General features: G+C 40.8%; 3 protein-coding genes across 6 annotated transcripts; 2 read left to right on the forward strand and 1 right to left on the reverse strand.

The window, feature by feature from the left end:
- Positions 1–3,361: 3,361 nt before the first annotated feature.
- RAD51AP1 (RAD51 associated protein 1) lies at positions 3,362–10,896 on the reverse strand. 2 transcript variants are annotated; one of them, XM_086610476.1, is made up of 9 exons: positions 10,871–10,896; positions 10,058–10,107; positions 9,148–9,289; positions 8,332–8,441; positions 7,924–7,998; positions 7,125–7,277; positions 5,834–5,989; positions 4,805–4,951; positions 3,362–3,934 (listed from the first exon to the last, which is right to left on the reverse strand). In XM_086610476.1, exons 1-9 carry the CDS (start codon positions 10,888–10,890, stop codon positions 3,807–3,809), a joined length of 981 nt encoding a protein of 326 aa, XP_086466602.1. In that variant the 5' UTR covers positions 10,891–10,896; the 3' UTR covers positions 3,362–3,806. The 2 variants fall into 2 exon arrangements, with proteins under 2 accessions (XP_086466602.1, XP_086466603.1); XM_086610477.1 differs by lacking the exon at positions 5,834–5,989.
- Positions 10,897–11,112: 216 nt separating this feature from the next.
- On the forward strand, positions 11,113–36,987 carry FERRY3 (FERRY endosomal RAB5 effector complex subunit 3). 3 transcript variants are annotated; one of them, XM_086610442.1, is made up of 14 exons: positions 11,113–11,142; positions 12,372–12,566; positions 12,830–12,975; positions 14,390–14,571; positions 16,219–16,318; positions 16,406–16,527; positions 18,737–18,843; positions 19,585–19,782; positions 25,159–25,287; positions 27,544–27,612; positions 29,132–29,334; positions 34,430–34,487; positions 35,704–35,771; positions 36,797–36,987. In XM_086610442.1, the coding sequence occupies exons 2-14, from the start codon at positions 12,389–12,391 to the stop codon at positions 36,887–36,889; spliced, it is 1,653 nt and encodes a 550-aa protein (XP_086466568.1). In that variant the 5' UTR covers positions 11,113–11,142; positions 12,372–12,388; the 3' UTR covers positions 36,890–36,987. The 3 variants fall into 3 exon arrangements, with proteins under 3 accessions (XP_086466568.1, XP_086466566.1, XP_086466567.1); XM_086610440.1 differs by lacking the exon at positions 11,113–11,142 and having other exon boundaries at positions 12,381–12,566; positions 25,159–25,266; XM_086610441.1 differs by lacking the exons at positions 11,113–11,142; positions 25,159–25,287 and having other exon boundaries at positions 12,381–12,566.
- A 28,904-nt stretch (positions 36,988–65,891) lies between these two features.
- On the forward strand, positions 65,892–69,414 carry FGF6 (fibroblast growth factor 6). The gene is made up of 3 exons (XM_009977973.1): positions 65,892–66,231; positions 67,137–67,240; positions 69,238–69,414. The coding sequence occupies exons 1-3, from the start codon at positions 65,892–65,894 to the stop codon at positions 69,412–69,414; spliced, it is 621 nt and encodes a 206-aa protein (XP_009976275.1).
- The last annotated feature ends 1,715 nt before the right edge of the window (positions 69,415–71,129 follow it).

A 71,129-nucleotide genomic window follows, 5' to 3' on the forward strand; every position in this document is an offset into this window, starting at 1 on the left:
CTGCAAAATTAACAGAATTAAAGTAAGATTTGCACAGATTTTGTGGAAGTAAAAAAATATGAGATACTCAAGCAAGATCTCTCATCTGTTCAAGGAAGGAAACAGAAAGATAAATCTGTCATCTTTGGCTCTACTTTACAAGATGGTCTATCTCCAAGCACGTAAATATCATCTGTCTTTCATGTTTGATCAATTCTATTGTCCCATATTTTAGATGATTTCTTTGTTCGTCTGACAGTTTTTAATGACACCATAAATATGATTGTCTTGTCCCCAAGGCTGTAATTATGAAGAAGAATTGAAGAGGAATTATGGAAGAGGAATTGAGATGCCTGAGCATTAAATAGAGGGAAGCTTAAATACACTAAGGAACATGTAGGTTCTGTCCTTTACACATAATGCCAATTAGTCAACTTCTAAGTCCTTTTGTGCTCTAATTTAGTCAAGACTAGGAAAATTAACTTTTTAGAGATTGGAGTTATATTCCATAGCAATTAAAATAAAAAACAAATGGTGGGGAAAAAAAAAAGTTAGAATTAAGTTTGAGATTTTCAATATCCCAAATATACGGGAACAACACATGCTCAAAGTCTTTGTTTAGAGTGTACACAAGTATAGTGACTATTGGGTGTGTGAGGAGTGAAAGATTCAGCTCAGCAGAAACAGCCTTAATTCAAAGATGTTTTTTTCACAGTTTTTTGGCCTCCTCTCAAGAGAACAATGCCACACATGAGTGGAGACAGACCAATAATTCTTTGAAGTCGCAGCACAAACTGTTCTAAAATGCAAACAGCAGGTTTCTGCACAGAGGATCACAGGAAGTGGTAACACTGCTTTTTCATCTTTGTGGTTTGCACTGATATTTTACTAGTCTGTTTGGTAAAAGAAACTTGAGACAACAAAAGGGATCAAACATGAAGGACAAATGACATTTACCTGCTTAGAGATAAAGAGGTGCCGCAGATGTCCCCAAACACAGATTCATCCTACGAAGCTGCAGTACTTAAATTTAACTTCTGCCTGATAATATCCTCCTCCCTTTCTGTGGCATTAGCAGTTCTCTCAAAGAGAGGAAGCGCAAGATGCACTGATGATGTTGAAGGTCTGGAGGTACATAAAAACGCTTTATGAATATTCAAGGCAATTTCACAGTGCTGTGTCCCTAAACTTTATCCTTTTTTAACTCTTTTTTTTCAGGTTTGTTTCAGACCAAGTCTGTGTATCAGTCTTGGAGCACACTGTCTTCAGGCTGGTGGAATTCTGCAGAGCATTTTTGTGACGCAGTTCTACTCCGTATAACCACTCTGTGCCCCCGTGGGCGCAGGAAACGAAAATGCTCACACAGCTGCGCAAAGGCAGCTTTCAACTACCTCGCCGGTGGTTCCATCTCTGGGAGCACGGCGTATCCGGAGTGGCAGTCAACGATGGAAAAACCCTCTGCTGTTCTGAAGCAAGAGGTGATCTCTAGATCGGACAGGGTATCGTCTACTCACACTCGTGACTTTGATGAGTTGGCAGCAAAGTTTACACCTTCAAATAGCGATCTCTTCTTTAACAATCTTGTTCTTATTCATTAATACGGACACAGGTCTAAACCAGCAAGTATGTGAAAACTGTAAACTCTGACTTGCAAACTAACACACTGTCCGATGGCTTTACAAATGGAAATAAAACACATTTCATGTCACACCATCGTGCAACTACTGCAGAAATCATGCACGGACAATTCTAGGTAGCATTGTTTACAATTCAGCGCAATGAGGGAACTGTAAATGTTATTTTCAGCACAAAATTAATTTCCCAAGGTTGAAAACAGCTGCAATAACATGGACAACCTCTCTGTTACTAACAGGAAAAAAAAAAAAGAGACTAACAATTACAGCTCCTAAATCAATTTGGCTGCTTTTGACTATCTCCTTTAATAACCTAGGACACAAAAGAAATCATCTTTTATAAAAATAATCTGCATCTACCAGCAAGACCTGTCCTCTTCAGGTCAGGTACAGACTAGCGTTGAAATATACAATAAAGAACATTTACAACTTCCCTTTCAAAGACATTTTTTCTAATTGCCTATGTGGAACTTTCACTTAGAAAAAAAAAAAAGTTGAGAAATAATGGGAAATCCTCTGTATTGTAACTGGAAACCTATACAAACTTAGGTGGGGGCTCAAGGACAGGTGATGGACTGAAAATTACATAGGCCCAAGGCACTCTGTGCTTCCTGCTTTGCTGCAGCCACTTCTCTGCTGTACACCTCAGAAAGGGGCTACGTCAGTAAGCACAAAGAAAGGGAATTAAAGAGAGGAAGAACATAACATAACATACATATTCCACACTGGTTGTCACAAGCATTGCTCTTGGATATCCACCTTTCCTCCTGTGGGCACTCCTGCTTCACCCTTGTTTGGGAGCAGTTTCAAGCTCATCTAATGTCGACCTGCTGCAAACTTCCATTTTTCTGACGTGCCATTTCAGCAAGCTCAGACAGCTCAGGACAGAGTCAGACAAGCTCCAGAGACAGCAGGCACGCGCCTCCCCGCCTCACCTCACTTAGCCCAGCTCAGTGGAGCACGCTTTGCTCAGGGCTACAGGATTCCATGCCAGGAGTCAGGCATCCAAAACAAGGATAATGCCAGATTGGATGTCACAATATCCATGTTTCCTTGTTTCTGAGAAACAGATTTTCATCCACAGGTTTCTTCTCACTCCTTCCTAAGGCAATATGCGCATTGCTTTTAATAAATATGCATTTATTAGTATCTTGTTTTAATAATTTAAGTCCTATACAGTTAAAAAGCAACTTTCATACCATTGTTTCCCTTTAGGCAGCGCCACGCTTTTGTCTGTGCAATTACTTTGAATAGGGCAATTATTCCTTTGTTACTGGAATTCACTCAGTCCTGACCAGATTCCTTAAGTTATACAGGGAGAAACGCATCTGCTGTGTCATCTGGCATAGTCAATATGCTTAGATAGGAAATTATTTACATTGTGGACTAATAAGTTTGAAAGCTGTCTCATTACTCAGTAACTATCACTTCCACGCTTTACAAAATCCACTAACTATGATCTTCAACGGAGATCAAGAAGCTCAAAGCAAAATCCTCACCGTCCGAGCCTGGCTAATGCTGTTGACTTCCAAGAAGAGTACGCACATGCAAAAAGATTTGCCAGACTGTAGCTGAGACTTAGAAGTGATTTTCAAAACTAATAAAGTCAATTAATACGATGAATTATATTACATAAAGTATTTTATTTTATTTTTTAAAATATAATATTCTAAAAAACATTTATATCTATAATACATAAAAATTCAGTAAAATCCACATATAAGATATGCAAACATTAACGGATTTTGAGACAGTGGTGACAAACTTTCCAAGAAGGGAGTGGAAAGCGACAACTCTTCCAAGAAATATTTTTTAAACTGTGACTTTCACTTGTTAAGGATCTATTTGAGACACCAAATTCTGTAACTGACATAGCACTGTCTTGACTATTTTAATGCCAAGAGTTTAGATCTAAGAGAATTAAAATGATCACAAACCCACATCTGAGTATAATACATCGAAGAGCTGGTGACCCAGATGTCACCTTGATTAAATAATACAATTATTATTCAGTAGCATGTAAGGATGCCTAGCATTTTGCAGAATAAAATCTCATTATAGTATTAGGCACGTACATAAACAACAGTCCTCCAAAATGGACGATGCTGTGAAGCTTTTGCTGCCCATCCTCTACGTAGAAACAAAAAACACTTTCCAAAGTCTTTTCCTTCGTGGCACCTTGTCACTGACCGTTTAACTGCTGGTAGCACTGGGGTGCAGTGGTTTGACTCTTGCTAGTCTGGAGAGGCCGAGTCTAAGGCATTGAGTAGGTGACTTAACCGAAACATATTTCATAGAGTTATTACTGCTTCCTGATGCAGCTGAAAATAATTTTTAAAAAAAAGAAAGTGTAAGAGGTTTAGAGGGGAAAAAAAAAAGATCATATGACTGTTGCCTTTTTACACTTTTCACAGCAGAGCAAAAAAAGTATTCTAAAGATCTTGCAAAAAGGTCTGAACAACATACCACAGAAGCACATGAAAATCAGTATACTCACCAAGGAATCAATCTATTTGGGAGCCAATGGTGTACGGTTTTAATTAACCAGCAACACATTGGAGCAACACTGGACAAGCACATTAAAATTGTTCCCAGTGCACTGTGCATTTTCAGGTGCTCCGCAGAGAATCACACAACTGAACACAATTCCAAGTGGGTAAAGAAGGCTTGAGAGAAAGGAGCCAAACAGAAAGAAATGTGTACAGAAAAGAAGAGTAAATATGACGGAAAATCAAAGTAAGAGGCAGGAGTCAGCAGCAGCATGCTCAAACGCTTTTAAGAAAACAAAGTTTCTAAGCATTTGCTTTACTAGAGCAGTTAAAACATTCCAAAATTTTTCTAATATTATTTCTTCAGAATAGACAATAATGCAGCATGTATCAGAGATAAAGAAAGCCCTTAATAAGAGAGAAATGGCCACAAGACAATCTCTTGATTAAGATTTGATCCAACTCCAAAAAATATTTTATTGTTGTCCCCACATAAAGGAGGTAAGGATAACACTGTAAGGGGGAAAGAAGCAAGGAGATAGCTTCTCTTTTAAAAAAAATCTGAAGTCAAAAGACTACCTTTCATTACAAGAAGGCAGTAATTTTTCTGAATACTGTTTATTTGTTTGTTTGCTTTTAGGAGAGTGCTAAAAACTTCAGTCAACTAATGTATCTGTTTATAGTTTCAATCTGAACAGGTACCTGGTGGTATCCATTTAGGCTTCTTGTCCGTTACAGGACTCGAGGTATGTAGAGGCCGTCCAACTGGTTCTGAAGAACCGGATATCTTCTTTTGTGTTGGTTCAGATTTTTGTTCCGTTATCCGTGAAGGAGAAACTACAGGTGATACTTAGTTGGAGAATAAGAGAGACCTTAGAAAGATACTCTTTAGCAGAGAAATTGTCACACTGCGCAAGATGACAGATCATTGTACAGCACGAGCTCCTGCATTTAGTGAAATACTGAATACGTTACTAGACTGGCACATCTTTTAACAGTATATATTTATAGTCAGTCCTGTTATACTTCCGAATTTCAATCCCAGTTTGAAAACAAGCAGTGTAACAATTTCTTCTTAAAGACCTGTCAGATACAAATTTCTAAGAGGGAGGATTCTTCTGTCAGCTACACAAAGCAAATCATTCCTTGTCTTAACTAAAACTAATTTTAAACTGAATTGTATGCTGTAAACTCAGGCTTGAAATGAAAACACATTCCTAAGTTAGATACAAGATTAACACCATGATAAGAATTTTCTTAAGCTATTTAAAGTAAATTGTGTTAGCGACACAGCGAACAATTAACTGAAGGGCATGCATATTTAATGCTTTTTGCCAAGCAGTTAGTAGAATTAGCATTGTTTAGCTATCCTTGAATTGAAAACTCATAAATGCAACTGCAAGAGGAGGCTCTGAGAATATAATTTGGAAAAAAAAATCCTCAAATCACTCATCGTTATTTAACCTTTTCTTAAAAGTCAGATGCATACAAAAATAAATGAACTCTGTCTATTCATTTTTGTCTGCTCTTTTTGTAAGGAGTGTTAGTTTACTATAAAGTGTTTTTTCTTTCAGGATTATTTCCACTCTCCTCCCTTTACTCTGTATATAGTAATTTTCATCATAACCCTGCACAGTCAGTCTGTCAGCCAAATTTATCTGTTCCTGCAGTGAAAATCAAAGAGACTTTTATTATTAAGAAGTCTATTTCAAATGCATAGCACAAACTTACCTTTAGTATTAATCTTGCATTTGGGAATTTTCTTCTGTCTTTCAGCTGGCATCTTTTGTCTGGTTTTCTTTTTATTTCCTTTGGCTTTCTTCTTTTCCATAGCAAAGTCTTCATCATCACCTTCACTATAAGCTGAGTCTTCTTCTGACTCCTCACCTACACAAGGAAAAGAGATTGCGTCTCTTTACAGGACATACAATTTACTATTACTCCAGGGCCTTCTAATCACATTCAGGACATAAAGAACCAGGATATCTTAAGAACATAGTAAAACAAATTTGCACATATTTATATGCTGGTGTGAGAAAGAAACAGCCTCCATAAAACATTCTGTATTTACAGAATTCTTGCTCTGTACTTTAATAATGGAACGCCCTGGTACAGGCTGCATACGATAATGATTTTAACAGCACAACTACCAATATTCCATGTGTGCAAGACGAAAAATTTAAAATTATTTGGCAGGGCTTCTAATTTATACATATTCTTAGTCATACCTATTTAAAGTGGAAAAACACTATGTCTAATTTCACCTGTAAGAAAGATTTTGTGGATTTTTTTTATTAAAAAAACCCAGACATTAGTAAATCTTAAAAACAGTTCTTTGTCAACAGGAGTATCTGGATTATTCCTCTGATACTTTATTTCACTGCCAATTCTAGAAATCTTTTCCAATAAGCCCTGCAGTAAGAAATAAAAGAACAGATACAGACAGGTTAACCACTGGGGAACGAGAAACAGACATCTATCATACTCCGCAGGCAGGCAGTACCAGGCTGCTACCAGAAGCAGCCCATGAGGCTAGACTGACCTCCAATCAGATGCAGCACGGTTTTCTAAGAGTTGGGAAGTGGAGAAAGGAAAGAAGGGAGGCTACTTACTTTTTAAAATAAACTAAAAAAAAGTCAATACTGGAAGCGCTAACACCTCACACTACTCTAGAGTCACTGTTTTGCTGCAAACAACAACTGGACAAAGGAGTAGTGGCTCTTTAAAGAGGCAGAACTTCCCTGGACAAAGAGGGTAGAATAAATTTGTTCTAATATACCGAAGCAAATGCAGAGAAGCAGTATCAATTTTGCCAGTTTGAGGAATGTGTATGAATAACCTCTGACGTTTAGATTTCATGTCAAAGTGCAATTGAGATGCCACTAGTATTAAAAGATTTAGTAAAGGGGAGAAGCGAAGATACAGTAAAAGCAGCATGCATTTCACTGGAAATATAAACTAAATGTAAGGCACCACATTCTAAGCACATCTAAGAAGAGGGTTTTTACAGACAAGAACTTACTGGGTACAGACTCCAGCTCAGAGTCAGTAGCATTTTCTCCATCACCACTGTCAGTGGTCAGTAACTTCTTCTGCTGTACTGGAACGTTAGATGCTCCTGTCCTTTGTCTACTGTCATCCTGAAGTACATCATCATCCATAACCTGATTGAGACCTAGAAAACAGAAAGTGGTCTAATTAATTCAAATTCACAGTAAATCTCTTCTTCTTCTCAAAAAGAAGCAAGTATTTGACATCCCAGAATTCATTTTTGTGATGTTGAAGTATACTATATGGAAGCATATCATAGGCACTTGTTTTCATATGATTCTCATTTTACTCTTTTAACTAACCAAACTGTAGTTTCTGGTTGTGAAAGTTAGCAATATTTATCTGTAACCAAGCTAACAAAAGGATAGAAGACCAAAAATAAAACTGGAAAAAAGAAAAAAGTTTCCAATGGCACAGCAAGTGTTTTGGTCATGTTTGTTTGATGCTTAGGCATTATGGACCCATTAAGGAGTTGACGGTAAGTGCAGCTGCTTGAAGAAGTAAATATACTCAGTATCTAAAAACATCACGTGTCTGCTGCTTTTTCCAACTAACTTTTAGTGATCCGTAACAATCTCATTCAGCAGTCTACAGGTTTTCCCGTTTTAAGACTGGGACCAAATTTTTAATGAAAAAATTAATGCATCCTTCATCCTTCAGTCTTTATTTAAGATAAAGAAACAGACACTCATGGAAGCAAAGACGAGATAAGCCACTGTATGTACCTTGAAATGCTATTTCTGAAAAGACAGAGTATGAGAACAACTTACCTAGAAGTTCACTGTCTACACTGCAGTTGGAAAAAAGTGGTCTCCTGTGTACATTTTCTGAGTCAATATTCTTGACTGGTTTAGGATCCAGAAAACAAACAAACAAAAAATAAAATATTAGTATACAACCTCACATTATAAAAGGTCAAGATATTAAGATAAAAACACTAGCTGTTTTCATTTCTATCTCTAATCAAACTACATGCTTGGAAGATCTTATAGAAGTTATTTTTCTCACAGAAAAAAAAAAGAACTTAAGAAGACAGGCACCACCTAGAAATTCTTATTTCCTTATCATGACATCTTGAAATAAAACATGACTTTCACTCTATTTCATGGTAAAATAAATTGTCATGTTCAAATTCACTACATACAAATAAATAGCGTTGCATTGAACTGTAAAATAACCTTGTTCTTCTGAATTTTGCACCTCAAGGATATTTGCAGATTTTTCTTTGACGGATAAGGCTAAGGCAACTTCCAAATCTCTTTGATAAAGTTTGTCGTCCAAGGATATCCTGGGAAAAAAACCCCACAAATATGCTAAATAACAGAACAATGACATGAGTGTTACAGATCTACTGCTGACTCACTGAACTTTTAAAAATGCAAATATTTATAAAGAGATTAATATTTCAATATATACTTACAGCATATCAAGAATATTATTTCCAGAAAAGATTTAGACAAAGTAGACACTAATATTTAAAGTACACTACACTGAAAAGTATTATGATTGCAAAACATTGTGTGTGTATATATAGATGAACTAATAACTGGTATAATCACAGGAAAAGGGATGACATTTGCTTGAAATACCACACTGAAATGAAACATTCATACAAAACTTTACCACCAAAATAATCAGATTTCTTTTTTCATTGACATTGACATTTCATTGACATCCATCGAGCTTTCAATATGTTTTATAAAACCAAGTCAATCTTGGTTTTATATTTCTCAGTTTTAAGAGTCCTTAAGTAACTCAGACTTGTTACAGTTATTTCGCACTGTAGAGATATCGAGACAAGATCAGTCAGGCAAACCTGTCTCTACATCTATGCAGGCTGCTTGCTTGACTTTTTTAGAGCTGTAACAAAACAGACATAGGTCACTACCAAATCAGGATGCTTAAAACTCTCGGGGAAAAAAAAAGAAAAAACAAAGACTATTATTGAAATTCACCTTTACACAGGTGAGCTGACCACATTTCAACATTCTTACCTTTTAGCAGATGTCTGCTTTTGCGGCGGAGTCAGTTCCTTGTGCGGCTTTTTTTGCTTCTCTTTTTTCTCCTTCTTTGGATCCTTGAGCTGTGTTCTGGATTTTTTGCTTGAAGGTGCAGCTATACACGCAAAGTCTTCATCTGTTTGGAAACAGCAACAAGATTTAGTAAATTTTCCTATATTCTTCCATATGACCAAAAGAAGTCATTCAATTCAATTTCATCACACACTGAAAATATATCGAAGACAACTTTTTCAAAATGAAATCTATTTTTTAAAGAACACAACTGTAACTATACTATTCCTAAATGCATTTTAAATAAAAATTTAACAAAACCTCTTTTGCATATACTTTTATTCAAAAGATAATTATCTCAGTTTTCATTAACCAATGTGGCAACAAAGCTTCAATGTCCAATGTGCTACCTGATTTTTAATAACTATAAGCTCACCTTTTGATATAGTGAACAGCAATCAATTATAACAGTAATGACTGTCATTAAACAGTTTTAAACCACTTGGTGTTTTGGGAATTGCAGGAGAAACATTACATCTACATACAGATGATTCACACCTCCTTTATATTCTGATTTGCAGTCCTGTGAGCTGATTGTCAGGAGAACATGGAACAACCAATTACCACTGAAAACATAGGCAGGGAGAGAAACATATCTTCCTCCAACAAGACAGTGTATTCACTGGTGTCCTGACACACTGTTGTTATCCTCTGGCTTACAGCTACCATATTCTTGTTGAAGCGGGATATTTAACACTGCACCCAGATTACTTCCAGCAAAAACAGTAACAGCCTTCTCGATGAACTAATTCACTAGAAACACTCTGATGATATTTTGGGTGGTCACATTAGTGTTTGGCATTTTTGTTACGTACAACACCACACCACTTACCATCATCTTCCAAATCCCCAAACTGAGAATAATCAACAATTTTCTTGTTCCTGTGGCAAAAAACATACACTATTAATCCTTTTCCGACTGAGCGTGTTGACATGCTAACACTTGATTTTGGGGTAAATCATGTTTTACAAGAAAAAAACAACACATGTTCATGTACCGCATACAATACAGCTACAAGGATTAGCTTCTAGGTTTTTAAAAACCTTACAGTAACTGCTTTTTGTTGTTCCCATTGTGGGAACACTGTACTCTTTATCTCCTGGGTCACTTTTAGGCGCACACTTGCAATGTGTTTTCCGCGCAACTCCCACGCTGTTTCCTACGCGGCACTGCCGTCGGTGCAGGCGTTATCCTACTCGGAGGGGACACGGGCACCACTTCCCAGCCCATCTCCCAGCCGATCCACCCGAGATCCACCCGAGAGACGCCACCCGCCGGGGCTGCTCTTCGCGGGACACAGTCGCCCCCGCTTCCCGCCCCCAGGGCGCATCCCCGCGCTTCCTTCCAGCGGGAAGAGAAACGCCGGAGGGCTGTCCTCCAGCCTCGCGCTACAGCAGGACACGGAGGAGCTCGGTCCGGAGGCGCGGGGCTTCCACGGGCCCGTCTCAAGCGGCGGCGGGGGGGCCGCGGGGAGGAGGGGCCCCGCCCGCTCCCTCAGCGGGCAACGGCTGCCGCCGGCGCGCGCGCGCGCCCGAGGCTTTCTAGGAAACGTCACCCAGCGCCGCGGGGCGCGAGCTCTCTGCGCCCGCGTGCCTCGCGGCCTCTCGCGGCCTCTCGCCCCCCGCCGCCCGCCCCGCTCCTCACCTCCTCACCGGCCGCGCCATCCCCGCTCCCGGCGGCCCGAAGCGGCCGAGCGCCGCGGCGGCGGGGCGCAGGCGCCAGTGGCGGCGCTCTCTCCTCGGGCGAATTCGGCACATTCGCCACGAAGCGGGCGCGTGCCGAATCTGCGGCTCCGGACGCGAAGGTTCTAACGGGGAGGCGGGAACCGCCCGGCGCCGCCGCCTGCCTCAGCGGCTGAATCCCCCCCGCCCCCCCGGCCACCACACACCCCTCAGCGCCCGCCCGCCGCGACTCAGGTGAGCGAAGAGGGAGGAGGAGGACGCCGCTCCCGCCCTTCGCCGCGGGGGAGGCGGCTCGAGTCGCTGTGGGCGCTGCCCGGTCTGAGCTGAGGGGCTCTGCGACCCCTGGGGTTTGGAGCCTTCCGGGGGGTGAAGGTGGACAGGGTCCTGCAGCCCGTTCCCTCTCGCCGCCAGCTTTGCCTCTGCTTTGTCAGTCCCGGGAGCTCATGTTGTCTCTCGTGGCGTGGATCACCCCCTGCCCGGGCGCCCCAGAACCTGTGGAGGAGCCGAGGGCAAAGCGCCAGTGTTGGAAAGGGGGTTTGGCCCTCTGCTGGGGCAGACCGGCTTCTTAGCTGCGCTGGGGTCAGGGGCGGTTTGAAACTGATTTGTTTAGTTAGTTTCGGGATGTAGATTGTTCACTAGAAAACCCAAACGGCTATAAACTGATCCCATGGGTTTTGCTGTGGAAAATACACTTTTTTTTTTTTTTTCTTCTTTTCTTCTCTTTGAACCGTGTCTTTTTAGCACTGGGGAGGTTTCACTGGGGAGATTTCAGCTGGAGTAATGTGTCCAGCTTTGCAGGTAATGTTCAAAAAAGAGGAATGTAAATTGAGTGGAGGAGCCCTAGTGGAGGGAGAAGTAACTGGTACAGGTATGTGCTCCCATCCTCTATTTTGATCCTGTAGACAGTTCTCTTGCTTTTCTTTTTGGCATATTTTTAATGGTATTATTTAAAATAACATCAGTCTATCCTAAAGCAGGTTACAGAATGACAGAATAAGCTTTTTCTAAAAATTATTGCAAACTTCCTCCCAAGTCTACCACCTGCAGAAAGAAGGAAATAAAGCCTAATGCACTGTGAAGGATTTCAGATTTTGAGACATGCATCTCAGCAGTTGCAGCATCTCAGTTGAAGTTTGCTATTTATGAGAGTTCCTTCTGTCCTGATTCTGCCTTTGAGTCACGAGTCTTATACTCTAATTTGTAAGAGCAATTACCCAAATTCATATACTGATACACTCAATTATGGTTTAGAAGCATTCAGTGTTTTGGACGCTGGACTTATGCTTCAGTTCCAGCCTATGTATTTGGAAGTCAAAACTGAGATGAGTTTGGAAGACAAAATTTGAGGAGCTAAATTTTCATGCTAGAAACTGTTAGTTATGAACAAAGCTATGCTTTTAGTTAGTGCTTTTACTTATGATTTTACAAGAATGTGACTTACATCCTTTCAATTTCTAATGCAGGAAATCAACTCAAGAAGATGAAGCCTAATAAAGGGAATACCTGCACTAGGGAGAGAGACTATGTGTACGAATTCAATGCTGGAAATCAACATTTAGTGCTTACAGTGCCTCTCAAATTCCCTGTGCAAGAGAATATTAGTCATTTGCACGGACGTCTAATGCTGCTCCACAATCTGCCGTGCTTTATAGAAAATGGTAAGAATTGATTTCTTAAATTAGTGCCATATATCCATGTCTGTAGGTGTCTTACAACCTGCTTTAAGGAATCGAAAGAAAGGTATTTACTAGAATAGTCTTAAAAAATTTGGTTTTAATACAGCAACACATTAAAGAAAATTACTGTCAGTACTAGCAAATAAGGTGCCCAAGTAAAACTTTATTTGTATGTTTCCTAGATCATTACTGATACTTCCACTGACATGTTTTGTTGATGGACTGTTCTCTTCTTGTTATAATAGACCTGAAGCAATCACTTAATAAGTTCGTAGAAGAGGAAACTATAAAAGATTATGACAGAGAGGCTGAAATGGCTCTGGAAGCAGTGAAATCAGGAAAAGTAGACATAAATCGGCTGGCAGATACTTGGGCTAAAGCTTATAAAGAGGTAAGAATAAGGCTGGAAAGTTAATGTTCAGGACTTGCTTTGTGAGAGTGCGTGTGAATGTACAGACAGAATCACATCTGTGAAGATGCGAAATTACAGTGAAATTCACTTTTACTGAGCAATTCTTAAAATTTTTTCTTTTTATCTGAAAGCAATCATTAAGTCTTCATCCTACAAGTCTCAGTCAGGTGTTTTTATGAATTTAGTAGAGTCAAAGGATAAAAAATTTAGAGATAAATAGCTAGTGATACTCAAATGAAAATAGACCTAAGGGTTGTAGTGCATTGGAATCAAAGTAAGAGATAGTAAAGTGATGCTCCTATCCTGAATCTCAAAAATAGCAATAAAGACTGCAAAGAGAAAGTGTGTTGTTAGAAGAGACTTTTCAGCTCATTTTCTGAGTTCATGTGACTGTTTTACATTATTTAGTGATGATGAGGCTTTAGCTGGAGTAACGCATCCAGTTTTGCATGTGATCTTCAAAACAGATGAATGTAAAAGAACTGGAGGAGTCCTAGCAAAGAAAAAAAAGAATGACATAAACCATAGCATTTGAGGAAGAGTTTGTAGGAATTGAATTTGCTTATCATGGAATATAGAAGAATATTGTAAAAAATTCCAAAACATACGTCTGTTACAAAGGGGATTGGAAACATATCACTTGCCTAATGAACATCGACAAAAATGAAATTGGCTTTACCTTTAAGAGGTAAAAATATGTATTGAGTGAGCATGGGAATGTGACAAAACATTGAAAAGAGTTACTTCTTCTGTGCTAAGCAGTTTCTATGAATAGGTTAGCCTGAGTGCAGGAGTTAAGATCATTTCTTGACATTTCTAACCTACGTTTCAATGATACAATCTCAATTCGTCAGCTGAATCTAGTGGGGATGATTGCAGATGTAAGGAGTGTTTCAGTATAAAGGAGCTTGCAAAACTGGCATCTTTGGGCTGTTCCTTGTTCAAAAAAAATTGCTTTCCCTAAATCAGTGTTGTTGATCAAATTCTAGTGACATCAGAGGGTTAGTCATCCTTTCTAGCAAAACATTTTTGTTTGCACAGCTGGTGTTTTGGGCCTTATCTAAAATTCATCAATTGCAAATACTGTTGTAGATATTATTGTTCTTTCCGAGTTGGTGATGGCTGAAAATTGGCAATTCCTCACTGTAGTCAAAACCTTAATGTTTCTGCTGTTAGTTGCTTTGAAAGAGAAAGAATATGGGAAGGGAGAAAATGTTAAAGCTAAAGCAAAATACAGAAAGCTCAAATTAGGAAATTGTTGTAGAAAGCTCAAACTGTATGTTGAAGGCTGTGCAGCAGTGTGCATGCCCAGTTGGTTTCACACCACCATTATGAGGCATCCTTGCATATCCTAAGAGATACTATATGCTTTAAAATCTCTTATAATTTTTAGACAACATTAGAATATGCGAAGCCTGAAGAAACCAGCTGGGATGAAGATTTTGCGGATGTTTATCATGATCTAATACATTCTCCAGCTTCTGAAATGCTGTTAAATCTGGAACACAATTATTTTGTTAGTATCTCAGAATTAATAAGTGAAAGAGATGTGGAATTGAAAAAACTACGGGAAAGGTATTCCTTCTTTATTTTTTTCTGTCTTAGTAAATAGGGCTGCATGCCACTGGGTGCATACAAATCGTAGGACAACGTGTGTCCATGTGTCCACTTGTGTTTTCTATATAAACCCTATTCTAGTTTTATGTTTCCCTCTTCAAAGTCATATGACACTTAGCCTATATTGGTAGGGTTAGCTATCTTCTATTCTCCGCAGTCACTGAGAATATTAAAAGCTAAAGCCATCAGTTTAATACAGGGTTTGATTTCCGTTGCTATGTCCACGTTGTAAGCGATACGGCAACGTAAAGTGCTTATAGAAAATAAAGTATGTTTATGTACCATGTTTTGCCTTTTATGATGTAATTTAAATCAAGTATTGAAAGTTCCGCGGGATGAAAAAGATCAGCAAAAGACTTGAACCAACTTTAAATCAGAAACTGTTGAATTTGGAATTTAGGAAAGTCTATGTGCAATCCCGAGTTTCCGAAGAAGCGTGAATAGCTGTAGGTGGCTGCTGTGTCCACGAGAGGGAGCACATACAACGCAGAGTTGTCTTTTTTGACACTAAACAGATTAAGGAAAATGAATGCACACAAGTGTAGATGTAGTATGGATACTAAATACTGGGGAAGCTTGAGATGCCAGAATATTCTGAGTAGGTATATTTTAGCATTTTCAGTGGCAGTATTACTCTGGAATTGTGTTTGTTTAAGCTCATGTTATATGATGCTTATCTGTTTATATAGTTTCTTCTAGACTGAATGTTAAGTATCTCTAATTTGAAGATGACTGTTGCCAATAATGTGTTAGCAAAACTTTTTGCTGCTTATTGACTCTTCTCAAGTATGCATCTAGAAGAAAGAGCACTTAATCCTAAGAACAGTAATGTAGAGCTCTAGCGTGATACACACTCCAGAGGAATTTTTAATATCTATTTGTCATAATCAAGAAACTCCATATGTCTGTGGCAGCTGAGACTATCCCATATGAGTGTAGGTGTTGTTCTGTTTACACAGGAGCTGACTTGGAATCCCTGACCTTCAACTCAAATTTGTTTTGTGGGTATTCATTGCTAAATCTGTGCTAGGGTAAATCGATTCCTTGCTGAAGAAAGGGCTGGATGTGGAAGACGAAGTGAAGCCAGGGATTAAGAGGACCAAGGAGGGATGAGGTATTGGATGAACTGATGATAGCAGGGTAGTCCTTCAACTCCAGGTCCCCTCGCTGAGTGTAGTTTGAGCTGGAAGCTCATCTGACTATTAAAAATAGGTGTGTTTAGCCTACTTCATGGTGTTTACCTGCTGCATCATCTGTGGTTGGCACAGGAGGAAAGCAAGGGACTGAGCAGGTCCATTTCAAAAACTCTTCTGATGATGAGGATAATACAGTGCTATATTAGGGTATCCGGAGACACTGTTGTACCTTCTTTTGAATATCTGTGAGGGCAGACTTGAAATGTATGAATGCCAATTCCAAAGTGAGCAGATGGACGAGGTACTGCATGACGTATCTTTCAGCTGTGTGTTCAGTTGTATCTCTGCTTGTGATGAGCATTTGCCAGCTGACTGATACAACTGATGATTGTGTCAGTAACTGTATTGACAATAATGGGGTTTTTTGAAAGCATTGCTTGTTGTAAACCTACGTCTGCTTCCCTTTCAGACAAGGAGCAGAAATGGATAAGGTGATGCAGGAGCTAGGGAAATCGCTAACGGACCAAGATGTAAATTCATTAGCGGCTCAGCATTTTGAGTCTCAGCAGGTAAACCAAGTTCAGTGAAGTAGAATACATCATGCAAATAATTGCTTTAAAAAGAAGACACTCAAATTATCACTGTCATCTTGTTAGGATTTGGAGAACAAATGGACCAATGAATTAAAACAGTCAACTGCTATCCAGAAGCAGGAATATCAGGAATGGGTCATAAAGCTTCATCAGGACCTAAAGAATCCCAACAATAGCTCAATCAGGTATTTAATTCCTTTGTGATGCTTACTTCCATCTGTAATAGTTCAAAGGACTTGCTTTTATATGATCTGTATTCCAGATTAGCAATTTAAATAGGATAATCAAAGAAAAGCAAAGGCAAATAAACCATCATAATTAAATATTTATATTTTTAGGAGTTTATTAATTGTATAATGTTATCACCTTTCTGTACCAGAAAGTGTTCTAACGCACTAAAATACAATGGGCTGATGAATGGAATTTCTTCCTATTTTGCCTTTATTTACAATGTCTGTTATTAATAGAATTTCACAAGGCTCTCTATTGTCACTTAAGGATGTTCTGCAGAATAATTGTAGCTTAATGAATGGTAACAGTATCACAAGTTTCGAATTAATAAGCCTTTTTTTGTTTGTGGTTTTTTTTTGTTTGTTTTATGTATACATCACTGTACAGCTAAAAAAATTGAATTTTTTAGTGTGAACATGTGTGGTGAGAGTTGAAAGAAAAGCTTTCTGGTTGAGGAAGTAGCAGGGAAATCAGAATTTGCAACTTGGAGAGGTCCTTACTCTGTATTGCTAGTAACCAGCACCTTTGCTGCTAATAAGAAAGTAGAAGGAGTAAAACCTAATGCTTTCTTATGCCTCACGTTAGCAGAAAAGCCTGCCTGAGTATATTTGAGTGAATGCAGTAAGGAATTTATGGGAAGCACAACACAAAGTCTTGAACAACGCAGATGTCAGTGATAAGAGGAGACAGGCATGGATCATAATGCATGGAATACTTCATCACTTTCTCTTAAGTGTTTCCTATAGGGATAAGGAAGCTGAATGCATGGAACATGAGGGAGAAGGGGAAATATATTGGAAGAGAATGCTGTATGTTTAGATTTCTCACTACTTTCCTCAGGATTTTGTCGTCTGTGAATTTATGTTTTGGAAGAGTTTTGCAGTTCTGAGAATGTCCTAGAACTGCATAGCTCATAAGCAAGCAATCCTCAAACGTTCTTCCACAGAATTTTCATGTTAGCTTTGCTGATTATTTCCATGAGGCTTTAAAGATAGTAACATTACAAAGGCTGTTCGTACTTACCACTGTGAACCTCTTCCTGTTTTCTGGCCACTTACTGCTGTAAAATCAGACCAAGGCAAAGTTGCTTAGAGCCGAAAGCTGGAAGAAATGGGCTGCTAGAGGTCCAGAGGCAAGTACCACTGAGAGAGATTGAGGATGTTTTGGCTTCATAATCCTGGATGCTTATAACAGGTGTGAAGTGATGGCATTTTAACCACATACACTAGTAGAAAGTATGATCTCTCTGCTTGTGTTGAGTCCTGAGAACTAGATCCCTAATGCATTTGAGAATAATGCGCAGAAAGTCTATAGCAGGGCAGCGAGAAGCATAAAGAGAGAGAGAGAAATGTGTGTGTTACACACATATATAGACATAAAAGATTCATATATACACACACACATATATATCTTTATGCATCTAGTTGCTTATATGTGTGTGTATATATATTTATTAACGGTGTATCTCAGTTCTGCCTCATCACTAAGCATTTGCAGTTAGTGCTTGCAAGTTTACAGAACAATCCTTTGTGAAACACCTTTGAAGAACAGGCACTTTGAAAACAAAGAGAAACTTTATGTTAGTGCAGAAACAAATCGGAGAGATGTTTATGTTCTTTCCTGTAGCAGAAACAGTACTTATTATGTCACTTACTACCAGATGGTTGAATTTAGGAAAAAAGTTAAAATTGATCTCTGAAATCTTTCCTGCTAGTTTGAACACTGTGGAGCATTTGATTTGCTTTTTGTAACCTCCCATTTTTTGTGGGAAAAAAAAAAAATGTTTTATCTAGTAACTTCATAAATAAGAGTTTGGGTATTATAAATAGGCTGAGAGGAATTTTTTTTTTCCTTTTATTCTTGTATTGTTCTTATGTTATAACTAGGTATTGTGATTTGTTTTTATTTCTCAATCTCAGAATGCTTTACAAATGAGCTAGGTGATGTAAATCAAACAGTGGAGTCTACTCTTCCTGCTGGTATGGACGTGGAGTGTTGCATGCCAGAAGGGCAAAACCCCCGATGAGTGGAGTTCATTCATATAGGTTTAATCTCTTGATTTCCACAGACTAGCTGGGAAAACTTTGGACAGTTTTTGCAAGGTATTGCTGATCTTGGACAAAAACTAGGATAAACTTTTAAGTACATTTCTCATTATTTTAGCGATGAAATTAAGGTTCAGCCCAGTCAACTGAGAGAATCTGTAGAAGGAAATGGAAGAATTTATGAAGAGCAAAGGCTGTTAGAAGAAAGTTTTACTATTCACTTGGGTAAGTAAAGTAAACTGACATCACAACCAAGCATAATAAGAGTTGCTAATATATAATGTATCTAAGCCATGTGTTATTTATAGTATTTAACTGTTGATGTATGTAACACATACAGTTTGTAATTGTTTTGTATTTGTTCTTTACGTATGTAAGAGAAGTACAGTACAGTATAAACTGTAGCAGAAAGTATCTAGCTACCTGAAATATACTTAATGGAAAATGTTCTAGAAGCAAGTTTTTATCCACTCCAGCAAGGTGACTAGTGAAGAAAAGCACACTAACATCAAAACACATAGCGGTTGAAAACTATATTTTAACTTTTCTTTTGTTTGGTAAAAAAATGTGGGTATTCAGTTCAGTTCCCGTGATAATTTAGCAGAAAAGCAGATGCTTAAAATTGTTACTTTTTGTTTATGCAATAGAGACTTCTTACACCGTTCGTTTTGACTTCATTAATATTTCATCCATAGCCCTATAACAGGGAACAAGGCTTATTTCAGGTATACATAACCCTTGCTTTGTGACAGTATGTGAATACGTTGTGGTTTTACTCTTATTTCGTAAATTACTGATATGTATGTAAAACTGAATATGTGCTTAAGAACTTTCTTTAAGTATTATATTTCCCTTATAGATCTTTTTCACAAAACTTAGGGGAACACTTTGATCCCTTGGATTTTAATAAAAATCCTGAGTTTCCTCTTTTACTGTATGTATTAAAATAATTTCTATTCCATATAGGAGCTCAGTTGAAGACCATGCATAACTTGCGATTACTGAGAGCTGATATGCTGGATTTCTGTAAACATAAGCGCAATCATCGAAGTGGAGTAAAGCTTCACAGACTTCAAACTGCGATGTCTCTCTATTCAACTTCTCTCTGTGGCCTCGTGTTATTGGTAGATAATCGTATCAGTTCTTACAGTGGCATCAAAAGAGGTGAGGCCTTTAATGGGGTATATCATGTCAGTGAAAACAAATGTCACTTAAAAACTTGCTGTCTTCTCTCACCAAAAAAAATACTCCCCGTAAAATTAAAGCTTACTAGAGACCCTAATGTTTTTGACATAGTATTGCAATAGGTAACAAATGCAAAAAGAGGTATGGATAAGGATGGGAGACAGAGTTGTGCTCTGATATGCTGTTATCTCTCTCTCATCTCTTTCCTAGGTTTTGTGTTTGAGTAAGGAAGGTCTTAGACTAAACACTTCAGTGTTCGTTTCTCTGCCTGAGACTAACTTGTTATCAGTAGAGGCTTCTAACTCTCCAATGTCAGCTTAGCGTGCTGAAACTTATTTGTGAAGATCAACGTGTGAAATATGCTACCACTTTAAATTGATAAGTAAATGTAAAAAAATACCATGTACTTTAGATATCTGCAGCACTATGAATTCCATTAAAAATGAATGATAGGAATATTACTTGCCTACTCCTGGAAAGTTTGATTATTAGCTGTTGTAAGTGCAAGTGTCTTGAGTAACCGGATACTATGATGAAGGTGTTTTGTATCAAGGTTAACCAGTGAAAAGTGTTCATTCCTGTTCCAATTTTGGTCACCGAGGCTTTCCCTGAACCATGTGATTGACTTTCCCACCTTCCTCTTGAAGTTTAATACCACAATATTACACTTGAAATATCTTTTTGACTGGAGCTACTCTTACTTGTCATAATTCTAGTGTGTTGTGAAAAAAAAAATAGGCTTTGGTGATTAATGTTTTCTGGAAACAGTGTGGAATCAGGCTTGTAGCAGGAAGGAAAGGGAAATGTACCAGTAAAAATTGCAGTTGCATTTGTGCTGTTTATAGTTTCCAATTTGCTCAATTATGGCAGTATTATCTCATACTTTTGCTTGTTTTCACTTTTTTTAGCTGCTTAAATTAATAAGAAATAGAGAAGACTTGGTTTTTTGCTAAATCTTAGGTGATAAGAGAAGACGGGCATTTAAGTAATACTGTTAAACACAAAATTGCGTCTTCTAGCCACCGGGTAGATCTTGCCGCCACAGTAGAGGTGAAAATAAGGGACAGTATCACAATCTGTAAAATATAATCCTCAACAAGTTTTGATTTCATTGAGTTCCAAAGGGACTTCGACAAACTTAACCATGGGCATGTTCCACAGCTGTCTGAACCACCATTCTTTAAAAAAAAGTTGCAGAAATTAATGTCTCAGCTCCTCTGACCTAGTCGGATATATTACTTTAAATCATCAGTGAACGTCTGGTTGTACTGGGTCCCTAAACCACTATAGGCAGCAACTGAGGCTTGGGCACATTTCTTTAAATCCACTCTGTGGTGAGAGTGGTAGCTTCTGGCTGAAGAGCGGTAATAAACACCTCTGAGAGGAGACTTTGCTCTTGAACGTTTAAAGCTATTTGTTTCAAGAGCGTTAACCAGAACCAATTCCCCATCCTAAAAGGCTCTTTGAGAAATAAATGCGCTAAGGGGTTCAAAGGTTCATAAAATTGCTGTATAGAAGACTTCTAAATAATATGTTGATGCTGTTGTTTCAATAGAGAGGTAGTGGCTTGTGCAGTCTAAATTTCTGGATTAGAAAAGGGCAGAAACAGTTTTCTGCTTCTGTTTTAAAGCTGGGGAAACATGCAAACCTGATAGTCTTTATTTGTTATGGACTAGAAGCTCCCTCAAACCTCTGGGAGATTTTCAGAAGTAGTTCATAGAATCATAGAATGGCATAGGCTGGAAGGGACCTTAGAGATCATCTAATCCAACCTCCCTGTCATGGGCAGGGACGCCTCTCAACTAGATCAGGCTACTCAAGGCTCCGTCCAACTTGGCCTTGAACACCTCCAGGGAGGGGCCATCCATGACTTCTCTCGACAATTTACTCCAAAGTCTCACCACCCTCGTACTGAAGAATTTCTTTCTAAGATCTAATCTAAATCTGTTCTCCTTCAACTTAAACCCATTTCCCTTTGTCCTGTCAGTGGACACTCTTGTAAAAAGTCCCTCCCCAGCCTTCCTGTAGGTTCCCTTCAGGTATTGGAAGGCAGCTATTAGGTCCCCCTGAAGTCTTCTCTTTTCAAGGCTGAACAATCCCAGCTCCCGCAACCTGTCCTCGTAGCAGAGGTGCTCCAGCCCCTGGATCATCTTTGTGGCCCTCCTCTGAACACACTCCAACAGATCTATGTCTCTCTTATGGTGGGGACACCAGAACTGGTCGCAGTATTCAAGATGGGGTCTCACAAGAGCAGAGTAAAGGGGGAGAATAACCTCTCTTGACCTGCTGACCACACTTCTCTTGATACATCCCAGGATGAGGTTGGCCTTCTGGGCCGCATGAGCGCACTGCCAGCTCATGTTGAGCTTCTCATCTATAAACAGCCCCAAATCCTTCTCTTCAGGGCTCCTCTCAACCCACTCTGTGCTCAGTTTGTATTTGTGCTTGGGATTGGTCCGACCCAGGTGAAGGACCTTGCATTTTGACTTGTTGAAGCTCATGCAGTTAGCACTGGCCCATTTCTCAAGCCTATCAAGGTCCCTCTGGATGGCATCTCTTCCCTCAAGTGAGTCCACAGCACCACACAGCTTGGTGTTGTCAGCAAACTTACTGAGGGTGCACTCAATGCCGTCATCCATGTCACTGACAAAGATGTTGAACAGCGCTGGACCCAGAACAGACCCCTGAGGAACACCGCTTGGCACTGGTCTCCATGTAGACATTGCGCCATTGACCACGACTCTTTGAGTGCGACCATCCAGCCAGTTCTTTATCCACCGAGTGGTCCAGCTGTCAAATCCGTGTCTCTCCATTTTTGAGACAAGGATGTCATGTGGGACAGTGTCAAACGCCTTGCACAAGTCCAGGAAAATGACATCCATTGCTTTACCCACGTCAACCAGCACTGTAGCTTTGTCATAGAAGGCCACTAAATTAGTCAGGCACGACTTGCCCTTAGTGAAGCCATATTGGTTGTCACCAACCACTTGGTTATTTTTTATGTGCCTTAGTACAGCTCCCAGGAGAATCTGTTCCATGATTTTACCTGGCACAGAGGTAAGGCTGACTGGTCTGTAGTTTCCCGAGTTGTCCTTGGTCCCTCTTTTAAAGATGGGGCTTATGTTGGCCCTTTTCCAATCTGTAGGAGCCTCACCAGACTGCCAGGACCTCTCAAATATGATGGCTAGTGGCCTAGCAACTTCAGCCGCCAGTTCCTTCAGGACCCGTGGATGTATCTCATCAGGTCCCTTGGACTTGTGCACCTTCAGGTTCTCTAGGTGTTCCTGGACCTGATCGGCTCCTACCCTGGGTGGTTCTTCACTCTCCCAGACCCAGCCAACATCCTCTGTGATTTGGGTGGTGTGGTTCGAGCGGTTGCCAGTGAAGACTGAGGCAAAAAAGTTGTTGAATATTTCAGCCTTCTCCATGTCCTCAGTAACCAGGTCACCTGTATCCTTCCAGAGAGGCCCCCCATTCTCTCTTGTTTTAATTTTTTCTCTCACGTACCCATAAAATCCTTTTCTGTTATTTCTAATATCGCTGGCCTGATTTGACTCTGTCAGGGCCTTAGCTTTTCTAACCTGGTCTCTGAGTACACAAGCAACTTCCTTTTAAACATCCCAGGTTACCAGTCCCTGCTTCCGTGCTAGTTGGAGTAAATGAGCTCCAGGTGAGCATGCTGTTTATCCAAGCATTTTACATTGTTTTGAGCAGCACCAGTCACTCAGCAAGCACTAAATGGAGAGGGGCTCCGGTTCTATCAAGTCCTCTAACTTACTTGGTTGACCTTGTCTGTTTAGGTCTATCCTGAGGAAACTTAAGAATGTGCTTCACTCAGTGTATTTGGTTAGTTCTGTTGTGTCTGGCAAACATTTTGGTTTGTGACACCATCTGTTGGTCTGGCAAACATTTTGGTTTTGACACCATCTTTGGTAGGTGTCTTATCCAAAGTGTTTCGATTTGTCTCAAAATTCAGGATGTTTGTGAGGTATTTGCAAGTCTGAAAACCAGGGGTGCAATGTTTTCTGTATTGCTTACAATGTGTAAATGGCAACTAGCAAAATAATACCTTTGGAAACAGCCTTCAAAGGAAAGTTGAACTTATGTGTGAACTTTCAACGTGCAAATTTCATTCAGACTGTTTTTTCTAAGCTAGACGAATAGCTTCTTTATATACATCATGCATTGCCTAGCTCAGGTCTCTTATATTAGGACTTTGTAGGGCTACTGTGACTCAGGTTTCAAGTAGTTGTAGCACACTCAGACAAAAGATAAACTAAAGGTTAATTTTAATTTAAATACAAGAGATTTGTCTTTTATTTGTTTCAAATAAAATGTCTTGTGACCTCATTTTATCTTGATACACATAGAAAACACAATCTTTTGATTGTGCTGCTTCTTCCCTTGGTATTGGACACCAGAATTTAATAAAGCCTTTTGAAAATAGATTCTGCTATGGTGACTTCATGTAAAAAGATAAAATACGTTAAGATTTTTCCTTCTACCCTGCCTGTTCCTGTTGCAGTCTTTTCACAGGAGTATGTGGTGCTCTCCAGATAGGCAATCAGAGTACATTAAGAACGTTAAGGAGGATTAGAGCAGATACCTCAAAACAGGAAGTAAGCAGCAATTGCTTAGTGAAGCCCATCTCCTTTCTAATAGCTTGCTTTGGCTCCCATTGACTTGCTTGGAGAGGCAGGTGGATATTAGGATAAGGAGCTTAGATTACCAGTCACAGAGACAGTATGTTATGATCCTAATTATCAGTATAATATTTCCAAGACTTTCGTAATAATTGCTTATCAAGAAAAGGAACTTGCAGCGCTCTTTAGCTGATGACACTTTCCTTTAGCTTTCAGATCTGTGTTTTGAGAACTAAAAGGAAAGAACTGTAATTCCACCTTTCCAGATAATCTGTTTGTGAATTTCTCTAATAGCTCTCATTTTTCAAAACAAACTGGAATGCTGTTGTTTCTGTTGGAAGTATCTATTATGTATGTTTTGATAAAGTATCATAGATTAAAGGACCGTTAGTAACAAGACATTGTTTTTAAAGCACAATTACATTTAACACACACATATTATTGTTGTTATTTGGAGGTTATTTGGTCTGAGTGTTTTGGTTTGAAGAGCAACAGCGCTCAAGTTCTTTTTTTTCACAAGCAGTTAATTTATGGCAAGAAATGTTTTCTCTGCCATAATTTTTGTAGAATTTGAAGAGGAGTACAGCAGAGCTTTGTCTGGTTGGGGGGGGGCTGCCTTTGTAACTGGCCTTGCTTGAACAGTAGAGCAGAGTTATGTAATGTTTCTAAGCACAGCCTTATGACGTGGATTTTAATCTTATTTTTTTCCTAGATTTTGCAACTGTTTGCCAAGAATGTACAGATTTCCATTTTCCTGGAATTCAAGAACAGCTTGAAATTGTCCAGAAGGTTGTACTTAAGGCCAGAGCACAGCGTAGCAGTAAGTCGAAAAGACATCATGGTCAGTGACAACCAAAATTACTTTCCTTGAAATAGAATAGTGGTCAGCTGAATGTTTATGGTTACGAGCAAGTTGATTTCACTCTTTGGTTACCTGATCTGTAAGGGGGAATGTTCGAGTTTATCGATAAACTCTGAAAAGTCTGGATGAGATTATCTCTTCACAGACAGCATGTTCCCATGATGTCTTTGCTGCCATAACAGACATACCTTACAAAAAAAAAAAAAAAGTATAAGTCCTTAGGTTCCAGTCAAGCTTTAACAGCATGGGAAAGGTATGGGGCCATTGTGCTTTCCTCAGCAGTTCAAACTGCCTGTAGTAACACAGACTTTATCTGACTTGGTGTTTTTATTTCTATTTAAATGAAAATCTTTAAAAATTGCAGAAGAGGACTTATGACTTTTTCCCTTCCTTAGAAGTGAACGCTAAAAACTGAATAATAAATCGCCTAAATGTGCATACTTTTTAGAGCTGACCAAATCCTTGTGAATGGTTTACTTTGCAGTTATGTTTACAAATGGCTGTGAAATTTTCTGACCACATGGTGTTAAGGCAGTGCTTGTACAGCATGAAACTCTGTTTTTCTTGCAGAGAACCACCTGTGTGGTTCTTAGGAACCTGCATGTTGCTGTAGTTTTGAGGAAAATACTGAAAGCTGTTTTTATACTGTTGATTTATGTAAATCTCTTTAGAATTTTTCTTGTAATACTAGGAATATATTTGTTTTAAATAGTTACATTATTTTAAAAGCAATAGCAAGGTACTAGGTAGTTGTGGGGGCAATTTGGAAAGTATTGTGTTTGAAAATATTGTGTTTTGTTTGTCCAAATTAAGAGATACAGTTCCAACCCCCCCTGCTGTGGGCAGAGACACCTATCCCTAGATCAGGTTGCTCAAAGCTTCATCCAATCTGACCTTGAACGCTTCCAGGGATGGAGCGTCCACAGCTTCTCTGGGCAACCTGTTACAGTGCCTCACTACCCTCAAAGTGAAGATTTCTTCTTTATATCTAATCTAAATCTACTCTCTTTCAGTTTAAAACTGTTACCACTCATCCTATCACTATACTCCCTGATAAAGAGTCCCTCCTCATCTTTCCTGTAGGCCCTCCTTAAGTACTGGAAAGGCACTATAAGATCTCCCTGGAGCCTTCTCTTCTTCAGGCCGAACAACCCCAATTCTCTCAGCCTGTCTTCATAGGAGGGCTGTTCCAGCCCACTGATCATCTTCATGGCCCTCCTCTGGACCTGCTCCAACAGGTCCATGTCCTTGTTATGTTGGGGCCTCCAGAGCTGAACACAGTATTCTGGGTGGGGTCTCATGAGAGCAGAGCAGAGGAGCAGAATCACCTCCCTCGACCTGCTGGCCACGTTTCTTTGGATGCAGCCCAGGATACAGTTGGCTTTCTGGGCTGCCAGCACACATTGCCAGCTCATGTTGAGCTTCTTGTCAATCAATGCCCCAAAGTCCTTCTTCTCAGGGCTGCTCTCAATTCATTCTCCGCCCAGCCTGTACTTGTGCGTGGGATTGCCCTGACCCACATGCAGGACCTTGCACTTGGCCTTGCTGAACTTCATGAGGTTTGCACAGGCCCACCTCTCCAGCCTGTCAAGATCCCTCTGGATGGCATCCCTTCCCTCCAGTGTGTCGACCACACCACATAGCAAACTTGGTGAGGGTGCACTCGATCCCACTGTCCATGTTGTTGACAAAGATATTAAATAGCGCCAGTCCCAATACTGACCCCTGAGGAACACCACTCGTCTCTTGTCTCCACTTGGACATTGAGCTGTTGACCGCAACTCTTTGAGTGCGACCATCCAGCCAATTCCTTATCCATCAAGTGGTCCATCTGTCAAATCCATGTCTCTCCGATTTAGAGACAAAGATGTTGTGCAGGACAGTGTCAAATGCTTTGCACAAGTCCAGGTAGATGGACTACCCTCTTGCTCTTTCCTTATCCACCAGTGTTGTAACTCTGTTGTAGAAGGCCACTGAATTTGTCAGGCACCATTTGCCCTTAGGATACCGTAGGATGATTAAATAAGAAAGCTAATGATTTGAGGTAAGAATCAGTTCAATGTCTAATGAAGACTGCAAAACCACTTCCTCTCCATCTGCCTGCGTTTTGGGGACTCTATAGCAATGTTACGTTAAAAATTCAAGCCAGATATCATCTTACTATATCAAACTGTCATGCTAAAGTGTAATTAGTAGATGATATGTTTAATATTTGCGTTATGTATTTAAATACAGAAAACAAAAGTAGTGGAAATGAAGATAAATTGAAGAATATTGAACGAAACCAGTCAAATATTTTGCCAGGTGAGTTCTGTTGCATTTTCCCCCTCTTCTTAAAGCAAATTGTATTTTATAGACGCACATTTTTAGCTCTAAAGTCAGAACATAAATTATAAACTAAACCCGAGTTGACCTCAATCAGAGGAGAAGGATGTTCTTGTGGCTAAGGCAGAGAACTGGGTGTCAGGACATCTGGTTTCTATTCCCAGCTTTGCCACTGCATCACGTGACTCGGGGCAAATCACTTAACTTCTCTATGCCTAAAATTTCTTTTCAGAATTTGAGAGTGAAAAAAAGACCTCTGAGCATCTTGGGAAAAGATGAAACTTATAAATACTAGCAACTAATTTTGTTTTTGACAGTAAAGCATTTTAGAATGTATTTTTTAACTTTGAGAGTGTACAAATCCATTCCTCTCAAAGAAGAAGTATCTTCTGTATTTATTGTGATTTTTAGTAAGGAAAGCTTCTGTGGAATTTAAAGATGAATACACAGTTGGAGGGGGAGGAGTTAAATCCATACAATCCGTGGTTGAATAAGAGGGCTTCTTAAAATTGCTTTCATGATTGTCCTAGATCTTATTAGGATAAGTGGATTATAAATCAACTTGAGTCCTTAACAGATAAATCCCTGTGACTCTTGCAGTAGTGGCTTGTGTTACTACTATCAGGTGGTCGTTGCTGGGGGTTACTACCTCCTTAGCAGTCATCAGAAAGGAGTATGTACCCCTTCTTCTGCTGTCCCAGTACAAAGGTAGTATCTTAACTGGCCAGTGAGAATAGCTTTGAAGAAAGACTTCTATCTGTTGACTGAAACAGTAGAGGTATGGCATACCTGCTTTTCTGTTGACTCTGGTGTAGGCTTTTGATCTCCAGCAGAAAGGTAAGATGGAGAGACCTACGTTTTACTGCCCTTACTCTTTCTCAGTCTTTCATAAATGAATACCAAGTCTAAAAATACCAACAAGATGTCTTGTTTGTTTTGCAAACAACTCTGTAACTAATCTTCCCATTACTAGGAATTATTTTAAATCCTAATGATCATTGGTACCTTTGTCTCCCAGTACATATCTCAGTTGCTACGTAACCCACTATCTTTTTCTACAGACCTTTTACATCCTTTATTTTAACCCATCCATTTTTGGTATTTCCGCCTCCCACATCTGTCTGCAATTCGGTGCTTACATTATATATTTTGAGTATTACACTTCCTCTGCGTTTGTTTTTCTGTTTTGTACTATATATAGATCGTATCCGCCTGTACTGGCACGGTTATGTCTTATGACACCAGGTGCCTGTGATGCCAGTGAAACCCATCAAAGCAAGGAAGTGAGTGTAGGATGAATGTAAAACAATGATATTCCAAGAGATTTTACATCAGTTAGTTTCTAACTTTTTTTTAATCTCCTTATGTATGTGTTCTGATCTCTTGTATATTTTTATGTGCCTTTTGTCTTAACTGACCCTATCCTTACATTGTGTAACAATTGTATTGTGGTACAGATCACTACCATGATATCTTGCCTTCTTGGTTTATTCTGTAGGAGAATTCTACATCACACGCCATTCAAATCTTTCTGAAATTCATGTTGCTTTTCACCTCTGTGTGGATGATAACGTAAGATCTGGGAACATAACTGCTCGGGATCCTGCAATCATGGGACTCAGAAACATTCTCAAAGTTTGCTGCACACATGACATTACTACCATCAGTATTCCTCTCCTATTGGTCCATGATATGTCAGAAGTAAGTAAATGTAAATATTTGGTTTGGTTTTATCTTCTAGGATGCAACAAAAGTGATTTTTGCAAAGGGTATGTTTAATGCTGGTTTAAGCGAAATGGGACAGTTTATCCCAGTCACATGCTCCTGCCACTTCATTGTGCTGGCACTCATATCTATATGGTGACCCAAATTAAGGAACTGAAACAGTTAAAAGCATTTCAGCTGGTTAAATCACTTTGGTTTTTTATTTTCACCCCTCTACTTTGGACACCTCACTTTCTTGATCCAGCTCATTGCACAAGTGTTAACGAAAGATGGGACTATGTGCCTGGAAGTCTTACGGCAACAGCTCTTGCTTAGAAACTGTACCTTCAGAGTCACTGATGTGGTAGTCATACCAGATCTCCAGTTTTCATTGCTGCTAGCTGGAAAATCTTAAAACTAAGTTTTATGAGCAGCAGAACTAGCAAAGCTTGGCTTAGAGTTCTGTATCCCTAAACACCACTCTTTATCACCTCAGCCCTACGCAGCAGCAACCAAATTTCACCTTTTCTCTTAACTGTCTCTTTCTTCACTACCTAATCACTTGCATCCTTAATTTCTGCCCGTTTCCTCTCTAAGTCCCCCAAGTACCAACTGGGCTAGAAGCAGCATATTGCTGAGGCTTTTTGTAGATACAAGTGTGCTTGCTTCTTGTGCTGAGCTTTTGTGTTCTCTCCTTCAGTGAGATACTGATGTGTAGAACTTCACTCTTACTTAACTGTTAACTTTTCACAGTGCATAGTAACTTAATACCATTAACAGCCTCTTTCCTCTGTCACATCTGGTGCACAAGATGCTAGCAGAGAAGAAAAGGGAGTGGGGAGGCAGGGAGAGAAGCAGTGGACAGGTAGTTACAGCCATGTGCCTCACCTCCTTAGTGGGTGAAAAGTCTATAAACTTAAAAAAAAACTTAAAAAACTTTTTTAAAAATGAGAAAAATAAGATAATACTGCCATTTCTGATACCCTTTCTGATATCCCTTTCACAGATAATTATGGTCTGTGGTGGGTTTTTTAAATACTCTTTGATTTTTCCCTTGTAAATTTCAATGCTGTCTTTCCTTCTTAGAGAGTACCTGACTCATAGCATAGTAAAGGCTCACCACTGGATTATCTTTAACAGTGACTTTTTTTTCCTAATAGAATTTGATTGGAACACAGTGTAGAAGTAGCCCCCTTTTGCAAGATCAGAGTCTACTGTTGTCAAAGTGCAAGCAATACAAAAGTTTAAAACATCCAATAATGAGGCTTCTAAAGGAGATACTTCTACACATAAAAGTAGACTTTTAGAAACAGATCATATTATTTCCAAAATTTTTCATCTCTGGTATCAAGACCTATTTTGGGGCACAAATGCAAGTAATCACCTTGCAGGACAGCAGCCTGGGTTGCTCATGGAACTCAGTCACTGCGTTTCATAAAGGTATTGGCCTTCTTTCTTAATCAAGTTGCCATCTGGCTATATTATTTTTTTCTTTAAACCTGGTTAGTTTTAGCTTCCATCTGCATATCTGTGTTTTAAAACACAAACAAACCACAAGACCAAGTCTTCAATGTGCTTTGAGAGTGTTATTACTTGGATGTGTGAAACTGAAGAATTACCACCTTCTTGTCTAACACTGGATTCTTAAAAGGTCCTGGTAAAACAATTTACTTTTTATATGAAGGTATATTTTATATATTTAAGTCTAAGGTATATTTCTATATTTTAAGTCTTTGCAAAGTAAGCTGAAGGTGACCTGTATGGTAAGTGTATATTTAGCCAAAACTGCGTTGTGTGAATTGCATTAGCAGCATTGCCTATTACAGTGCTTTGCAGCTGGCTGACCTAGTTTGAAACACACAAATATGTAACTTGTTGAGGGAGAAGTGAACAATAACAGATTTCTGAAAGTTAACCTGAACTTGGTGCCTTCAGCAGCCCCAGTTTTGAATCTGCATTTACCACCTACATAAAAACATTTTTGTAAAGTGGTTAACCAGGAGCACAGCTGCAGAGATGTCTGCATGCTTCATTGTGACAGGCCTTCATCATGAGTTTTCTGTGTGCTTTTCCCAAAGATTTTCTTCTTTTATGGTTGAAAGAGCAGTGTTTATAACCTCACAGAAGTGATGAGTATGTCAGTCTCAATGAAGCCATTACATTTCATTGTTATTGGACCTTCATGTAAAGCTTATTAATTTTTTCTATGAAAAAAAAATAGGAATTCTGTTTTCCTTAATTTTTCTTATGACAAGAACAACAAAAGCAGATTTCTCTATTCTGATCCTTAAGTTAAACAAAGGAGAGAAACTGGGTTTGATACTTGAGAAAGGCAAAAGCAGACAAGTTCAAATTCAGAACAACTACAGAGTTACCGTCTGATCACTGTTCTGAATCTAATATAAACTGATATATAAACTGGGGATTGAAATGGCTCTAATAGCATGGCATAGCTAAAAATGCTAGAGCTGGCACGCTTCCTTTGTAGTTTCAACGTAGGAGCCATTGCTGCTGTCCACATAGCAAAACTGAGAAAAATGTGACTCTTCAGGGATCTCAGGCAGCTGTCTCTATTACCCTAAGTTAAGACAAAAGCATTTGGAAAAAAAGTAGAAATGGAGGGAGTATAAGCTGTGTAACAAATGTTTTTGAACATGGGTTATGTATATAGGGAGATTATTGATGGATGTTTTAATCTCAGATATTTCTCATCTGAGTTTCCTGCCTTTAAATGTATAGCTGCTCATACAGTGTTTAGGATTTGCATAGATACACTTTGAGAAAACATATTGCTAATTCTTAACTTACTAAAGTTAACCATTGAAATTTGGGTTGAAATCTTTGTCCCAGAAGACATTTATGGACTTTAGTGTTTTCATTACCTGGTTATGACGTTGTTCTGCAAAGGCACAAGCCCTTAGCTTTGTAAGCGGCAGCCCTGTGTTTCGAGTCTGTCACAAATTTGTTTGAATGAAGAGGTTTGCAGGAGATCTTTCTCATCAGTGAAGTTGGCCTTTTTTTTTTTTTATAAATAAGCAGAGGAAAGCTTAATTGGACAACAAATCATTACGTCCTATAAAGGAGTGAGGTGTAGTCTCCACTAGTGAACAAAACCAAAAGTCCCACGTGTATTTTTTTACGAACTTGAATGCTATTAACCAAAACTCACTATAGGACATGGGATGTTTTCTTTTTTTTTTTCGCCTGTCCCCCACACTGTATTTTGAATTGGTGCTTAGCTGGTCCTTCATCACTTCCACAGCTGTTACTTAGTTTGCATATAGAGGAGAATCCTGATAATTGGGCAAAATCATGAGAACTTATGTTTTTAAAGTTGGATTAGAATTGAATCACTACTGCGTCATTTTCAGTTCTTGTGGCTTGCACTCAGTGACATTCTGGATTCAACCTGTTATTTCCCTGAGTGCCCACAAGATTTAACATCTATGTTCCTCTGAAGTAGTCCAAGGAATACTGTCATATCCTGCTGTTTTGATTAGCCCTTTTAAGGCTTAGTTCCCTTTATTGATTACGCAATGTACTCCTGAGTTGCCTTCAGAGCAACAGGACCTTTCTTTTTAAACACTTGTTTTTTACCTAAGGCAAAACAGTCATAAAAATTAACAATAAATGCATACATTACTTGCAACAGAAAGCACACATAGGCAGAGAAATTATAACAAAGACCAAGTATTTCTTCCAGAGAGCTTAGAAATTAAAACAAAAAAATTATCCAGCATTATTCTGATTAATGTGTTGTATATCCTAAAAGCAGCATCTATTAATGCAGTGATTTACATAATGAAATAATTATTTCTGAATTTTCTGAAAATATATTCCTAGCTTATGCTGGTTTTTAACATATTACATATTTTGGGAATGGCAGGAGATACTTCCACCTAAGTAGGAACTTTCACTTTGGCTTGCAGTAGTTGTTTAATGCAGCCACATTGAGTGTGCTGTTTCAGTGTTATCAGGTGGCATTCTTAGATAACCTTGCTTCTCAAATAACTTTTTTTGATCCTGAAATTAAGCTCTTTGAAAATGACAGATGGCACAATGTTTGGCATTGCAAAATGAAGGCTGACTTTACTGAATAGAAAATTATGTAAAGTATAAATTGGAAAATGTATATAGTGTGATAAATTTGTTACCATGTCTATATTCCTGTATTCAGACTAGAAGGTACTCATTTTGATGTTGAAGAGTACATCAAAATAAATAGGTACTATTTTCTTTGAGAGGTGTTTACAGTGACAGTCATTCTATCTCTGACTAGGAATATTCATCTTGATATAATTCACTTTGTAGTATACAGCCAAAGAATGTTTAATGTACTAAAGCGTTTAAACTGCTAATGAAATTATTTAGACCAGTGCTTGTAGCCATATCTTAAGGTATCTTCAACCAGTGTGTTTTTCATATCCCATCTTGGTATTTAACTTTAGATAAGAATTTGCTGTCTGTTTACATCTGAAATTCTTTCATCAGATGAAGATGGATTTTGTTTGGTTTGACTCTTAACATAAATACATCTTTAGGTGAGAAGGGCTTTTTCCAGTTCCATTATTAGAGAGAAGGTTTTTACTGCAGGAGGCAGGTATGCCAATAAACCTTAACCAGAATCATCAAGAATAGCTGGGAATCATCAGTTACTACTGTAAAGATGTGGTCAGGAGCCTGTCTTTGGCGAGCTGAAGCACAAATCTGACAATTATCCGTTGAATATTGTACATTTTTCTGTAGCTCCACAGGGGAATTTAATAACCCTGTTTCCAATTACATTAATAGGATTGTCAACAATATTTTTCTTCAACGTCTCAGCTTCAAAATGGATAGATTGTTCTGATACTGGGCTCTCCTACCAATAAGCAGTGGCAGTGCTTTTATGGTTGGACACCTGTAAGGTATATGCCACCTGCCTAGAATACTCAGGAAAACTAAATCGCTCTTCATGGCCTATAATGCTGCTTGAATACCTGTTGGGAAGATGTGGTTCTGTGGCAAAACCAATTTATTTTTCATAAATTCCCTGCTACTCTTGTTGGTTAGATCTATTGGGCATTGAGGCTTTTCATTTCTTGATTTTTAGGAAATGACTATTCCATGGTGCTTGAAGAGGGCGGAACTTGTGTTCAAGTGTGTCAAAGGTATGTTAGTAAACGCTTCAGCTGGATTTTTTGTTGCACTGGTGACATCCAGCCTTAGCTCAAGCTGTATATTTTCCCCAAAAAAGATATTTTTCAATAATTTATTGTTTGCTAAAACATACACTTATATTTTCTCTTTAAAATTATTAACTGTCATACCAGGAAGTAGTCTCAGACACTTAAAATGGAGACTAAAAATGTTTTTAAATTATCTTTATGTCTTAAACATAGACAGTAGAAGAAAAAGCGCTTACTGCTACTTTGAGCAATCTCTGAATGAGGGCAAGAGCTGGTAGTTCCCTACGGTATAATTTCCAGTGTCCTGGAATTTTGATTTGCCTCAAACAATGTCTCCCCCTTCACAGTTTTCCAAGACTAGTTGATACGCTAATTCATCTCTTTGATGGAAAGTCCTCATAACTCAACTTAGTTTTATGTCTTTCCAAGTGGTGTTATTGCTTGCTGCATTCTTGTGTGCTGTACTTAAATACTTAAACTAGTCATTTAGAGCATTTGAAATGTTAGTAGTGTTAATGTTCTTGCTACCACCTTCTCGAGGAACCTCGTCCTATTGTGACCTTTAGTAATTCACAATGGAATATCATCCATGTAGCCACTTTCATTATAAAAGGGTTTTTCTGAGTATCTTCATTTGCCACGAGTGTGTTCCTGTAGACCTGGCAGTTCATTTATTACAGTAAGGAAATGCTAGCATGCAACTGTCGTATCGTAATTGAGCAGTAAACGAGTGCTGAGCTTTTTCCTTAAAACTAAATCTGGGTAGTCTGTGTTGCTGCCATATTGTCAGTGTGCTTTTGGCAACAAGCTTGTATTCATTCACGTGGATGTGATCACATCGGAGCTAAAGGAAAGAGCTGTTTCTCAATGCAAGCAAGCCATTGAAAGAACTCGTAACAGGCATGTTTGGAGAAACCTCTCGCTTCTGCTGGCTAGCACTGTGCTATACTGTAGGACTGGTTATTTTGCTTTTCAAAGGCACATTGATATTCTCCATAACTCCTCATTAGACTTTCCAGTTAAAGCAGATTTCAGTCAGGAGATTGGCTGAGTCTGATCTAAGTGCAATTAATAACATCCTTAGTTAAGGCAGTTAAAATCCTAATTGCATGTGAAAACTCCCTTGCTGCTTGATAACGATGTTATTGACGGAGAAGATTGCATAGGTAATTCATACAGTATGAATGCTGGTTTTTAGGTTTCATGATGGAAATGGCCTCGTGGGATGGAGGAATTTCTCGGACTGTACAATTCCTGGTACCACAGGTAGGTTAAGATTTAACATAAATGTTAAATCTTGTGGGCACTCAGGGAAACAACCAAGTTTGTTTCCAACCTAGGAGACTGTTGGAACAAGAAGTTAAATATCAGCAGATCTAATTTGGATTTCTTTGCTCTGCTCTGCTCTTTTTGTGTGAGCTTAAATTAATCACTGTGGTTTTGGCCCTTTGCCTATAGAGCAGGAATAAGGAGTTTATATTTTTTGGATATCCTGTAGTATCTTCTGAAGATGCTAAAATTTCAGACTGGGAAGTTCACCTTTACAAACAGTGCATACGTCACCTTTGAAAAAGATACTTTTTTGCTGTTATTTACTCTGAAGAGATGGGCTAACCTTGCATTACATAAGTTTAGGTGTTTGTTAGTCATATTGTCTAACAATATGCACTGAGTTCAGTCATGCTTCCACAAAATCATTAATGACTCGAGGTATTTGAAGTTAATTGTAATTAAATTCTGAAATTATTTAATTTGGAGTTCTAGCTGATCTTCAGGAACAGGAAGTCTTCCAAAGGTGTCCGGCACTAAATTTTATTTGTTCTAAAAAGCAGTACTGGAAGTAATATAAAAATCAAAGTTATATTAGGAAAGAAATAACATGTATTTCTTGAAAGAGTAGTAAACTGCCGAGCAAGGAGGAAGCCAAGAATAAAGTAAATAGTGAACTTGAGTCTAATCCTGGAATTCAGAGAGCAAGAGTCCTGTAGATAAACAGCACTGTCCTGCTTACACAAGGCAGAAATAATCAATTACTGGAACAAGAAATCTACTGGAAACAGATATGTCACAGAAATATACGAACAATATTTTTAGGTCAATCTTTTCCTTTTGATTGAATTAAATAGAATTGTAACACATAGCTTGAAAATTATCTTCGTGGTTTTCTGAAAAACAGCAATTCTCTGTCAAGAAACAAAGATGTCAAGAAGCAAAGTTGAGAGAGACTTAATTCTTCCAAACTACAGCAAAAAGTCAAGGTTTACTCATGTGTTTTTTTTTTATTTTTCCAGACAATTTCTGAGGAAATGTTTTACCAACTGAGTAACATGCTTCCACAAATCTTCAGAGTATCCTCTACATTAACTCTGACCTCTAAGCACTGAATTTTGTGCAGCAGTAAGATGTTTCCTGTTGACAAAGGATGAGATTACAGAGATTCTGGAATGCGATGTCTCTTTTTCTGAGGGATGATGGCTCTGAAGTGGTATTTGTTGCAATTCAAAGAACCACGTTGTCATAATAAAAGATAAACTCTGTCTGTACTTGGATGTTAGCAGTTGATTTTTACCTCTTGCTTTCTGTTTCAGTAGAGTATTAATGTTGAATTCTTCACCTTTATCTGAAAAGGCATTCAGTGTAGCTTATTGTGTGTAGAATACTGAAATATAAGTGATTCTTAAGTAGTAGGAATAAGAGCTTATGGTAGGAATAGGATCTTCTTGGTGGGCTTCAGGTTGTTGAGTTTTAAAAACATTTTCTGAGTTTGCTCAGTGATATTTAAAAAAAATATGAACAATGTCAGGTGTCTCCTTAGAGTAACTTTGACGTAATTAGTCACAGTTGTCTTTCCAGGGTCACAGTGACCACAAAATAAAATGTATCATTGCCTGATTTTTACCATTTTACCATTACAAAATGAAGGCCATAAAACTAGCTTTTAACCTGCTGCACTTTGTAAATCACAGAAGTGTTTTAAAAAAATATATTTTTTTTTTCCTTTTTTTTCCCCGTATGTTAACTTTTTGCTTTATTTCAAGATTTCACATTGACAAGTCTGTCATGTGAACAACTATAGCATTCTGGACTCTGGCGTACAGGTATATTTTGCTGCTTATTAATTAATAATATTTTATGACTCAACAATCTAATCAGAAATGCCAGGGAGACAGCTGAAGATGCAGCTATGAAATTTCTTGGGAGAAACTTGAATCCAGTGGGGGCAAAAAAAAAGAGCCACTACCCCCCTGTCTTTCCATGATGGGGTGATGAGGGCAGGGGGGAGGTTGGGAACTGCTTTTTCTCTGTCATGGACAGTCAAGCTTTTTGAACTCAGCTGTGGACCCAGGCACCTGGGAGCAATCTTGCAGTGCAGAGACTGGCTGCAGGGAAAGTCCTGTCTGAAGGTGGAATTCTTGGGGTTGCCCAAAGAGTCAGGCTTGAAGCAAAGCAGCTGGGGCGGTGAGAGTCCCAGGTAGCTTTCTGAAGTCCACAGCTCTGTTCTGTAGGAAGCAAGGGGCAAGCTCTTTTTTGCAGAGCTGGCTTTGAATGTGAAATCTCTACGTATTGCTGAAACTCTACACTTGAAAACTGGAGATTCTAGAAGCCAAATAAAAATCAAATTGTTTTCTTTTTTTCAGTGTGACTTTTTAAAAAAATTATTATCATTCTGTTTGATAAATGTGAAGATTGCAAAGCTCTGTTCTGGGGAGACTGCATAATTGAAAATTCTCACAGAGAATCAAAGGAATATTAATCAGTTCATGATGTTTATGAAGTCACCATGTAATTAACGAACTCTTAGCTTGGTATTTTTATCGAGTCCTGCTGTACAGAAGCCATGTAAGTGACCCAGCAAACATCTATTGCTGAACTGTCAAATGCTTTCTTTTCCTCTGCCAGCAGCTTCTAAAGAAGAATCATGCAAGTGATGTGACCTAATTTGGTGTTCTAGAAAAGAAGGATGTAAATTCATCTAGAAGGGGCTGGTTTAATCCTGTTAGAGCTCGTTTTACATTACTGGCCTTAAGCTGAAATCAAACTCTGGTCCCAGAAAAGCAAGTGCTCTAACCACTATTCTGTTTGGGAAAGGTGCGGTAGAAGAAGTGTTCCTTTTTATAAGTCATGAGACTTATCTGTGTTGTGAAAAAGATCTGTGTTACGTACTTGGTACTTTTATTTATCATCTTCTTTCTTCAGTCAGTGTATCTACCAACAAGTAACCGGTGGAACACCAAAAATTCTTGAGCAAATCATCTCGCTTATACTTTCAGACTCTTTGTTAATAAAAATCATGCCCGAGTAACAATTCTCCTGTTACTTTGCCAAAACACAAAGACACCATTTAATTTAGTTCCACTTGTGTAAAACTGCCAGCAATTTCTAGGAAATCAATTAAGCTTTTTGCCTTTTGTTGTTTGAATCTGTGTGTTTTCAGTCCTCAATGGATTACACACAAACTTTTCAGCATAATAACCAATTGGTCTTTGATACTAAAAAGAATAAACAAGCTCTAGTGGAGAGGTTTTGGAAAATCCAAGTGGTAGGAATGGTACAGGAAAACTATTAGTTCTGCTTGGAGTTGTACTGTAGGCTGGCCCTTGTACATGCTGAATCGGCCTGCCAAACTGAACCTTTGTCTAAAGGATTCTTGATACAACATCTTTTGTTCCTGTTTTTCACTTCTGTTGCCAAGGAAGTGGTGCTAACAGCAGATTTTCTGCCGTCTTCGTTGAAAAACTGAGTGTAGAGATGGGATGACCTCAAGTGTACTTTCTATTTGATCTGTACCTGGCAACCGTACAGAACGGTAGCATACAGGCGGCAATTTATGGAGTAGAGCCACGTGAGAAATCCTGTGTAGGTCGTGAGAAGCTATTTGAGATTAAGAGGAAAATGACTCAATAGGCATGAGGTTTTCTATTTGTATATGCAGTGCAGCGTTCCTTGGAAGGATGGCAGTATTTAATGCCTTGAAAATGTTGTGTAAAATTCCACGTGGCTTGTACTGAATAAATTGTTCTTGCCACGAAGAGAAGTGAGGAGCGAGTGCCATTGTTTAGCTTTTTTTAACCTGCTTGTGGTGGCCAGTATAAACTGCAGGTGCCCTTTACAGAAAATGAACTGAGGTGATTACAAGAAAAAAGAATTGTAGAACAGTCTCAGTTTGTTGAGGACATAGCTGAAGACAAAAGTCTGAAGGTCAGTTAGGTGTGTGATCTGTGTGCATTTGCTTACGTGGTGACTGGTGTGACTGGTGACAAACAGGAGAAGAATGTAGATAGCTGAGAAACAGATTTATAGACCTCATCCCGACCAGGCTGCTTTTACCCTGTTTTAATTCCAGAAATTTCACTGTTAGTAGATGCCACTGCCTGAAGAGATCAGAGTTGCATCTGAGATCTTTCCCTTTGCAATAGTTCCCCCTGGACAGCAGAATCTAAGCTAATGAAGCACAGCTGAAATGTTATTTTATAACTTTTTCCCGTTGCATGAGAGATGAGTGAAGCCACAGAAGACAATTATGGAGAGGGGATACAATTTAAAGGAGGAAATTATGACTAAGATTACGAGTTCTAACCCAGTTCTGTTATTTCTGTGAGCTTAAAAGTTGATCATTTCATCTGTACCTCGTTTTCCCCTCGTTAGAGGAAAGTTTAATTTATGCTTGTGCAGTATTTTGAACATTAGTCTTGCATGCCATGTTTACTCTTATTTCCTGCCTGTACGATATCCAAAAATACAGTGCTGTTCCCCAGGTCAGGTATTCACACCAGGTCAGAAGCATGCAGAGATGTCTGTCCTCTTCTTGGATCTTTGTCTCACTGAAGTGTCAGGACAGACCATCAGTGCCACATAAAAATAAATCTGCTACTTCATACCATATTCTGGATGGGGTAGAAGTCAGCAGCGACCACAGAATTGCGGTCCCGTGGGACCGCAGAATTAGCAGTGTATTATTATGCACAAGTTCAAACAACCTTATTTCTGGTTGTGTAAGTCCCAGGGCTTGGCTTTGTGCTGTAATAGCATTTAAACACCCAGTTGCAGTCTTACCCCAGCGTTTAAAAGCGCATGGAACAAAGCAAATGCACGTCACAAGGAGCAGCACTCGGAGACCAGCCGTAACAGTCATCAGAAGCAAGACGGTGAAGACCTGAGTAGCCTTGTAAAACTTGCTACGCTTGGAGAAAGGATGGACTACCTCCAGCAACAGGTTGGTATTCTGTACGTGAAGGAGTCCTTAGAAGAGCAGATTCTGTCCTGCTAATGGCTTAAGCTGTTTCAAAATTACAAAATGACAAAATGACTCTGGAAAACTGGACTAAACCCGGAAGGCAAAGCAGCCTAGCAATCGCAGAGAGCATGGTCAGTGGATGAGGTCAGTTCATCTGTCAGAAGCTGTGCTCCCCCTTCTGCGTGCTGGCAAAACAGACAGCTCCGACAGGACAAATGGGTGGTACCCCTTGATCGGCACAGTCCGTAGCCTGATGGCAAGTGTGGCTTTAAGTCCCCTCAGATAGAAAAGCAAATTGAACCGTGGTGTTGAACACGCTGAACAAGTGCTCAGATGGGTGGGCTGTTATATTAACTGGAGACCTTCATACGATGGCAGTGTTTGCCAGGATGCACATCATAGACTCAGCACGTAGATTCGTAGAATCAGAGCACAGTTTGAGTTGGAAGGGACCTTAAAGATCATCTAGTTCCAAACCCCCTGCCATGGGCAGGGACACCTTCCCCTAGACCAGGTTGCTCAAAGCTTCATCCAGCCTGACCTTGAACACTTCCAGGGATGGGGCATCTACAACTTCTCTGGGCAACTTGTCCCAGTGCCTCACCACCCTCAGAGTGAAGAATTTCTTCCTTAGATCTACTCTAAATCTACCCTCTTTCAGTTTAAAGCCATTACCCCTTGTCCTATCACTACATGCCCTTGTCAAAAGTCCCTCTCCAGCTTTCCTGTAGGCCCTCTTTAGGTACTGGAAGGCTGCTAGAAGGTCTCACTGGAGCCTTCTCTTCTCCAGGCTGAACAACCCCAACTCTCTCAGCCTGTCTTCACAGCAGAGATGCTCCAGCCCTCAGATCATCTTCATGACCTGCTTCAACAGGTCCATGTCCTTCTTATGTTGGTGGCCCCAGAGCTGAACACAGTACTCCAGGTGGGGTCTCACAAGAGCAGACATCTACCAGAGCAGGTATGTGAAGACAACCCAACTGATAATATGAATGAGCTCAGACACAGCCAGTTGCTGATGTGCGTGTTATTCGTGAAATGGAGATGGATTTATGAATGCTCAGAAGCAGAGCGTTTAAGTTGCTGGGAAAATTTACATTCCCATGCTTCAGTACCAAGCACTTCCGTATGTGCTTAATGCCTAAGCATAGGTGGCAGTCTTGCAGCTTTTGAAGTAGGCATATAAATTACATCTTAATTCCTGTTTGAAATGCGCTAACTTCTTTCTTTGCACATGGTACAGGCTGTCCTCCTGATTTTAGGCTACAGAGGAAGCCATGAGAAGCCTGTAAAGCTCTTTTTTAGATTCGTTTCTGGAGACTAGGCCAGATTCTGGGTAAAGCAAGGTGGTTTGTGGTTCATGGTTCTTTATTTCCATTCCAACATCTGTCAGAATAACCTGCAAATGGAGAAAAACTCTTCACCCTTTGTCATAAAGGCTCCAAAAGATACAATCTGTTGAAACTAGTCAACATAAAATGTGAAGTAAGTCTTGCAAGCTCTGCCTTGTTACGTAAGCTGTCCCATACCAAGTGTCATGTCCAAAGTCTGTTGCTTAGGAGAGCCGGCCAACAGGATTGTTACAGACAATGCTGTGTACAGCAGGAGTAGAGGGATGCAGCAGGAGCAGCCCACCCATCAGCTCAGGCAGATATCAGTGTTCCCTGGGTAAGGAAAAATACGTTTAGTCTGTTGCCTGTGTCTCTATTGAATAAGCATGAGGAAGGTGGCTGCTGTCTGTGGAGGAGGAGAGAACCTCTACCAGCCTCCTGGGAGGTGATCCCTGTCATTAGGCCGGTGGGAAGGCTGGGGAAGTGGATGACCTGCAGAGGTGATGGCAGTTCATATAGCAAAGGGTGTCGTACCTGAAAGAGCTGGGCTGAGCGGACGAGAACGAAGGGCACCCGCTAATCCTATCTAATAAGGATATTAGAGGGCAAAGCGTAAGGAAGATAGCCCGTGTGGAAGAATGCAGTATAAACCAGCCCAGAGAAACTTTCTGTCAGTGAACAGTCAGCTCTTTTTTTGGCTAAATTTAATAATGCCTTTTGACCAGGAAAAACAGACTGCATTAACAATGTCTAACGTGGCTGTGACAGAAGGAAGAGTGGCAGTACAAGGAAGTCAGCTGGAACAGCAAGACGATTTAGACAAGGCCAAAGGATATGGCTGGGAAATAACTGATGTAATTTTGCAGACCATGAAACATTCACTATATGCTTAGTAGAATATAGCAGAACAAAGTGAGCAGGCCACAAAAAAGACTGGAGAGGTGGTAGAAGATAAAAGAGTGGGGTGGCACGTGCAGTGCTGGGATGATATGATAGCTTTAGCAAGCAAAGCTGCCTCTGGGCTTTTTCTTCCCATATGAAGTATTTTTTTTTTCATTGGAAAATGCACTATGGACTTAAGTACATGATGTATAGTTCTTGTCCCACTGACCGGTTTCTCCGCTTTCAGAAATGAAATGGGACGATGCTTTCAACCAGGTCTATGCAGGGCTAACGAGGATAATTATCAATACCCATAGGGAAGAAAAAGCCACAGAACAAAACGAGGTTCTTGTGTTTATAACACAGACGTGTAAATATGAAGTATCTGGTATTAAATATTCTATGTAGCGTAGGAAAAACCCCAAAGCTAACAGTGTTAAATCATAAAAGAGCTCAGCACCAAGTAGCACATAATGATGTGCTATAGCAGCACTTCTCAGAAGAGCCATGGTAGATACTGGCATGTTTCAGATGGCTGCTGCAGTTCACAATGTCTCCTAAATCTTCACTCTGGTTTCTGGGAATGCAGCAAAAGACACTGTTGTAGAAAAGCCACCAGCCTTGTGCAGACCAGGGTCAGGAGGATGTGATGTTAGTTTTGACTGTTTTCCTGGTGTTCCTTTAGCTGTCACCCATATTTAGGAGCACCTTTTGCTCTGCATTTTGCTGGTGTAAATTCAAAGTCTACTACAGCTTACTGGCTTACTCCAAAATTACACAGATGTAACTGAGAGCAGAAATTGGCCTTGTGTGCCCTTCCAAGGGTGCTGAGTTTGAAGAGATACAGAGTGACAGTGGCTAAATGGCAACTGAAGGGGAATATGAAAACCATCTGCAAATATTTAAAGGGTGCAAAGAGGAGGCGAGTTTGCACTGCATGTTCCAAGAAGGGTTTTAACGTAACTAACAGGGATAAAACTAAGCAAAGAAAAATATGTAAGAATTAGAGAAGCAGTATTTCTAAAAACTTATAAATCAATCTCATAATGTACAAAACTTTCTCTGAGAATGTAGAGCTATCCACTGTGTAATTTACAAAATAACAGGAGGATACAGATATGCCTTTGTGTTATAAAGTACTCTTAAGCTGCCTGGGAGATGGCAAGACAAGGCTTCATATCTGCCTTTCTGATTGCGCAGCTGAAACGGACTGATTTCTCCCTCCTGCTCTTCCATCTTTAGGAAGCACATGCATGGCCATCTGGATCCACGACGGACATGGTTTGTTCCCAGTTGGCTTAATATGTTAATTGGTTTTAAATCTGCACGAAGGAGCATGCCATGGGGAAAAACTTTCCATTCCTTAAAGACATATTTTCTGTGAAAGACAAAACTTTGGGGGAATAAATCCTTTAGTTAAATTAATTCAAGTTTGGATAAGAGATATAGAGAGTCATATGCTACACGACTTTGTCAACTCTTTCCTAATGGGAACTGGTTAATTTATAACAGTGGCAAATATCACCAGCGCATCTTTGAGACCTAGTAAGTTTCAAGAGGGATTCAAGACCCTTGGCCCCCATGCAGGAAGGGACTGTACGCATATAAATTTAGGAGGAACTGGGAAGTTACCAGAGTTGAAGCTGGTTTGGTTGTCTCCCAAAAGTCTTATTTTTAAGTGCCTTAAACTGAACCATAACAGATCCTGGCCGGCATAAATTATAATCCTCCAAAGTGCTGTGTACTCACTCATGCCAGTCATTTATAGTGGCTGTTTCAACTTTGTTCCAAAGAACACTTTTAAATCCCGGCAGAAATAGCATCACTCCACAAACAGGGGCCTTCTTCCTTCCCCTACTCCTCATGTGCGCGGCATCCATGTTATCAGTCTTCTGCGTGCCTATTTCCGCAGCGGAAATCCTACCAGTGCAAGCCAGCCAAGCCTCCTTTTTTGAGAAATGAATCTTTCCTCGCTCACCAAGAAAAAGTGGAAATTGCAGTGGGTCAGTGACAGGACCTTGGCCTCAAGCTTGACCAGCTACACAAGAGGATGTGAGTGCTTCTGTTGAGTGGTTGTTTGGAAACCGCTGCCTGACCACCAGTTGTTATCTTCGATATGGTTTTAGCCATTTCAGGCAATTCTCCCTGCCCATGGAAGTGGTTCTTTCTTTCAAGCAGTCCGTAAATTATGGGCAAGTCTTGCAAGCTGATGTCCCTACGCGCAAATTGGTACACACCACTCTTGCGTTGACAGCTAGTCCTGCTCAGCTCTGTTTATAGAGCCTTCCTGTTAAAAAATATGAACTGCAGACAAAAATATGTTGCTGGCAATTGCTGCATCTTTTTGAGATTCGCTTGATTTCTAAACCTTCGAAATAATTCAGAAAAGTGCTGCCTAGCAGTGAAGGATATTCCTTGTTACAGATGCTTTTACTAGTGCCAGTTTCTGCTGTTTCAGTAGACGGAATTTGCGGTGCAGATGGGGCCACTGCTTCTACAGTTCTGCCTTTAATATAATGGATGTGCTCTGTAGTCCTCAAGGAAGGCAGAGTTTCCCCATAACACGTTTCCTATTTGTTGTATTTCTGAATCACTCGATAGCTGGCAGTTATCGTGACAATGCACAGGCAAAGCTGAGTGATGGATGTAGCACTCAGCACGAGTGGTATAAAAACTCTGGATGTTCAGCCCATGACACGCGGCACACAAGTGACCACGGCAGTACAGAAGGCAAAGCTTTATGTTCTGATCACTGTAGCCTTAATAGGACTTAGCTGCCTCACTCTGAAGTACCCAACACCAGGAAAGTCAAACTCCCTATCTTTCAAATTATCTAGTCCTTTTAAAACTCCTGTCATTGGATCGAACAACTATTAAGTTGATTTAAAAATGGAAGGACTCAAGTGATTATGTATGGTTGATAGTCACACAGAGACAGGCAGTAGACACGGAGAGTTTTTGGTTTTGGCACTGAAACTACAGACTGTGAGCCAAACAATGGTAGGATAAATTAGGAAGAGATAAAATGTAGTCGATCAGGAAAACTTTACTGACTGGGAACATTATAGAGATGCAGAAAAGTTAAAATAATTTAAAATCACCCAGGAGTTAAAAATCACCTGGACAGTGGACGGGTTGTTCTGTCACACAGAGATGGGAACAGCCTTCCTCCCTTTGAAATGCAGAGGCCACTCCTTGTTCCCATAGCTTTCTCTCCAGCCTTAGGTTCATGTCAACCCCACCACAGGCACCATGAGCACAAAGGAAGCTTGCTTGTTGCTTTTGTGTTTGCTGGTTGGTTGTTTTTATTGTTTCATTCACTATTTGCAGGACACCAAGTTCTGTGAGAACAGAGCCCATTACATACTCCAAGAAACCCAAGTCCTAACTTGAAGGCTGCTTGAATGAGTGAAAATGAAAAGCCAGTGACTGGAGAGCACTGGAGATCTCCAGATCAAATCCTAGGAGACTTGATCCCTTTATTTTTAAATGGATTTCTGTCTGGCCAGACTTTCCTTGCAACCTTGGTATTTTATGCCTCTGTAGCCAAATACACCAGCAATCACGGATATTCAGACCATCATGGTCTGCAGTGGGGTAAGCAACATGCTCAAACTCTGATAAGGCGTCAGAAGAAAATACCAGCACCACAGGTCAGTCAAAGGTAATTACTTGTAATTGCAGTCCCATACCAGAAAAAAAGACTGTTACAAGGGTCTTCCAGCCAGACCAATGTACATAAGCAGCCACACTCTCCCCTTGAAAACAGCAAGATTTTAACAGGAATGGCTCGATTGTTCTGCCGTGACTGTTATCTCTGAGCTATCGGTTTAACTCCAGCTCAGTTCATGAGCCTGTCTTAGTTCCCACATATGTAAAATACTATCTGGAGGAATTTAACAGGCTTTTCACCCCTCAAAAAACAAGAAAAACATAGTGAAGACAAGAAAATTCTCTGCTGATCAAGTGAATAATGCAGATAAAAATAAAATACTATATTCAAGAGGATGACTTAAAACAACTCCAGTGGAGTTCCTCAAGGGTCAGTACTGGGACCTGTATTGTTCAACATATTCATTGATGATTTGGATGAGGGAATAGAGTGCATAGTCTGATGATACTAAACTGGGAGGAGTGGCTGACACACCTGAAGGCTGTGCTGCCATTCAGAGAGACCTGGACAGGCTGGAGAGTTGGGCAGGGAGAAATTTAGTGAAATACAACAAGGGCAAGTGTAGAGTCTTGCATCTGGGTAAGAACAACCGCATGTACCAGTACAAGTTGGGGACTGAACAGTTAGGGAACAGCACAGAGGAAAGGGACCTGGGGGTCCTGGTGGACAGCAGGATGACCATGAGCCAGCAATGTGCCCTTGTGGCCAAGAAGGCCAATGGCATCCTGGGGTCCTGGGGTGTATTAGAAGGGGTGTGGTTAGTAGGTCGAGAGAGGTTCTCCTCCCCCCCTGCTCTGCCCTGGTGAGGCCGCATCTGGAATATTGTGTCCAGTTGTGGGCCCCTCAGTTCCAGAAGGACAAGGACCTGCTTGACAGAGTCCAGCGCAGGGCCACAAAGATGATTAAGGGGGTGGAGCATCTCCCTTATGAGGGAAGGCTGAGGGAACTGGGTCTCTTTAGCTTGGAGAAGAGGAGACTGAGGGGGGACCTCATTAATGTTTATAAATATGTAAAGGGTGACTGTCATGAGGATGGAGCCAGGCTCTTCTCACTGGCATCCAATGATAGGAGAAGGGGAAATGGATATAAGCTGGAACATAGGAGGTTCTGCTTAAACATGAGGAAGAACTTCTTCTCAGTAAGGGTAACAGAACACTGGAACAGGCTGCCCAGAGAGGTTGTGGAGTCTCCTTCTCTGGAGATGTTCCAAACCCGCCTGGACGCGTTCTTGTGTGATCTGATCTAGGTGGTCCTGCTCAAGCAGGGGGATTGGACTAGATGATCCTTTGAGGTCCCTTCCAATCCCTAACATTCTGTGATTCTGTGAACTCTAAGAGAATACTTTCAAGTAATTTTTACTTAATGTGATACAAGTGAATGATGAAGCCAAAGATTAATCTTTCCAGACATTTCCTAGAAAACTTCTGCCCATCTGTCTAAATTTCTTTGCTCTCTAAAGAGCACCATCAAGGCTGTTTACACCGAAATGACAGAGTTTGAAAAGCTAAAGTACAAGACTTTCATATGGTGAATCTTTGCTGGATGCTGTTACAGAGTTTGACTTTACAGTCAGTCTCCTCCACTCAGTTGCATGCCTAAGCCAAATTCAGGGCGTTTTCTGACAAAGTAATGTTAAATAGTGGCCCTACTGAACTTTACGGGAGTTTTGCTATTGGCTGCAGTGGGCCCAAGATTTTGCTTCCCAGCATATCTCTAGCAGCATGTGATGGTTAAATAAGAAGATAAATGCGTACCAAATATGCAAGACATAAAATCTTTGCAACTTTTTTTAAAAAAAGGGTTGTCTAGCAGCCAGATCTAAAGGCTTAAAATCCAGACTGAACATCAGAAGAACAAGACTCACTTCCTCAATGTCACCAGTACCTCATGGCATCTTTAGCCAAGATACCCCCTTTCAACTACTGCATTTCAAAACCATGGGTTATGAAACTCTTGCAAAATTGAAATATACAGTACAAGATAAGTCTCATAATATACTTGAACCACCAGTCAGCAGATGGTTTTCCAGTAGTAATATATACAGCTCCTCACCATGCAAACATACACTTCCCAAAGCCCCCTTGTTAGCAGTGTGTCGGTATAGGTCGTGTAAATCTCAGGAAAAAAGAAACAAATTAATTAATAGACTTTTACACATTTCATTCACATCAGTAATGCTGTTCAGGTGATTATGTTTTCATGAGAGCTGGTCTCTTGCAGGAAAAGGGAAAGCTCTTTTAACCTGCAGTTAAAAAAAAAAATAAATAGAAAGGCAGAAAGAAGGAGAAAAATCCACTGCAAAAGGTCTTTGCAGTAAATTGTATCAGATACCATCCAGTGTATTTGAAAGATCACCTTAGTCAGAGAATTATTCTTAGCCCTATAGTAATCATCATATGTTGTTAGATGGGTATCTCTCTATGGCTGGAAATACAGCATGAAGGTCAGTCACAGCTTGATCTTTTCTAGAGTTGGCAAGAGTCCCACTTCAAGTGGGAGGTTAGGCTAGATGGCTTCCAGAGGTTCCTTCCCACCAACGTTTCTATGACAGCATGATCTCACATCTATATTGCAATTAAAGAGAATGTGTTAATTTAAAAAAAAAAAAACCACACAATCTTTTGCAGACCTCATTAAGGGTATTCATATATAGAGAGTTTAAGGGAAGGGGCTTTCAGTCGTGTTGATTCTTTATCTGTGTACACCACACTTCAGAAGACAGTGTATCTTACTTCTACTTACAGTGGGAAATAATTTGCTGAAAGTGGACAACACCACTTTCTGGCTTTTCTTCTCCCCATTCTTATTTTACAGTAAGTGGGTATTTATGGATGAGGACGATCAGCCCCATTGTCTGGGTGTAAGACCCGCCAGGTGGGTGAGCTGTCGAGGCTCTCTGCACATCCCTTTACAGACTGAGGAGGGTTACTGCCTACGGGGGTGTGGGACTCAGTAGGGCATGCTGGGGAAAAAGCATTTTGAAGTTGCACAAGGCATATTATGGGATGTTTAGGGGAAAAAACAGAGGTGGGAAGGGAGGAGTCAAGGTGGACTGGGGAGGAACAAGCATGGAAAAATAGAGGGATAAGGGGCGAAAAGGGGCCGGTTACTTGTAAAACAGGTGGCTGGTCAGTACACTTGTCTGGCTATGCTTTGCGCCTGGTCACCACAGTTCTTCCTGTCTTCTTATTAAACTCTGTTCCTGACTATTTTTCTGGGTGAGGGGCTCTCTGTTCTGTGTGCACATGTGTGTATGGAGGTCTGAGTGCCAGCCACTGGTGAGGGGCCCCTGGGCCAGAAAGGACCACGAGTCTGAGAAGCCAGCAACCGAGGAGACAGGAGAGTGTGCCTATTGTGTGGGTGTGGGTGTCGGTGTGTGTATTTACTCGTGAATGTCACTCTGGACTACCCACAAGTAGTATAAGAGGCTTGCCAGCCAGGTATTGAAGTGGCCATAAACAACCAGGGGATCTGAGAGTCAGCTACTGGAGGGATTGTGGCACCTGGGTGTCACCTGTTGAGAAGGCAACTGGAGAGACCCATTTGTGTATGTCTCTGCATAAGGTGATGGGGAGGCCAGGAATCCAGAGGCGAGATACTGGAGATACTCAACATCTCAGTCCAGCTGTAGGGGAGATCCATAGGGCATGTGTGTGTCTGCGCAGGTGTGTGAGGAGGTGTGCAGGACTCAGGGGCTCATATGTCCAAATGCCAGCAGCAGGGGAGATCGAAGACGGGGGGAAGTTACTGGATAGACTGAGTGTCTAAATGTACATCAGCTGCTGGAGGGATACATATAGCATACATGTGTATGTGTATGTTTATGTGTTTGTATACATATATGCATACATGCATATATATTTTACACTACTGGCTATTCATCTCAATCAGTCAGGGAAGGTGACAGGATGAGGCCGTTGGCACTGCTTGCATTTGGTTGAGTGCTGTGTTGTCTGCCTGTGTTGATCTGTAGGACTGGCCACGTAGATATGTATGTATGCATTGTATACATGTGCAGCTACTGACAATACATGCTCAGCCTTGCTACTGTCTGGACCTGGGGACTATGGAGCTGCAGCAACCTCGGCTGGATTCAGGCTGGATTTGGCAACCCTCAGCACTCTGGAATTCTCTGACCCAAAGGCTCTGACATCTTTTTGTGCTGTTGGAGACCTTACAGCTCATCTGTCTCACTGCTGAAATAAATCAGACCCACCGTATATACAAAGTCCAAAATCAAAATGGATAACTGATTTACTTATGACTACAATGCTGCAGAAATGCGTATAAATTCAGAAAACAAGTATTTGTCTAACTGCAGACAGACGAAGTGTACCCAGACTTAAAGTTCTGCTCATATTTAAGTACCTCTTTAATAAGATTTTATGACAGTAGAGAGTCATCTGTGTGGCTGAGTTCACAGCCAAGGGTGCTGTTCCTAACTCTACTTCTATCCACGATGGCCTCAGCATTTAGTAGTGCTTTCAACCCAGGTTAGGTATCTTTTTGAATGTATGGACTAAACTGCACACAAGGCTTTCAGACAGACTGCTGACACACCTGCCATGCAATGAGGACCCATACCCCATCCATGTGGTCCCTGGCTTCTGGGACATGTGCTAGAAGTGGTTGTTTCTTTCTCATCCGTCCATTATTCCAGCCAAGCCTGGCTTATTAACGCACTCTTCCCTTGATGATCAAGCCATTCTCAGGAGAGAGCTGGATTTGAACATCTTCAGGCCAAAGTGGGTCTGTAATCTGAGTTTCCTGCTTCAAAGAGGTTGATACAGTCTTACTTACTTGCAAATATACACAAATATAGGACATCCCTGCCATGGCACAAAAAAGCAGGCTGACCTTCCTCTTTGGTGCCTAACCTCAAAAAAGAGTTTGGGGTTACAAATCCAGACCCGAAAGAAGGGCCTGAGTCCATTGGCCTTTGCAGGCCCCCTTTGGTATTCCCTTAAGACTACAGTAGTTGGTGCTTCTATAGCCTGCTGGCTGCTGTCATTCCTGACTAATGTCCAGGAGTCTGTGTAGGCTCTGGATTCAGCCTGTGGCAAGTGAAGTGCTACAGTGCTGAGCATGTGCTTGGAGTGAACACATCGGGAGTGGGAGAGGGGCTTTACTTAGGGAGGCTGGAAAACTGGAGGAGCTCTGAACCCTCCTTGCTCTCCGGCTGCAGCTCTGCCCACTGAGAGGGTAACGGCCTGCAGCTGGTCACCTCCACAGACTCCTTCTCTGCTGAAGGTTACCACCTCCCCTGGGTGAAACACTCCCCAAAATGAGCCTCTGCAGGCCATACGAGGTGGGTCAGAAGAGCTCCTCAGTTGCCCTGTATAGACCAACCCACCTCTGCTTGAGTGAAAGGCAGCAGCAACGAGCAGCAGTAGGTGATAATCTGTCATCTGATGTCATGGCAGTGGGAAGAAAACTTGATCAAGCCTGAGGTATTTGTTTGAGCAGGGCAGTGGAGACACCACCCTAATTCCTCTGAGAGGATTTAAAAAAAAAAAAGAGCCTTTGGATCTTTCCTGCCTGCCCTTCCCATTCACCAGGGTTTTCATCTTCCCCTCCTTCAAAAAGGCATCAAGGACGTGGCAGTGCAGACTGTATATAACAAACACTGGGGCTATGTAATTTCTGTATTTTCTGCATTTTTATGGGGAAAGATGCATTCAGTTGTGACTTTTGGGAAGCTCAGGCCATGCACATAAAGAAAAGCTCTCTCCTGGCTATCCAAACACCAAGCAATGTCTTCATTTTTGAATATCCAAACTAAGGCAGCTTAAGCAGGTTGGCTTTCAGATGGGGGATATTCAGCGCTTTCTGAAAATCAAGCCCACATGTCTGAAGTTTAATGCATAGAATCATAGAATGATTTGAGTTGGAAGAGACCTCAAAGATCACCTAGTTCCAACCCCCCTGCCATGGGCAGGGAAACCCTCCACTACACCAGGTTGCCCAAAGCCTCATCCAACCTGGCCTTGAACACTTCCAGGGATTGGGCATCTACAACTTCTCTGGGCAACCTGGTCCAGTGCCTCACCACCCTCTGAGTGAAAAATTTTTTCCATATATCCAATCTAAATCTCCCATCTTTCAGTTTAAATCCATTGCCCCTTGTCCTATCACTACATGCCCTTGCAAGAAGTCCCTCTCCAGCTTTCCTGTAGGCCCCCTTTAAGTACTGGAAGGCTGCGATAAGATCATCCCAGAACCTTCTCTTCTCCAGGCTGAACAGTCCCAACTCTCTCAGCCTGTCTTCATAGCAGAGGTGTTCCAGCCCTTGGATCATCTTCGTGGCCCTCCTCTGGACTCGCTCCAGCAGCTCCACGTCCTTCTTGTGTTGGGGGACTCCACAGCTGAATGGGGGGGGGTCTCACAAGAGCAGAGTAGAGGGGCAGAATCACCTCATCTCACAGATGAGGGTATTTGGAATTGCAGATGATCTGGGAAAGCTTTGATCTACACGCAGTGCAATGCCACTCTATAAGGGCACAATCTGGCTGTTCCTCTGTGGTCTACTTGCACTGATGGCAGTGCTTGCTATCATGAATAATTCTGTAAAGAAGCATTCTACCCAGTAATCTAAATAAATAGTAATCTAAATAAATAGTAATCTAAATAAATAATTCTGTAAAGAAGCATTCTACCCAGATGCCTGCCGGATCTCCTACTTGCTGCATGAACCATCTTAATTTTTATGATGGAGTCATACACAGGCCAGACCTGCCAGACACTTAAAAAACCAAAGCAGAACAAGAACAATGGTGGCAAACACAAAGTGACCGAAGAGAGGTAAGGATGGGTGAAGCTGGAGATGGCAACAGGATGTAGCAGGAGATTGTGTAGGAGGCTTTAACCTCCTGTGTTTGTGTCAACCAGACGGTAATAAAGTATGACAACCTAGGACGCATTAACATGCACTCCTGTGACCAGTTCTTAAACCAGTTTCTCAAGCTGGATTTTGTTGCGCCAGGAGCACAATTATTTTTCACAACATTATTTTCATGAGAGGTTATTACACATTAAATTGCAGCATTCCCATGCCTTCAGGCTTTTTGTAACAGTAGGAGAAATGGTGGGCTGGAGAAGACAGCTGGGTTTGCACGTGGTATATGTCAGTTTACTTAGGCAGAACCATTTTACTGCTGCTGGAGGAATGCAGCAAAAGGTCAGTGCTGAAAACTCCACTAAAGTAAGTTGAGCACACATTCCAGCTGTGAACACATGCTCACTAGTTGCTTGATCAAAAAGGAAATTTCAGAGCTCTGCTACATGCTTGCCTTGACCCTGCTCCATACCGCCTGTCTAGTGTGCATCAGACAAACTACTCTTTAATCCTGCATGGAATACGCATTCTGCTTAAAGGATGCTTGGAATAGCTGTATATCATCATTAGCAGCGCAATCTTAAACTGGACCCATGCATATGGAGAAGTGCACAATAGTATGGAGAGGGGAAGTGTTATATGAGCACATGAAATGTGTGTTTTTCCTTCTTAGCCCTGTGTGCCCATCACAACCTGACCCTGTCCAAATCAGACTCATCTTTGCAGGCAAAAAATAAACTCAACGCTGTTATTCAGCTCTTTCATTTTTCCTTGCCTGCGTCTTCTTCAAAGTTTAATCTTCTAGAGTCTGCCTGATCTGGTCAGTGTGAGAGGAAGAATTCTGTGTTAACAAAATGTACGAAGAAGCTACGTCAACTTAATTGGGCTATTAAAAATTGTAGAAGTTAAGCTCTTATTGCTACAAGAGCTTTTGGCTGATTTAGAACATGCTCTCATAACATCACTTGATAAAAATAAGACTCTGACTTTTTAATAGAACAAATTACTTAGGTTTTAAATTTAACCGCAGTCACTGTTAAAGCTATAACTGGTTTTCAGAATATTTTAGGAATCTGATCTTGATCTTCCATATGTTAAAAGCCATCACAACAAATACCTTACATTACGGTTCCTGATGAAGAAATAACAAGGTGGCTGCAGCCTTAAATACAAAGAGTTTATTTTGTCCTCAAGTTTGCTACTTTAATGTCGGAGTAAGTATCAGAAATTATCATTTTGAGGCAAGTAAGGAGGCACTCTTGAATCAGAGAAATTTGCAAACCTGGATAATATTTGGAGAGAGGGGCACTGATGTTCTATTTACTGTCAGCCAACTCTTCAACAGGTCCCAGACTCCAGTGCGAAAAATGGCACTAGGATTGAGGACTCCTTGATGCACTGGGAGCAGAGGATATTTTGACATAGAGAGGTGGGTTCCTTTCTGAAAATGGGACTTGCAGGCTTTAAAAATATTACCTAATGATCATTGTAATCAGCCAGATTAAAACTGGGTTTACTGATCTCACCTTGTCTTTGGGTTGTGCCTTAGGGGGAAGCTTCAGTCAGTTTAACTGTATCGTACAGTCATGGATTAGTAGCAAAACATCTAGAATCATACACAGATTAAAAAGAGGGTGTTAAAAATATGAAGTTAAAGAATGAGGTCTTTTCCAGAAAAAACCCAACCTTTTTTTTTTTATCTTGTTTTTTACTATGGGTACTAATTGGGATGACCACATAGTACAAAGTCACAATAAATAATAATTTGGAGAGTGGAAACAACATGCTGCATAAAAGAAGTAGGCGTTTGAGGAAGAATCCATCACTAGCACCAGATTAGTTTATTTACACTGACTCAGCAAGTTTGCAGTTGGCAAAGACAAATTGTAGGAAAAGCCAATACAAAGAGGATAGGGCTGGCATCCAGCTGTACCCTGGAAAGCTGGAGGAATGGGTTGACAGGACTTTCATGCAATCTGGCATTAACAAATGCAAAGCCCTGGCCCTGGGAAGACATTATTCCTGGCAATAGTACAGACTGGGCACTGACTGACGAGGGAGCAGCTTTCGTTTTGGAAAAGGCTGGGGATCCTGGTGGAGAGCAAGATGAACCTAAACTGGTAGTTGTGGTGAGGAAGGCCAACCACATACTGGGATGCATCAGCAAGAATGTAGCCAGGAGGTCGAGGGTTGAGGGAAGCAATTATTTCCCTGCTGCTAGCACTGGTGAGGCCACATCTGGTGTGCTACATCCGATTTTGGGCATCCCAGCGCAAGAGAGAGGTCAACGAATCAGAGCGAGTCCAGTGGAGAGCCACTAGGATGCACAGGGGGCTGAAGGACATTGAAGATGTTTAAGGAAAGGCTGAAGGTTCTCTCAGCAGCTTACTAAGGGCTGAGCATTACAAAATGCTAAGCTGTTTGTAGCATTTTAGAGCTTTAGCCTCCTAGTAAAGAAAAAGTATTTTCACTTGTCTCAGAAAGATGCCTTTTGAATAAGGTCCTGGATATCATTAGGCAAATTGTTCTGTCATCCTTTTGTGGAGAATTCACAAAATTTGAATGCTGCAGATAAGTCATAAATGTATCTCTTTTTCAAGCACAGAAGACACCAATAAAACACAGCTCTAACAGTTTTCTGCAGGAACTGTTAAGGTCTCATAGAGTGACTAGTGCCTGTATTATGGTTCAGTTCCACTTTTTCAATGTCATATTCTAGCTTTTCTATGTTTCTTTTTATAATCTTTTTACTAATCCTGTTATTGCACTGAGATATAGGCTGTCTTGTCTCCTTCACCTCTACTCTAATACTAATACCAAAAAGAGCATCACTAACTCTGCTTATTTTACACCCTCTGCTCCTTAATGATCTAATCTTAAAACCAATTCTACATGTGCCTATCTTTACTGCTGTAAGTCAGGCCAGCTCAGCAATCTGCAGCATCATGTGCCTAATTTTGAGTGTGTGAACAGCCCCAGGTTCCACAGGAGCCAACAACCAGAGAGCCCAAAAGTGCAACTTGCTAAAAGTTAGGTGCTGGTTGATTCCAGCCACCTGCCACATATCTTAGATCCTTGCTGATGCAAGCCACAATATTTACTATCTGTCTGTTCTCCATATATTTTTTAGTGTTTTCTCTGTCCTTTAACTGTTTCTTTTTTTTTTTTTCTCTCCTGTATGCTCCTGCCTATCTGATGTACTCCTCACGATTTCCAAGATAAATTTCCACACATATACCTTCAAAATTCTTTCCAGTCTCTTTTGGTATCTTTGAATACTACATCACCTTTCTGTCTCAAAATGATGTGGGTTTGCTATTCTTCTCCCTTTTTCTCCATTTCCTGGACAGACTTTTTCCCTTCATCTTTCTTTGCAGAACTAAGTTTTATCAATTATATTGCCTTAAACAGCTCACCTGTCTTGCATTCCTGGTCCTTTGCAAAGTCTATACAAATTTGGAGCTCCTCAATAAGCTATGGCATACCTTGAGCCCCCTTCACTGCCTTAGTTGCCCTACTGTTAAGGGGTTAAAATGACCATATTCTTTTTTTCTCTCTTCAGAAAAGGAGCTATAGGAATAAAACCTGAATTACTGCACTCATCCTGTTTGCTTTAGCCTGCAAACCTGATCAGAATCTAGATCACTTCTGTAATGGCCCCATTTCTTTATTTAGCCAACGAACCTTCTTTTTGGATAAATTTCTGGTGGCTAACAGCTTTAGCCACCCATCTAGGTAGTTTTTTGAAAATGCAGCCTGCAGCTTTATTACGCTTTCTGGTGATGAGAAAAGGACATAATTTTATATGCACATTTTCAAAGAGTGAATGAAAAATCTACTGTTACTCCTATAGATCGAGTTTAATGTCAGGTCCCTTTTAATCAGCCCCAGGAATCAACTTATTTATACTAAATAACAAAGACATAAAACTCCCTTACCCTCCGACTATTGTTTCTCTATTTATAGAAGTTCTCATAAAGAACTTCAACATGAACAGAAAACACCAGCTCCATCCTCAAGCTAAAATGACATTTTGGAGCCACCGAAAAGTTCAAGCCGACAGCTGTCCAATTTATGCTTCCAGGGATTGAAGGCAGAGCATCAAATCTTTTGGACAATTTTAAGGACAAAGTTCTTAAGGAAAAAATATTTGCCCTTAAGAGAGGTGCAGCACCACAACTGGCATCCAGAGAGGGTCAGGAATCTCCTGTCTTTGAGGATACTGTTTCAGAGCCTTGAGTGCACCAGGAGGCTGTAATTGCTCCACAGAGCCCCACCTATGGCTTCCAGCCTGCACCCTCTGCCCATTGCTCCAGGAGCTCCCTTTAAGCTCAGGGCCGCACCTTCAGTCCTGGCCTAAACTACAGCACAGATGTTCCTTGGTCCAGTTCTCGTGTGCTCTTGTGGTGTCGTTGGGATTTCCTGGTTTGAGCTGCGACTTGACTTGTTACCTTGCCTTTGTGTGCTGAGCAGCGGACTGTCAACGAGACCTGTTAATATCACCACCTCTGCTCTGCTCACCCAGCTTGGGTGCTGGTGAGGAGCTGGGACTGTGCCCTGGCTGAAGGCACTTCCCCTGCCCATGCTGTGGTCACCCTCAGCTGTTGGCTTGCCTTCTCTCATGGAGCAGCCCTGTTCTTGCCGCTGCCTGACGAGGTTAAAGATTTAACTGGGCAACCTGCTCCTACTTTGGAATTAGCACTGCTTGGAGCAGGAGGTTGAATTTGATGAATTCCTCAGGTCCCTGCTAATGTAAAACTTTCAGTGACTCTGACTCACTAGTTACTCACAGAGTTAAGGAATCAGAGATAAGATTAATGGGGAAAGGCAGGAGAAGACATGATGAGTTCTTCAGTAATATCATGGACAGTCTAAATTTCCTCCCTGCATGAGCTATTACATGGTTGCTCTTTTTGTACATGCAATATCATGATGGGCAAATTGCAGAACAATGTTGAAACAAAATAAATGAAACATCCAAGGAAGAAACCAGATATTTCTGCAATGGGCAGGATGAGGCTGAGTCTGAGAAACCTGCCATGGACATGACAGCAGCAGCAACAGGGAGCTGGAATCCCATGGCTTCTGTAATTTAATGTCAGGGTCATAAAGGATTTGGAGAATCTATTCTTCTTGCTTGGGTTCCACAAAGCATTCAGAGCATGACCCAGCTTTTGGGAGGTGGCTGGTGAGACTTGTGTCCCTGAACTCCTGCTAGCTAGGTAGCCCTAGGGGGCTTAATCACATGGAAAGCACATGTAGCTGACGACAGAAGCCAGGGTTTTTCAGAACTCTGCACAAGTCACTTAGCTCAGTCTGGAGTTTTGATATACCCTGTAAAAAGTTCTTCGAAGTGCAGATCTGGATGCAAGCAGGGTGAGGATGGAACACATTGTGCAGCCACTCTCCACGCACCTTATGTAGCTGGGAAAGTGCAAATGCTCTAGTACAAAACAGAGGAACATGGTCTTTGAAACATCCTCCACCCCTGAGCATCCAGGATACTACAGCCAGGATACTGAAACACGCGTCTGATGCAAGTAGCCTGCAGGGCTTCAGATTATGAGCTTGAGATTGCTTTCCAGAGTTCAACTGAGAAACATGTCTGTGCCATTGCGAGAGAGGTGCGAGAGGTTTCCACACTGACACTGTCACTGCAGATGCTGCTGGATCCAACACCAGCTCACACACCTTTACCTGCAGTCTGTTTGCTGCCCCATTCCCATGCAGGCTCGTGGGTGCTGGGCAAGAGACTCATCTCCAGCGTAAAAGACTTTCATTTAAGTGTCTCCATGTGTCAGCTCCTGTGAAACATAGGCCTTGTCAAGGAAGGTAATGGACTCCCGAGAATGCTTCAGCTAACCCTGAAGAAGATACCTACTAGCTGGAAAGCTATGTGAGTTACTGGGCTCCTTGACTGTGTTAACTCGATCTCCACTAACTGTACTGCAAGCTTAGACCCTCAGTGCACATGGACCCACACACTGAGGTCTGAACACAAAGCAGTTTCCCACCTCAAGTGGCCAAAGGACCCTTTTCCTAGAACCAGGCTCTGCTCTACTCTCCTTTCATGGTGGGACACTCTGCAGTCTTTGCCTTCCCCTCACTCTGCAGTAACTCATTCGGCCTTCCTCTGTGGAAGAGCAACACGACAACAAGGGTTACACAGCTGTCTACCTTATGAGATTTTGAAGACTTCAAATGTGGTGAGTGCAGCCAAAATACGAAGTAGTGTTGCTTTCCCTCACCTCCTGGGGACCAGCGGGCAATCCAGTTGTGTGCTAGAAACATCTCTTATGCTTTGGTTCAAGTCCTGTACTCCATTTAAAGACTAAAGCATACTAAGTACCAGGGATTTGAAGAGTTTCACTTCCACCTCTCAGGTAGCTGTGATCAGGACTCAGGGGTGCAGTATCTATCCACTCAGCATCTTCCTACCTTCTGTTCCTACACCAACACAGCAGGGGGAGTGGGAAGAGGGTGGGGGAAGAGGACAGGAGGAGATGTCAAAGACGGTATCCTTTCTATAGAAATTAAACAACAAATCACAATGTCTATCAAAGCTGAACTACAAGCTTTAGACCCTCAGTATTGCCCACCCTGCAGGAAAAAAGCTGGACAAAACCACAAAAGAGTTCAGATGACTGCATAAAAGGCCCAGGATTCAGACTTCTCTTCTGCAATTTGAGGAGGGATCCAGACCAACAGATGAACACTGACATACAAGAGAAAGTCCTCAACCGCGCTAATGGTACACAAGGAAAACACAGTTACCTGACAAACAGTAAAAATTACCTTTAACCTTCTGTACCGGTTTACAGCAAACAATCTGAATGGCTTCCACAGTCAAGAATCACTGAGAGATCTGGCTAGCTGGCCTCTTGGACAAAACCTCATCATCACCACCACCAAAATAAAAGTTATTTTTGCTTTCCTATTATTAATGCTACCTAAATGGGGCATTTAGCATCCCTGTTCCTGCTGTAATGAGAAAACCACACACGTAATAAACTAAAACCAAATGAAACATGTTCCATGTCGTTCCACTCTTCTAATAAATAACAGCAAACAGATCTCTGTGGAGGCGGGCGAGAGTCACTTCTTTTTTTTAAGCTCAGCATTTTGCCCTTGGACTGCCTGTCCTTGCAGAGTGGGAACAGCTGAGGAGGTGATGAGAGAGGCAGTGTGGGCTGTGATGTGCAGAACACCAGCTTGAGAACCCACAGGTTAGCCATGGAGTCACTATTCTGCCTTATGACATTTATTTCAACCTCTGTAAGTTATTTGGAAGCAGACATGGCCACCTCAGAACTGTTCTTCATGAGATTTTATTGTGCCGTGAATGGAGATGGATCAGAAAGTCATCTGCAGGAAAATACATCTCTCACTGACAGCTCTGCGCCACAGAAGGATTGCACTTCCAGAGAGCTCCAAAATGCCAAGGGTCCTTCAGCCTGCACTGGCAAGAGCTTCACAGGGGAGTCAGTGCAATCACCAGCAGCTTTGGCTGTTCCCTTCCAACTCAACGCCAAATGCTACTGCAGGCTATGTGGGCTACCTTCTTCTCGCAGATGCTAGAATAGAAGTTGAAACACAACTTCCTTTCCCAGACAGCTTCCTACCTCGGTTTCTATGCCAAGTTATAAACAGGCATAAGCCTAGAACAGATCTTGTGCAGAAAATTATAAAGATAAAGGATGCAAGTTCTGCTCGGTTTACGTTGTGGTACATCAAGAACAGCTCTGCTGCAAGAAGGAATTTGTGGTCATGTTATTAAGAGCGAGATTTGCCCATAATCCTCTCTGTGTGCAAACACAGCAAAAATACTCTGTGTCCCTATGAACTAGCTTCTGTGGTAACTCCTCAGGAGAAAAAGATGGGTGTGACTGATATATCTGTGCTTGATATACCCTCTTTGGAATGGGAATTTAGCATGAATAAGCAGAAAACCAAGGATTTTTTCCAAGCAAAGTAGTAGGTGGGTACCCCTCTTCCCTCAAAAAAAATAGCAGGAATATGTTCTGTGATTTGTGTTTGCCTGTAGGAAATTAGCATGTGAAAATTCAGTGACAGTCCTTGTGCCAGATTGGGAAGAGAATTATTTTCTAAGATAATTACTTTCTAAGTTGTTACACTTACCCACTCTCTTACCCATGTATGCACATGCACCAACATGCATGTGCCCAAGTGATTTGCGTGGATGTGGAGGATGACAGAAGCCCCCTGTTAAGTCCTCAATATGTATCTTGGGTTCCCTTTGACTGGTGATCACAGACTGAGTTTGAACAGGTCTTTTGTATGTTTTAGGAGTCAGCTGTTGTAAAGAGGTGATATTTTTGCTTTAGCTTCCTTGCTTCAGCCTCCAAGAGTCTTAGGAAAGGTTGCTGTCCATTGCCATCTTTATTCATTTTGGGTATCTGTATGACTACAAATCTGCCTTTCTGTTGGATAACAGGAAGAGGAATAACAAATGCAGTGTGCTATAACCCTTTTTGTCACCCTCCTGCTACCAAAGCTCAGGTCTTCTGCTTATTAATCATCTATGCTGTGGCCCTAATTCAATCTAGCCTTGATGCCAACAACGCACTCCTCCGTGTTCACCAGTTTTAGGGCTAACACTTGAGTCCTTGGATATCACTACAGGCCATCCCTGCAACCCTTGCTCTATTATTTTTTTCTGCTGCTTTCATGTTGTGATTCATATTTCACTGATAATAGTCCTAGATTTGTGTTAAAAATCTCTACATGCTGGACAACTCAGTTAGCCTGAAGATAGTCTGATAGGGCTTCATGGTCATACTTGGGCTAACAAAGTTTTATGCAAGTTATCCAGAGCCTGCAATACTTGCCCTGCCACCACAGTCAGATTTGTCACCTGGAAATCTCCCTTCTTCTCTGTTCTACCACCAGCCTGGACCTTCAACACAGACAAGATGAACAATTTTAGTCTTTCCTTCTGCGTTTGGCTGAGGATTTGCTCTTTCCAGGCCTTAAAATAGGGAGAGACTTTAAAGAGATTTGAAAATGGAACTTAGGACCCTAAGTCATCATGCATTTTTGAAAGATGTGCTCTGCATCCATATCATGTTACTGCTCAGCTGCGTGGCTTTTCCTAGACTATCTGAAAGTGGATCTGTACTGCTGTGTTCTTTCCAAAGGAGGGTTATTTTAATATTGTACTAAAATACTGACAATGAAAACTTGTTACTTTAATTAGGCAGTAAGCACTGTCATCCCAGGTCTTAAGGTTTTGAGTAAGCAGAGGTTGATCGCTGAAGCAAATTTTTACCATTTTGGAGTTCATGGTATTTATTTTCCTGCAAACGCTCTTGGGGTCTTCCTTGATGCCTTCCAAATTTCATTGGGCACATGAAGCCAAGACAACATGCTATTTGAAAATCAAAAGGTTACAATGTGTTTTCTGGGAACAGTTACTTCATGGGCCAAGAAGACAAGTTTAACCAGAATGAGACATCTTTTAGAGGAGACCAGGCTTGCCTACTTGAATCAGAAGCTCCAGTATTTACATGGCAGTTCATCCGCAGACCACTTTGCTAGTACACAGAAACTCAGCAACCTGCTGGCCACAGATCGGACTACAGAATGGTTCAAGACTCATTTCAGCTCCAATGCAGAATTGCCGAGCAGTACACGAGACTACAGCTTACACTTCATCTCCCAGCTGCACACTGTTCGGTCTTAGGCCAGATACCAAGACTCTTGGTCTTATAAGGGCCAGATACCCCAGTGAAATCACAATTTTTAGCTATTTTTGGTTTGCAGGTCAAGTAAGAGAAGTCCTGATTTTTGCAAGTAACCACTCTGGCCACCCTTTCCGTACAGTATGCCATCAGCTCTATCTGCTCAGCAAGAAACTGCAGGTGGGAGGCTGTCCCCTGGTCTAGCTACCCTGGCCTGTACAGCTCTCATCAAGTCACTTTCCAACTGGGCTGACTAAAAGTCAAACCAATTCATCCCATAGACTTGGCAGAATTTAGCTCATTTTTTCATACCATCCCCTAGTATTCCTTCTAGGTTTGAGAGTACCAGAATGTGACAGGGTGCATCCCACAAAGTGTTCATTTGACTTGGGCCATCAGAAGAGCTGGTTTGGAATCTACAGTGGCAGATGTGCCAACACAAGTTAGAGAAGTTCTTTTAGCCCACGCCTTGGCTTTGCTATGAAAAACCTGACAAAGGAGACACAAAGATGCAAAGGTGATCAAAAGTCAATGATGGAAAGCCAGCTCTGCACCCTCCTCCCTCAACCCATGAAGCCACCAAATACTGTTTTGCCTGCTAATTGGCAGCTGTATTCTGATTTTCCTCCTAGGACCCTGATTGTGAGCAAACTGCAAAATTACACTTTAAACATTCTCTAGGGGGAAAAAAAAATCAACTGGAAAGAAAATACTACAATGTATGTTTTACAAACAGTGATGGAGGTGAAATTGGGCAATGTTTCTAGGAGTCACTTGCATTGGGAATGGGCAGGTCTTCAGCCTGTAACATAAGACAACGTAGGAAATCAATGCTCCATCCCTATAACAGTGACCCTGAGCTTTGTTTCCCACTGAAACAAATGCTGACCTCTCATAAGGACCACATCTGTGCTGAGGGGGTGTAAAATGCTAATATTATTCCCTGTTAAAAATTATATACGCACTTTGCATAGCTGAAAAATCATGAGATGAAGTAGAAGGCAAGAGAGAAAAGGGTCTGAAGATTTTTATTGCGAGCAAAAGGCAGAAGATATTCCAAGTCCTTCTTCAACAAAGGCAGAGAGGCTTTGAAATGCCACCTGGCACAAGCCGGGGTCTAGTCCGGTAGTTCCCAATCTTCTTATAGCTGCGCCTCTCTCAAGGGAATAATCAGTATTTCATATGTCACTGAATCTAACTGCTCACCTGCCTCAGGGCTGCCATTGCCTCCCCTTCGCTCGTGGTGCTCCTGCTTGAGTGTCTGCAGTATCCACAGCCTCATATTCCACCCCCGTTAATGTGAAACTGTGTGTCACAGCGGGTGTGCTCCGTTCAATTACGCTTCCAGGTACTCTCCTTATTAACATGTAGGCACCTCAAATGACATAGGTGACGTAAGCTCTATGCTGTGAAAAGCTGACAGACATATTGGCAAAAATATTTGCATAAATCTCAGCCATTTTCCTCCCACTAATGTGTTAATAAGTCCCGTGAAACTAATTAAGATAAAAGTCTAATCTGTCCAGCTCCAAAGAAGCTGAAACACCACCGGTGCAAAATGAGGGGAAACAAGTAAGACAGTCTGAACAATTGGAAGGAGAGGAAAATTAAGATGCTCATACATTATTATAAAATAAGAGAGTATTTGGGCTTGAGGAAAAGAGACAGTGAAACAGTAGTGAGGTGTGGCCATTTCCCTTTTTCCTCTTCTTCAAGCATTACCTAAGCCCTTGTCTTGCAAACACAAATACAATTGCACCCCTGCAAGAGGCACACACCCTCCCCAAACAAATGTGATCGTTTGGAAGTCACCTCAGTGAAAAACATGAGCAGTTAAGAACGTATCTATGTCCCCAGCTGCACGTAGCTGCAAGATCAGTCTTCCAGCCTGCACACCCTGCTCAGCAGAATTGCTGCTGTAAGCAGCAGAAATGCACTTGCATAAAACCAGTACGAGCAAGCCCCGGGGCTTCCTCTCCCTTTAACAGAGCTTACCTCTCCGTTAGCCAGCCAGGAGCACTCCTTTTAGAGGTACAGACAAGCTGCTAGCATGTGGGCCGCTATAGTAAGAGGTGCCTTGGATTTTCTGGGTATGTACAAAAAGAGCAACGGCCACTTCAAGCCAATTCTCCCCAAGTATCGAGCTGCCCTGACGTACACCCAGTGATCGTGCCACCAAGGAAGTGACTGCAAAGTTTTCATTGCTCTCTGATGAGGTCCATAACTGTTTTTACACCTTCTTCTCTAAATAAGGAAGTCGCCTGCGAGACCTCCGCCTGCCCGGCCAATTCGACTCCCTTGTGTTCAAGAGCCAATGAAACCCCACTCCTGCCTCCAGTCTTGGGTGACAGCATTCATCAAAGCTCAGCCAGCCTGGGAGGACAGCAGGTTAGTGTTACAGCCATGGCAGGCTTACCTTTGGCAAGCTGTTGATGTCAGAATGATGATGTGGGGAGGGACAGCCTCTGCGCTATAAAGATGGGTCAATCAAATATAACTGAGGCTGCTCACCAGAGACCAGGATCTACAAAACATGGTCCCCACCAGTTTGAGTCCTGCTGGCCTGTCTCTGCTTCCAACCCAACTGCTATCAGGCTTTAGTTTCATGTCAGCAATCTCTATTTGCTTTCCAAAAATAAGCCTCCGCCACCATGCTGAAGGGAGAAAAACAAGAAGGGCGGTATTTTTAGGGCCATTAATTCTGACCACGTGCCCAGGAGGTGAACCGGATGGCCACTGCACAAAGACTTCTCATCACTATGTTCTGCGAAGCCAGCATTCACCGGACGTTGCCTGCTTTCATTCTCCTGGGTTTTCTAGCTGGGATTGCTTCAACACACCCAGTTGTAAGCAGAACTAATGGCACATTGCTGGAAAGAGGATGGCAATCTCTGTTGTCCAGGTCCATTGCTGGGATGTCAGGGGAGAAGTCAGATGTGAACTGGGAGAGTGACTATTTGCTAGGAATCAAGAGGCAGCGGAGGCTTTACTGCAACGTGGGCATCGGGTTTCACCTTCAAATCCTCCCAGACGGAAGGATAAGCGGAGTTCACAATGAAAACCAATACAGTGAGTTGCATCCAGAAATGAAATAGAATAGATGTCACTTAATTGCTGTGAACTCTAGTAATTACCCTTCATAGAATGCAAATGTTATTACTTGATATTATTGATCTGTGCTACATCTATTGTCTTTTAAAAGTCTCTGGGATCAATAAACATTAGAATCCTCCAGGCTGAAACACGTCTCAAATGCATAGACAAATTTAGATACAATTTATTTTTACTCTGCTTTACCGCACAAATGAGAAAAGACAAACCAGGTTGAAAACTGTATCTCTGCTGCATTTGCTCACTCTTCACCTTCTCGTTTGCCTTTAGAATTTGGGAGGTTGTTGCTGAGCTCAGAGTGCCAAAGCATGATTTTTGAAACCCAGATGACTAATATTTTTGGGACGCTCAGTCTTGGAGAGGGCTTGCTGTTCCTGGTTTACTTGTCCTTATGGGTACTGTTCCGTAACCGTAAGATTAAAGAAAAGCATTAGCCCTATGGATTTGAATTTCCTGTAGAGGGCAGCTGCTAAAATCTTTTACAGCTAAGATATCATGGGGGACTTCAAAATGCAAGCCACACTTCTCTAAAGCTCAATAACAATCGCTCAGTAATTATAGTATATTAGATAAAAATAATTTACTTAGTAGAAAACCCGAGAGTTTGACAGGTCAGAAGAGTTTGACAAAGCAAAAGGATTATATAGCATGTGACTATGATTCCAGAATTATTTTAAAATCGTATGACATGTAGGAAAAAAGCAAGATCTTCTCTGTGTGTTTTTTATTATGCTGGACTAGGGAGATAATTCCAATAAAGAAAATACGAGGTGTTTATTAGGGTTTTAAAATAAATAAGTTATATCTGAATCACCCTTGATAAATTCTGTGATAACACTTCTATTGAACTTTATATTTTTTAGGTCTCTTTGAAATATCCACTGTAGAGAGAGGTGTTGTTAGCCTCTTTGGTGTGAAAAGTGCTCTCTTCATCGCAATGAACAACAAGGGGAAGCTATATGGAACTGTAAGTACAAGTGCAAATAGTTTTTCGAGGTTCAAAACAAAGGCTGCAAAGATTTTGTTTGTTATTTTTCCTCCTGGAAATCTCTGATTATAAGCAGAGAAAATAGCCTTTCAATTACAGGGAGCCTGCTCAGCCCAGTGTTAACTGTTATTTAGTGCAACAAGCAGCGTGACTATTAGAGGTCTATTATTTTAAAGCTTTCCAATAAGATGGAACAGGGAGTACCCTAGGAAAACAAATGTATTCAGCAAATAGCATGGATTAATTAGATGGCTTCTCCTAAGGGCTCAGCACTGCAAACATGTGCTAAGACTGAATCCTGTTGATTCCCTTTTGTGTTGCACTGTATGTAAAGCAAAAGGATGTGCTCTGGAAAAAAAAAATAGGCGTAAAGCATGTGTGTGTGTGTGTGTGTGTGTGATTGTATGTGTGTGTGTGTGTGTACAGGTGTGTGTAGGAGGGGTGCAATTAGAGCTATCTATACTAGCTACTATTAGGAAAATCATGACCACATGCCTGCCCCTACCAAAACCAGGCCCACCATGAAGACATGTGTGCTTGGGGTTATTTTAAGTACTAGTTTTGTGAGATCAGTCCCAAAGGGTGAAGAAACAATAATAGTTATTAACAATGGTATGCAAGTCATACTGAAACACCATCACCGTCACCCTCATCTAGAAAGTGCTAGCTATGCCATCTAAATGCAATTTAATCTCTGAGGCCTGAGCAAGGCATCTCTAGTCTCAACATTCAGCAGAAAAGGTGCTTGTTAGGAAGCACGTTTGAAAGAGGCTGGCTCTGGGCAATAGGCAAAAGCAGACCATCTCAGAGTAATGAGTGGCACTGGTTACATTAGTCTTTTTTGTGAAGAAAAACCAAAGGAACTTCCTTTGAAACAGCTGTAATTTCAATAAAGCATTTCAGTTTCTTAATAAAATGTAAAATGTTATGAAGGACCCATAGCCATTACTAATCTGATAGATTCCTTCTCACAGAGATAATGAGAGTGGGACATTTTAAGGTTGATGTCTGATTTCAAGCACCTAAAAAGTGCCACGAGCCCAACTGCTTTGCTTGGCTAGGTCTTTTTAAAAAAATGCGGAGTCTGGCTTCAGAGCTCCCTTCGATTTATTTCTTTTCCCAGTTCAATCCAGTCTTGCTTATTTTCAAAGACATTTTTAAAAACTGTAATAGATGTGCATTTTCCCTTGCACAATGCAATGCCCTACGTTAAACTCTTACAAACTTTGAACTGTGCCATTACTAAAATGTCCAAATAAAACAGCACTGGTGGTGTCTCATGTGCCAGACATTTGTTGTCGAGGAATTATTCTGCTTTCTCTTTTAATTTCCTTGGTGCTCTGTGTTTATCTCCTGCTTTTCCTTGTATCTTCTCTCCCAGATAACTCCCTCTCATTGAATTTATGTGGTCCAACAGGAAGAAACATAAAACTTTTCCTGCTGCATAACTCACTATCAGTTAATATGACTAATGATTTTTAAAAAAGAAAATATTTAGTGCTGATCTGAGGTCTTATTCAAATGCCTTATCAAGCAAATGGTACTCCCAGGAGATTGCTGATTGTAAGAGAATTGAAGGTTTAGACAGCCAGCATATCATTCTTTTATAAATTGCAGGACCTCTCGCAGAGGAGAGACGTGAAATAAAGCTACATCATTTGGGTGAAAGGGCATGATGCTGACAGAAATCGTTGCTTTCAAATAAAATTAAGAAATCCATTATTTACTATGAATTAACTTCATCTGTCATAGGAAGTACACAGTCCATTATCTGGACAGGTGGCATCTGAGTTCATCTGACACCAAATTAGCACTGAAGAGGGAGATTTATTGTTGGATGCAGTCACCCCGGCACCACCTGTTGCACACTAAACAAGTTCTTCGGCAAAAATGCTAGTAAGAAAAATGACTTGAGTCTTCATGAATTATTTATTGTACCTGCTTTGTTCTTCCCCCCACCCCTTCCAATTCTTTAGGCTATTTTCCAAGATGAGTGCAAATTCAAGGAAACCTTGCTGCCCAATAACTACAACGCATATGAATCAAACGCTTACCGTGGTGCTTACATAGCGCTCAGCAAACATGGGAGAGTGAAGAGAGGAAACAAGGTTTCTCCTGCTATGACAGTGACCCACTTTTTACCGAGAATATGAATATGAGCAAAGCAGAAGATTAAATCCCAGGAAAAACTGTTTCATTTTGCACATGGGAATAACCTCCCAGGTAAAGTATTTATACTGTTCATTGAAAAAAAAATCTATATATGTATGTGTATATTTGGATAAAAATATTTGTACTAGATTCATCACATAGTGTATGTAATACGATGCTGCTTCTCTTCTACTCTGTACAAATTTTACATGGCTACGTGCCTCCTTTGGTGCTGAACAGAGGAAAATGCAAGCTGGAGTGCAAAGGAAAAGAAGTATTTGGAAGATATGGAATGGCTGTGGATAATAATCTAATCAATCATAAGTTATTTACTAATTAATATTGATTACCTCAGATAGTAACCTTTCATTGTGAGCTGTTTACATATTATGGGCCAAATCATAGATGACTTTGCTTCACTAGAGCTTCAAGCAGTTCACTCCATCTGAATATCTGCCTGCATCTCCCCTTCTGTACACTGTGTCCAGTCTCATAAAGTCCTCAATCTATTTTGATCGTTAAGGTGCCAATTCCACAACCTTTTCTACACAAGCAACCTGTCTACCCCCCAGAGCCCCTCTGTCTCTGAAGGGATTTTCCAGGGTCTCCTTACATGGACTTATTGGTGAAATGAAGACCTACAATCAATTTCCCTTAGGAAGGGTCACGGGACAAATCACAGATGGGACCCAAACGCAAAATATATTTGGAGCTGAGGATTTTGAGTGCCGCCCTCTTGGCATTCTGTGAGCTTAGTTTAGACCCACCTCAAATATAGATGTGTACATCTTTAATATAAATACACGTGTGAGTATATATAGACATGGGATGTGTGAACGTGTATCCATGTAATTACACACTGTCAATGAATCAATCATCCCGGTCTCTAGATGTCCAGGTGCCTTTACATGTGTAGACACGTGAAAGAACATAAAAATTTTAAAGGCACTGTATTTCATTTAGGCTGAATCTGGTTAATCGCTAAGAAATAGAACTGGTCTGCAGGATGCATTTTATAAAATGTATGAAATCCATGAAAGCTTCCAGCAAAGGGTTATTTTAGAAAACGTCTCTGTTTTGAATTGTCTTCTATTTACTGTTTCAAATGTATTTGGTTCTTCTTTATCATACCTCTCCGAGGTATGAAGGACAGAGGATGAATGTTACACAAGCATGCTTTCCTGGGTTGAGGCAGAGGAATTTGTGCCATAACTCCAATTTCTGTCACTTGCAAAGCATCAGTTTCAAAGACAACACAGCAAGCTGTATGAAATACTCTCCAAAGCTCTCCTAGAAGCCATACAAATGGTGCGTAACCTTGCCTTACTATTTTGACAACCTTTTTCTAGATCGCCAACGAAGCTACATTCTCTATGCCTTTGAAGGAGTATTTTAAGAGGCCCTAAGTCAATAGTCACTATAAATGTCAGTTACCAGAAGCCTTGGGATTCCTGCATTGATGGCGTGCTCCTAAATTTGAAACTAGATTCAATGCAATGTCAGAGCATGAGAATTTTCAGCATAGATGGACCATGCCGCTGAAGAAGTGAACATCTGAGTGCAAGATAATCTCCCACATCCATTCAAAATGTGGCCGTGTCCAGCCTTGACATGCCATTCTATTTGCAGGAGGTGTCTATTCATGATGAATTTGAGCCTTCTGACATGCATGAAAAACATTGTCAGGGCCAGATTCTCAGTTGGAGTAAACCAGCCT

The sequence above is a fragment of the Tauraco erythrolophus genome, chromosome 4, assembly GCF_009769465.1.
Source record: "Tauraco erythrolophus isolate bTauEry1 chromosome 4, bTauEry1.pri, whole genome shotgun sequence".
Lineage (NCBI taxonomy): Eukaryota > Metazoa > Chordata > Aves > Musophagiformes > Musophagidae > Tauraco > Tauraco erythrolophus.

Excerpts from the sequence above, each read along its gene's own strand:
- RAD51AP1 (XM_086610476.1), bottom strand. The coding sequence starts at position 10,890 with ATGGCGCGGCCGGTGAGGAG. Across the intron at positions 10,108-10,870 it reads ATGGCGCGGCCGGTGAGGAG|GAACAAGAAAATTGTTGATT; the intron begins GTGAGGAGCGGG and ends TTTTTGCCACAG. Across the intron at positions 9,290-10,057 it reads TGGGGATTTGGAAGATGATG|ATGAAGACTTTGCGTGTATA; the intron begins GTAAGTGGTGTG and ends GTTTCCAAACAG.
- FERRY3 (XM_086610442.1), top strand. The coding sequence starts at position 12,389 with ATGAAGCCTAATAAAGGGAATACCTGCACTAGGGAGAGAGACTATGTG. Across the intron at positions 14,572-16,218 it reads TTGAAAAAACTACGGGAAAG|ACAAGGAGCAGAAATGGATA; the intron begins GTATTCCTTCTT and ends CTTCCCTTTCAG. Across the intron at positions 35,772-36,796 it reads TACAATTCCTGGTACCACAG|ACAATTTCTGAGGAAATGTT; the intron begins GTAGGTTAAGAT and ends TTATTTTTCCAG.
- FGF6 (XM_009977973.1), top strand. The coding sequence starts at position 65,892 with ATGGCCACTGCACAAAGACTTCTCATCACTATGTTCTGCGAAGCCAGC. Across the intron at positions 66,232-67,136 it reads TCACAATGAAAACCAATACA|GTCTCTTTGAAATATCCACT; the intron begins GTGAGTTGCATC and ends TATATTTTTTAG. Across the intron at positions 67,241-69,237 it reads AGGGGAAGCTATATGGAACT|GCTATTTTCCAAGATGAGTG; the intron begins GTAAGTACAAGT and ends CCAATTCTTTAG.